A 60,948-nucleotide genomic window follows, 5' to 3' on the forward strand; every position below is an offset into this window, starting at 1 on the left:
CCAGCTCATAATGTGTGCAAAATCTCACCTTTGCCCCCCCCCCCCCCCCAAAAAAAAAAAAAAAAAAAAAACACGATAAGTTCATGTAGGGCAATATGAGTAGACTATCACAATATTTGTGTTCATCTTATCAGGTTTCTCATTTAAATATTATGTATGGAGCTTCCTCCCCATTCCAAGACTACAAAATACATTTCCATTCCCACCTTTTAAACAGTTTCTTCAGGCAATGAATACAATTCATTCATAAGTGTTCTACCTGTGTATTGGTTGATAAAACGAATATTTTTTTTGCTTGTGAGTAGTTTTTCATACCTTTCAGGTCTACATCAACATACTGGCAATCATCAGTTTATTGATACATACACTACATTTTGATTAGAGAAAACACATCATGGAAACAAGCTTTAGAAGCCTGATACCCAGGTCATTTGTGTCATTCAAATGTAATGTAAATGTAAATGTAATTAGAATATTAAACAGTGTTCTATCAGATTTATTAAAACTCTCTTAAAAAATAAATGTCATATTGTTTTATCCTATTCTCTATTTATCAAATAATTTCCACTCGTCTATATTACATTTGGTAAGGTCACAAAATCTACAGCAAAGTTGAAAACTTCAAGAAACTATTTATCAGTTTTAATGTCTTTTTCTGCATTTTAAGGGTTTTGTTCGCTTGACAATCTTTATGTTTCATCTTTTTGACAGATTTAACTTGTCCAATTAAATCATCAAATGTTATTTTTCCTGAAAAATGCTAATCTCGCTATGTGTTTTCAGGAATAACTTCATGCAGAAAATTCAGGACGGATTTTAAGACATTTTGAATGTAAAAAGTACATTAAAGCCATTCTAAACTTTTCTATTAATAAATATGTACAATATTATAGAAGAAAAATTACCAGAGCTAAAATTGAGAAAACTTCAATTATTTTCAATTGAATGTTTTATTCAATCAATAGTTATTTGTAAAACACAAGTCTGTTACTTACTTTTGCAAACACTGATGGTTTAGAATTAAAATTTGACTGTGAATTGAATAGGCAAATTTGTGCCTGTTATAATAAATGTTAAAATAGAAACAGCTTTTGAAATTTGAATTTATTTAGGTTCTATAAGTGATGAGCATGATGACCACTGAGAAAAGAGATGTCAGCCATGTCACACAGCTACAAGTGAGACCCTCAGAGCTGGATTTGTTGTCGTTGCAATTTGACTCAGTACAACAGGATGTGCAACTGGTAACGTTATTAGCCATAGTGCAGTAAGGTCCACCACCTTTATGCAAGTTTTCACATGGCTCATCTGTGCATTCACGCGACACAACCGTGTGTGATGAGTTCTCATAATGATCAGTCTGCAAGAAATGAAGAGAGTTTTTATTATGACTATGTAACTTGATCTTTCATATTCAGTTCTGTAGAATTTTCATTTCAACATTTGATTTCTTGAAAATATGAATCGCACGGCTCTTTCCTTTATCTAGTTAACTAATGTTTTTGTCCATTGGTTTTTATAGACATCCCACTAAAAAAATTGTTCTCTTGCTTTGTAATGTATTTCATTATTTTTTTTCTTTGATAAGAAAAATTAAAGCAAAAGAGAGAAGAAAAAATTAAAACCAAAAAAAATGGACAAAACTATCATTTACTCCGAGTATATGAGGACAAAATAAATAAACAGATGAGACACAACATAATCTTAGGTGAAAATTAATGTTTACTTTGTATAAATTTATGTCTTCTGTTTCACAACATCAATTTAGAGATATATCCTCATTGTATTTTCTGTTATATTACCAAACTATAAACACATGCCAGATCAACCCTGTGAAGAAAAATATATATTTCAAAGTATTTGAATACCCAACAACGCTGTTCTTCATAGCATGTAACACTTGATACTCCAGAACCGCTTGCAAGGTCATCAGCAGTAGAGCAAACATCCGATATGGAGTTAGTCGAACAAGAATAACATTGAAGAGTCTGCAAGGAAAATTTAAATGCACATAGTATAAGTTTCAATTGTATTGAAAGAATGGATTATCTAATTATCTTATATTAGGATTAGTGGTCAGCATTTATCGCTAAAAATGCACAAATACTATCCCTCCCATGTTCCACATCAAAGGTGAACCCAAACCACATTAATATGGGATTGTGTTTATAGTGACAAAAAGATGTAAACAGAAAAATTGTACAATATTTTCTAAGCAATGAATTTCTGTTTTTCTTCAGAACAAAATGCTTTCGTTCAGAATATCAATCAAATTTATTCTGTAGGCAACAAGTCATTGCGTTAAGCACGGAGGAGAAAGTTCTTTCATAACAAATCTCTTTCATAGACCTTCCTAACAAAGAAGTATACATTTTTAGATCATTATATAGTAAACACAAATACATAGCCACACATAACATGTACAATTATTGAGAAAGCCTCTCCCCATCAAGCTTTAAAGGTGAAATTCAAAGAAGATCACAAATATGTCAACTAATGTATCACTAGAAACTGGTAAGCTAACAGATGGCCATCGGACAAGTTTTAGGTCGACTACATATCGGGTGATTTATACAAATACAAATACAACCACCTCCATAGCAGCTGGGATATATGTCGCCCAAGCAGACGACACACATAGAGAATGAACATATTGTGGCGTAACCGGGCTCTGCCGGGGTAGCGTTCTGCCTTGCAGTCTCTCAAAACCCGGTTCACGCTCTCGACAATCAATTATATCTCTCTGTGGGCTCTCACAAAAGTATATCGTGTAAGAATTAAGGTGGACAGCTCTCATTTTACTCACTCCCGCAATCACTGAATGTCTGACAGGACTAAAGAAACAACACTTGCACAGTATCTGCAGTTCAAGTAACTTTACTCGTTCCTGGTAACGGACCTGTCGCAACGACAGCCCGACGCTGACTCACAGATCACAACTATATAGAACCTGCCCCAACGGCAGCTAAGCGCTGACTCACTAACATCTCTCGATGTCCACATATATATTTCACAATTAACTATAATGCCCTCTATGTCTCACTAAATTACTGGGCTAGTTATGCTACAATATTATTAATTGCAAAGCTATTACTTCTCTAATTATAATGAGTTTAGTGTATAAAAATGCAATAGCATGTCGAACCATTCAAAAGGGTATATGACCCGATTCTGATAACTAAAATCTTTTGCTTGTAAATACACAGGATAAGGGTTAATTAACAATCAAAGAAACCAGACTTTCAAGTTTAAAAGCCCCGGAATGATATTAAGGACGGCATTTGTTCCCTCTTGAAACGCCGAACATACCCCGGTGTGTGCAGCTGAATATACAATGGCGCCTTGTTTTGTTTACAAGCGACAGATTCCTTTATTTTTGTATCGCTGCATTTGTCATCAAAATAAAACCATGTGCGGGGTTTAGAGTGAGGCAATAGATTTTACATTTAGCCTGACGGTAGTGAAGTAAGAGAAAGAACTCAAGAGAAGATGAAAACACAGGCACTGGAAATGTGTGAGATGTCTCGATCATGGGACATCGTCTGCTTGTGCAAATCATGTCCATACTGTGATCTCACACATCTCAGCAGCGTTCGGAGAGCCCTTCAGGTGCTATGCCGGGGCTGTATTTAAGCGTTTTGTAATTTATAATAATCATTGCTTCGAATGTTTCCAAGCATTGAATTTTGATAACCTTGTCGAATCAAAGTTTCAACTTTGCAATAATGAAATAAAGTTAGTTTTTAAAATCAATGAATATCTAAGATTTCATTTCACTTACCCCTTGCATTCTTGTGGCTGGGGTAGTCGCTGTAGTGATGGAAGTTTGATAAGGTATCATTAATATGATGTAAAGACATGAAATGTTAGCAATACATAACTATGTTTCCATACCTTGCTAGGTCATTCAGATTCAAGATTCAAGGAGGTGGAGATGGTTAACGTTTCCAATACCAGAGTCTTAGAGGGTCAGTGAAATGTCAAAGTTGTGAGTGGATATTTTATAAAAAATATGTTAAAATGAGGATCGAGTAGTTCCTAACCCCAAACTTGTTCTTTAAAACTATGAATCAAAAGATCAAATTAAGTAAGCAAACTAAATCTATCCGATGAATTCGTCCGATTTTTTTCAAAATTCATGGACTTAGAAGAATTAAAAGTCTCGAAAACAACTTTCGTTGTCTGACAATCCTTGAAGAGCAAAAAAAGCGAGATATAGGCGCCGCTTTTCCGGTGACGGCGGCGACGGCAACGGCGACGGCGTCAACATCAAAAACTTAACCCAAGATTGTATCTGTAAACTCCCTTATTCAGAACCTTTATGATAGCCGTCTTGAAATTTGTTTTTAAACAAGTTAATCCATCCCTTAACATTTTCACTGCCCCTATTGGTTTATATTGTTGGGAAGCAATTCTCTGTCACACATACATACACACTCTCTCCTAAGGACAATTTTATAGAATAAAGGTTTGTCGTGGGAACGATTTCTATCTGTTCGCTTAAGGTTCAGGACTCCAAAACTCCAAATAATGGCCCAGAGGGCCCCTGTCGTGTTGCAGGGGCAGAGGCCTAAGTTGTCAGTTGTGCATGCAGGGGAAGGAGCCATATCGGACGCTAGAACCTTCAAGATTGCCCTCCCGACGAGTAGAAAATTGTTATTTTCTTCTTAAAATTCAAACAGCCCCCCATTTACTTCATTAGAAATTGTCTCTCTTTCTCTTTCATAGAACTGCATTTAATTTTTTGTTTTACTGTTCTACTTTCATCTGAAGTCTTCGAAGGCACACGTCGAACCTATTGCAACTCATCTGCAATGTAATCTGTATGTTTAGAGTTAAGTTTCATGTTCTTCTTTTTATTTTCCGTCTCGTTCCCTCCCAATTTCCTTTCTCCCTCCTTTTTTCTTCTTTGTCTTAGCTTTGTTTCTTTTTACCCTTTCCCCCCTTTTTCAGGCCCCCGCTAAAGAAGGCGGAGTATCGCGGTCGATACACCCTTTCCCGATCCACCCTAGCTTTATACATTCATTGCACATATTTCAACAAATTGAGGTGGGTTGAGGTTTCCATCCCAGCTAGACAAACAACTACTTGAACATTTTGTTTCACTGAAAGGGTATATTCTAAACTAATTAGCAAGTACCATCAATTTTAAAAGTATCCTATGATGAGAATGAAAGCTCTATTTTGCACGTTTGTTGCAAAAAACAAAAATAAGTGTTCATTTTTTCAAAATTGTTCATAAAGTTATGGATGTAGATTGTTAATAAATTGTAGTTTGGAGTACGTTTTCAGCAACTTGTCTCATGAAAATCAAGGGGCCGGAATAATAGTGCCGATTTCATTGAACAGCGCTATCTTGTGTTATAAAAGAAAGAGTGAAAAATAATTTTGTGACGGAATGGACGATTTTAAGCGATAGGACCCGGGGTAGCCGAACAATTTGTCAACCTCCTCATTTATGTTCGACACTGTAGCTTGATTCACACTATGATACGAAGCATGAATAATGTCTTGATGAGAAAGGAGCATTTGCTTTTGGTAATAGGTGTTTGTATGTAATCTGCCTTGACTTGATAGCTTACCTGCACACGGAGACCCAGCATAACCAGCAGAGCACGCACAAGTATACATGTTCACTGCATCAATACAATCTTCATTAGCCATACACGGAGTGGAAGCACATTCGTCGATATCTGTGCAAATTGAGTTTCAATTATTATGTCTTGCCAAAGGACATTAGTGCCGCGGAGGGACTTTAACCGCGGACATGTACATGTGCTTCGGGGTTTAATGGACCTTTGTCTAGTACAGGTACTAGAACCTTATTGAAACAAAACATTCATGTTAATTTCTACGGGGATCAAAATTATGATACATCGGGTTTTAAAGATAATATGCCCTTTTTTGCAGCCAAAATCAAATTCTGTAGAACTTTGAAGAATTTTAGGAATATTTTATGAATGTCCTATCTGTGAAATTTAAAAGTTAGCAGAGTCCTAATTATAAAATTATGCAAAGAAACCCGTTTACTCGCTAGACTTCACTGTCCACACTATGGAGTGACTGACTGGCTTTTTTTTATACTGCTTTGGTAAACATACATAAAATGAGCTGTAACGGGTACATGAGCATTTGTCTACATCCATAACCCACTTCTTGTAATGGCCACAATTAAACTGATTGAATCTTTGCGCAGCATCAAACGTACGACCATTCGGTACAATGGTCTGAAAATCAGACTATTACTTACTGGCTCTATAGCTCTTAAGTCGATTCGACAACTAGTCGTTGTTTTCCCACTTCAAGACATTTTGAAGCCCCCTTTTTTTTAGGGAAGTTCTAAATTAGTATTTACTTTCAACTGCCGGTGGAATTTCACCTTTTCATTTTTTTTTTTACTGCAAACGGGACATAGTACCTTTAATACATGTACTACACAAAGCTCCATTAAATCCCGAAGCACATGTCATCCAATACGTTACCGACCCGTTACACAGGGTAGCGATTTCTTTTTTTCAATCCTTCATTTTTTTTCTCTCTATCGCTTTCTCTTTTTCCTCTCTTCTTCTCTTTGGGCTTAAATGAATTATCACTTTCTTTTCTCTTCTTTTCTTCCGTCAATCTCTCGATCTGGACCCAATCTCTTTATTAAGCCAGTGAGAATGATATATTTACATACCTCTGTCACACACAGATCCTGTAAATCCATCAGCACATGTACATGTATTGGTACCAGTTACACATGTACCTTGGTTCAGACACGGGTTGTCACTGTTATGGGACTATACCGATATCCCGATCACAAGTATCGATACCGCATGCTACATACTCGTGCTTAATAACATGATACTCTGAACGTATAATCTTGTCTGAAGTCTCGTTATTCTAAGTGAAACATGGTGTCAGAAGTCGGTTCTATGGAAAAAATTCCGTAGAAGAAGCTTGTGCTGACATTTGAAGTGCTACATGGGAGGAGGAAATTCACTTTGAAATGCTGAAAATGTGCCTCAAACTTGTGAGTACAGTACGTGTATTGCTGTGATTTCATTGAACTGTCCCAGCTATTGAAAATGGCGTCTTGTCAAATCCCGGTACCGCAGCCGATGTGCTGCAAGGGCAATTTGGAAGCAAATTGGAAAGCCTTTGGGGAGTCTTGGAGCGACTACCGCATAGCTACAGAGCTTGATAAGAAGCCAGATATCGTACAGGTGGCAACCCTTAGAACAGTAATGGGTCAGGATTGCAAGGACAGATTAGCAACATTGCCACTTAGTGATGAGGACAGAAAGAATCCACAGATAATCATCGAAAAGTTGGCAGAACATTTTGCTCCAGCCAGGAACGTGCTGTACGACAGGTTTGTGTTCCATAGTGCAAGTCAGCAGCAGAATGAGAGCGTTGATCAATATGTGGTGCGCCTGAGACAACTAGGCAAAGCGTGCAAGTTTGGTGCACTTGAAGAGGAGATGATACGAGACAGATTGGTTCTTGGGTGTAAAGATAAACAAGCCCAAGCTCGACTATTCAGGGAGCAAGATACAGTTTGTACCTTGAAGAAGGCAATTGCATCTCTGGAAGTGAGTGAGTCATCTCAACAGCAACTGAGGATTGTGAAAGGTGAGGAATCTGTCCACTTCACGCAGAGCCAGCATAAGAAAGGGAACGCTGGTGGAAGACAAATGCAGACCAATAGTTACATGGACAGGAAGAAATATGGAAAGAGTTTCTCTACACAGAAAGAGGAGATGAACGGCTGTAAATTCTGTGGTGGAAGCCATTCAAGAGGCCGTGATAACTGTCCAGCATATGGAAAAACATGTCGTAAATGCGGCAGGGCAAACCATTTCCAGACTGTCTGCAATGCCGGTACGCAAAGGGGTATAAAGTCCTCATATGTTCATCAGCTAGAAAGCAGTGATGATGAAGATGCACTAGCCCTGGAAGAGGTAGGATCATTGAATATCCATGATGGTGGAAAGAAACTGACGCTACCATTAGACATGGTATTAAATGGTAAACAGCAAGGACGAGTTGAGTGCCTGATTGATACTGGTTCAACCTGCAATGTGTTGTCTTACAGGCAGGTGTGTGAACTGGAGAATACAGGACAACCTATCATCGCCCCGAGCAAGTCCAGAATCAGACTGATAAATCGCAGCATCATCCCAGTGCTAGGAGAAAAAACGTACACTTGCAGGTATGGCAACAAGCAACATGTTGTGACGTTTAAGATAGTTGATGTGGAACACATGCCCCTCTTGTCTAGCAAGACATCCATTGATATGGGACTGATCACAGTGAATGTAGACCATGAAGTCAATATGGTGGAAGACAACACTATCATCGATGACTACGCAGATGTTTTGATGGTCTAGGATGCCTACCGGGTGAATACGATATGAAGGTCGACTCATCCATTACTTCAGTAAAAAACCTAGCCAGGAAGGTGGCGGTGCCTCTGAAAGGAGAACTGAAGCTGAAGCTCGACGAATTAGAGCAAAGAGGCATTTTGAGGAAGGTTTCGATACCTACAGACTGGGTCAGTAACATCGTCTTAGTCAGGAAACCAGGCAAACTCAGGATCTGTCTTGACCCGAGAGATCTTAACAGAGCTTTGAAGAGACCTCATTATCTTATGCCAACGATGGATGATATACTGCCGAAGCTGGCAGAAGCGAAGGTGTTCTCTGTGCTAGATGCGAAGGATGGATTCTGGCAGGTGAAGCTGACAGAAAGGAGCAGTTTGCTGACGACATTCGCAACACCATTTGGTCGTTATAGATGGACTAGGATGCCCTTCGGCATATGTACCGCACCCGAAGAGTTCCAAAGGCGGCAACACGAAATCATAGAAGGCTTGTTAGGTGTTGATGTTGTGGCAGATGACTTCTTGGTATACGGCAGTGGTGCGACACATGAAGAAGCCCTGGCAGACCACGATAGGAATCTCCAGAAGTTCTTGGCAAGGGCGAGAGAGAGCGGGCTGATACTAAACAAGAAGAAGCTCAAGCTGCGCCTCAAAGAAGTGCCATACATGGGACATCTACTGACTAGTGATGGTCTCAAACCAGATCCTAAGAAGGTGAAGGCTGTAGTGGAGCTGCCAGCTCCTACTGACAAGAAGGGAGTTCAACGCCTTCTTGGAAGTGTCACATACCTGTCCAGATTCATGCCTAGACTAGCAGATGTAGCCGAGCCTTTGAGAAGGCTGACTGACAAAGGTGTTCACTTCGAGTGGAGGGAGGACCATGAGGAAACCCTCAACCAGCTGCGAAAGCTTATGACGGAAGCTCCAATCTTGAAGTATTATGATCTGAAAGATGAGGTGACAATCCAGTGCGATGCATCAGAGAAGGGGCTTGGAGCGACACTACTCCAGAATGGACAGCCAGTCTACTACGCATCAAGGGCCCTGACGAAAACTGAACAAAACTATGCTCAAATAGAGAAAGAGTGCCTAGCCATTGTGTACTCTGCAGAGCGGTTCGATCAGTTCATCCAGGGAAGGAAGGTGACAATCATGACAGATCACAAGCCCTTGGTGCCGATATTCAGCAAGGCTTTGAACAGTGCCCCGAAACGTCTCCAGAGGATGCTTTTGAGACTGCAAAAGTATGACATTGAGCTAACATTCTGTCCAGGGAAGGATATGTTGATTGCAGACTGGTTGAGTAGAGCTTTCCTGCCTGACACAGAGAGTTGCGACAGGATCTATGCTGAAATTGAACAGATCAACCAGACAGATTATGTCAGGATACGTGATGCCACATCACTACAACTGCAGAAAGAGACATTGAGAGATCCAGCTATGCAAACTCTGACATCCATTGTGATGAATGGATGGCCTGAACAGAGAGATGAAGTGCCTGTGGTGGTGAGAGGATATTACCAGTTCAGGGACGAGATAACAGTACAGAATGGTGTTCTGTACAAGGGCATGAAAGTTATCGTACCAACCGCCATGAGAGCTCTGATGCTAAACAGGGTGCACAGCAGTCACCTAGGAGTTGATGCCTGTGTTCGACGAGCTAGAGATGTCCTGTTCTGGCCGGGTATGCAGTCGGAAGTGAAGGAAAAGGTGACCCAATGCAGCACCTGCAATGCTTTCCAGCCCAAACAACAGAAAGAGCCGATGATGTCGCACGACATTCCAAGCAGGCCTTGGAGCATTGTGTCGCAGGATCTCTTCACATTCCAGAACGAAGACTACCTCATTACTGTCGACCACTACAGTGATTACTGGGAAATAGACAAAATAACAGGTGACACGAGGGCTCCAGTAGTGGTGGCATGCACAAAAGGCCACTTCGCCAGATATGGACGTCCAGACAAAGTGATTACGGACAATGGGCCCCAATTTGTTGCCAAAGACTATGCTCAATTCGTTGCAGAGTGGGAAGTTGAGCATCTCACATCTTCGCCATTGTACGCACAAAGCAATGGTAAAGCCGAATCTGCAGTGAAGATTGCTAAGACACTCCTGAAGAAAGCGACAAAGCAAGGAGAGGATGTCCAGCTAGCAATACTGGATTGGAGAAACACACCGGATGATAATGGTGCCAGTCCAGCACAGAAAATGATGGCACGACGAACCAACACTCTACTGCCTACCCCTGAAGCGCTCCTCAAACCACATGTCGTAGATGGAGTATCCCAACACATCAGCCACAAGAAGCAGCAGGCCAAGAAATACTATGACCGATCAGCAGCTCCTCTTCCTGAGCTAGAGATTGGACAGCAAGTCCGCATCCAATCTAAGAGTCGTGGCCTGGAGTGCAGCCGAGGAGTCTGCAAGGAAAAAGTTGGTCCAAGGTCATACTTGGTGCAAACAGAAACTGGCCAGATGTTAAGAAGGAACCGAAGGTTCTTAAGAATGACTGAAGAACCGCTCGTACAAGAACCACTCGTACAAGAACCGCTCGTACAAGAGCCGCAGACAGCTGAGAAGGAGAGCCCATCAGCGCAAGAAAGCCCACAAGAAGCTACTGCATCGCAGCAAACGGGTGAGAACCAGCCTCAGCAACCATCTTACACTGAGACGCTGCAAAACCTGTTGAATCGCGTACTGGAGAAATATCCGCTAACAGCTCTCCAGAGAGTCAGCCGACGAGCCCTGGTCGCGTGACAACGCAACAGTCCAACTGGCCGACCAGATCTACTAGAACCAGGAAAAGCATCTTGATGCCAGCTAGATATGACCAGTTTGTTGGCAAATAAACCAAGCCACACAGCTGTGCACCGAAATAATGGACTTGTATAAAAAATAGCAAGTGTATATAGCTTTTTGTTGTTTGTTGATAGTTTAGCGTTATGATAATACTTCCACGTTCACGAGACTGAAAGCTACCTGGACTGTATTTTTTCTGCGACACAAGTTTGCTTTTCGCGATGAAAGATCAGATTTTGAAGGACTGAAGCACTTGGTAGGATCTGAAGGACAAATTTACACACAATGAACATTGAACTCAGTGACTCAACAAATGAACAAAGGACTCTTGTGTTCATATTTTTTTTATTTCATATGCTCATCATTTTTATTAAATGTATGGTATCACAGAATGTAATGTGATTGGGATACAAAAAAAAAAAAAATTGTTTACATTTTCTTATGAAAAAGCAAACAATCAAGAAAACAGAGGAAAGGGAGAGAAAAGAAATAGAAGCAAAATCATAATAATAGCCTCAAACAAAATGAGCTGTTATATTAATTATTATAAAAGAAAATAACATTCTTTTCTTTTTATAATTTATAAGGAAGGGAGATGTTATGGGACTATACCGATATCCCGATCACAAGTATCGATACCGCATGCTACATACTCGTGCTTAATAACATGATACTCTGAACGTATAATCTTGTCTGAAGTCTCGTTATTCTAAGTGAAACAGTCACCACCTGCACAGTCGACTACAAAGAAGAGAGAAATCATTCCAAACTAATCTTGCACATTTACTGAGAAGGAAAATAACAAGTGACTATTTGTGAGAACAGTCACGCTTGGTAAAAAATCTTATATTCAAAATAAATGATTGGAATTTGTATTGTTAATTTCATCAAACTCCAGAGGTGTATCCACGTGTATCCACTTCCGGTAAGGTTGTCGGAGTATTTCCTGTAAGGTAAGAAGGCGTACGCTGGTCAAATATCACAGTCGTACTGTGTAAGAGTTGTTGGGATAACCCCTGACAAGATAGCTTTATTCACATATCAGGTGAAGGAAAAGGATGAGTGCAGTCACAGGTCAGACAGTTTCAAGAATAGCTTACATTAATAAAGGTTCATTTAACCTAATATTATTATCTGTGTGAATTAATAAGATTCCAGTCTAAGGTGTTTCTCGATTCCCGCCTTGTGACAATATGCACTTGGTTTTCGTATGTGAGCAAAGATTATTCGAAGAAAAGAAAAAAATCACTTGGCAGTCTCACCTTTTTCAGGGTTTATTTCGTACCATTCTTTATGCAATACAATGTAGTTTTTAGTTTGGATATTTACCGTGCTATTATGTTCTTATTATTTCATTTCTTCAGTACTCACTTCTTGATTTTCTTCTATTTCCATAGTGCTTAGAGACTCAAATGTAATTTACGCTATATAAAAACTGAATATTAATCTATAAATATCTTACTTGTGTCAGCGCATGTAGCTCCATAATACCCCGAAGCACATGTACATACATTGTTGTCACAGGTACCTGTGTTCATACACGGGATGTCCGCAGAACAGACCACGACTGAAAGTAGAGAAAATATACTAAAATAAATAACGAATTTCACATTTATTGTTAAGGACCAAACTGCTCCAAAAGCGTGGAATTTAAGAATGGTGTACTTAAAATTGTTAATTTAGAAAGTAAGAATTACTTGTTTACCTTCTTAATGGAAATCTTGGGGGAGGGGGTGGGAGGGGGGGGGGGGGGGGGGGGGGGGTAAATTACAATAAAGACCATGCAATAGTTATTAAAGGTTAAAGTCACGATATATGTCATCAATGTAGGTTCTTTATTCATAGGATTATCGCATATTTTCTATCTCAAATACATATGATTTTGTTGTTGTTGCATATAATGGCTTGTAACAGGTGGGTGTTCTGAAGAGATAGGATATTCTTTTCATAACATGAACTAACTATCTCTTTAAAATAATGTTTAATGTGTTCTCTATTTTGTAATAGGAATATTAATGTTCAGTCGTCAGGTGAAACAAAACTATATTCTAGTCTGGATATTGTGAAGAAACACAGTGTTTTGGACAACATCAACACGGTGTTTGGAGACTTGATAACGAATACTTGGTATGTATTACAATATCATTGAACATCGAAACATAGTAAACAGTCACCTACTAATCTTGTTTCACTGAAAGGGTATCTATTCAAAACTAATTAGCAAGTACCATCAATTTTAAAAGTATCGTATAATAAGAATGAAAGCTTTGTTTTGCACGTTTGTTGCAATAAACGAAAATAAGTGTTCATTTTTCAAAATTGTTCATAAAGTTATGGATGTACATTGATTATAAATTGTAGTTTAGAGTACGTTTTCAGCGACTTGTCTCATACAAATCAAGGGGCCGGAATAATAGTGCTGATTTCATTGAATAGCGCCATATTGTATTATAAACGAAAGAGGGACAAATAATTTTGTGACTTAATGGACTATTTTTAGCGATAGGACCCGGGGTAGCCTAACAATTTGTCAACCTTCTCATTTATGTTCGACACTGTAGCTTGATTCGCACTTTTGTAATTTGGGAAGATAAACTGATTCATTAACTTTTTACGTCAGGCCGTCGCTGGGTCAACTAAAAAAAAAGGCCATTAAAATCAATTAACAGTGTGACTTTTCACTGTTGATCGAGTGGAGATGCAAACCGTGAGTTGAATTTGTCTCTGATACGAAGCATGAAAGCCTAGGTATCTATAATGTCTTGATGAGAAAGGAGCATTTGCTGTATGTAATAGGTGTTTGCATGTAATCTGCTTTGACCTGATAGCTTACCTGCACACGGAGTCCCAGCATAACCAGCAGAGCACGCACAAGTATACGTACATGTTCACTCCATCAGTACAATCTTCATTAGCCATACACGGAGTGGAAGCACATTCGTCGATATCTGCGCAAATTGAGTTTCAGTGATAATCATTGGAATAAAAGCGACTAGAAAACAATTTCACTTTTGACCACTTTATCTTTTTTTGTCGGATAGGAAAATTAATTTAAAACTGGCATTTTAAATAAGACAGTTAATGAATTGACAACCTCATTCGTAAAACTACAACAATACATATTTTAAACGAAGTAAATGAACTAAATATCTCTTTTAATGTTTAATGTGTTTTCTATTATTTTTGTAATGGGAATATTAATGTTCAGTCGTCAGGTGAAAAAAATAAAACTATATTCTAGTCTGGATATTGTGAAGAAACACAGTGTTTTGGACAACAACAACACGGTGTTTGAAGACTAGATAACAACACTTGGTATGGATTACAATGTCATTGAACATCGAAATATATTTACAGTCAAATACTTAAACATTTGTTTCACTGAAAGGTTTATATTCAAAACAAATTAGTAAGTAGCCGTCGCCGGTAATCAAATAAAAAAAGGCCGCAAAATAAATTAACATTGTGACTTTTCACTGTTGATCGAGTGGAGATGCAAACCGTGAGTTGAATTTGTCTCTGATACGAAGCATGAAAGCCTAGGTATCTATAATGTCTTGATGAGAAAGGAGCATTTGCTGTATGTAATAGGTGTTTGCATGTAATCTGCTTTGACCTGATAGCTTACCTGCACACGGAGTCCCAGCATAACCAGCAGAGCACGCACAAGTATACATGTTCACTCCATCAGTACAATCTTCATTAGCCATACACGGAGTGGAAGCACATTCGTCGATATCTGCGCAAATTGAGTTTCAGTGATAATCATTGGAATAAAAGCGACTAGAAAACAATTTCACTTTTGACCACTTTATCTTTTTTTGTCGGATAGGAAAATTAATTTAAAACTGGCATTTTAAATGAGACAGTTAATGAATTGACAACCTCATTCGTAAAACTACAACAATACATATTTTAAACGAAGTAAATGAACTAAATATCTCTTTTAATGTTTAATGTGTTTTCTATTATTTTTGTAATGGGAATATTAATGTTCAGTCGTCAGGTGAAAAAAATAAAACTATATTCTAGTCTGGATATTGTGAAGAAACACAGTGTTTTGGACAACAACAACACTGAATAGTTGAGGAAAGGGAAAAATGAAGTTTGGGAGTCCAGCCGTAAATGGAGATATTAAGCTGTGAAGCTTATTTATTCGATCTGTAAAGACAGATAAAATAACAAAGACAGATTTAGTATATCATTCATGTTACACAAGAATGCAATATATAATCCAAATTATCTGAACAAACCAAGTAACTGTATCTATAAAGATTCATTTAAACACATTTGCTTTTGTTCTATAAACTGTCAATCTTGACCTCGTCCTTTAACTAACAAAAATCCAGAGTAACCAATGGTTACAAAACCTTATGCATTTTCTAATATGCATTACTTTCAAATACTCATACTTTCAGAGTTTCTAAAACCGACCCGGCAGACTTCCCTTTAAACAGATCACTGCCAATTTGCATGAACCAAAATAACTGTAAACATCTTTATCTTGCATCCATACACAAGCTTGATAATTCTTATCTATCTTCATAGTTTAAATTCCTTCTAAAAACCTCAACAATAGATTGTCACTTTAAATGTGCTATATGACCTTCGACTGACTTTGACAGGCACCTAATTTGCATATTTATGCTCGCCTAAGAAAAACTGTCTTATAAAATGACTTCATACAATTTAACCCTGTTTGATGAATTAAACTTAAATATCTGACATGCATAAAACTTCCCAGTAATAATCTAGAGATTACACTTCAATACAAAATAAACTATCTGGCATAACTTGTAATTTACACCTGTAATTTACATCTGTAATCTACTCCTGTAATCCACACATGCACTACAGCAAGCCTTTCAAGTTACATTATTAACTCTTAAAATGATTAAACACTGTCTTTCAATTCTGACTCTAAATACATGCCAGAGGTGCAAATTTTAACCTTTCACCAAGTTAATAAATAGTGTCTTGCAACTTTTATGCAAGCTAAATCAAATTCCACAGACCAACTTTTGTCACCCAAACAAACTGCATAAAATCCAAAGTTCTATCATGCACAATTATAAACATCCTTTATCTTCAGGACTTCTATAAATATACATTGTTTACTTTATAAATGACATAAAACGATATTTGCCTATTACTGTAATTCTGTTTTGACAATTATTATTGAACTGGAAAAAACACAGGAATAAAAGTACGTCTTATGGGCGCGGCCATTTTAGGCGCAGCCATCTTGGAATTAATGCCACACGTGCATTATGCTAATGAGTTAAATACAGTTCTTTAGAATCCATTTTACAGTACAACTTGAATCTATCTTATTTTCCGTTTTATGAGTTCACATTCCAGTTTATATTAATCTAAACACTCACTTCTGTGGCGGGACAAAACTTCGTCGGAAATACTTGAATGGCAACTGACGGGTTAACTGGTAAATGAGTCAAACTGGACTACATTTCTGACTGTGCACTGCGTTGACTGAAGAACATGGCGACAGTGCCGAACTTAACCTATGGTAGCTTATAAGAGCAAAAAATGAGAAAATCTAAACCAAGCAAAAATCATCGCTCGGCGAAACATCCTCCCCGCCCAATGAGGGAACTTTCCTCATGAAAAACATTAACATTAAATTAACACTTAACGCTATATTACTGTTCGTAGCCTTCAACTGGGTATACTGAATACACTTCCACAACGCGAGCGATGGTCCATTTTCCACGTAACGCGTTGGCGTCAGCCATCAAAAACGATATCGTCGACACAAAAATTGCGACGATCAATGTTCCACTTCCATCTTGGCGTCAATAACGGGAGCACGTCTCTTCTCAAACGCTGCCAGAAGGCATCTGCAATCCCTTGGACGAGCTCTACTCGATGCCTTGGGTTCTTGGTTTCTCGGAATGGCTCTTGTGCAACATCACTGGATGCACGTCCTAACAGCATGTCATTAGGACTCAGGTAGTTCCCATCATCCGGATCAGTCGGGATTCTGCCAATCGGCGGTTGATTGTCTGGATTGGCCACCTCTATCAGGCATGTATACAGATCAAACGGTGTCAGGATTAGCTCTCCAATGGCTCTCTTGAGAGCAGACTTGCAACTCTTCACCAATGACTCGGCGCAGCCGTTGTGATGCGGGGCTATGAACGTCCATTTCGTTCCCTTTACAGTACAGAACTCCTTTAGCACACGTTGAGCACCTACAAAATGAGTACTGTTATCACTCCAGATCTGTGATTGCTTCCCTCTCAAAGCAAAGATTTGACGAAGTACTTGAACAAACTCCATCGCGGAACATTCAGTTGCAAACTCTAAATGCAGACATGTGAACAAAACTGGTGGTGTATGTGGGGCTAGTCTTTCTCTGGGTAACTCGGTCATTTCATGTGGTTCTGCCTTCTGGTCAAATGCTCCACACACTGCACATTTGAACTTTACAGTCTTTACTAGTCTTTGTCCCTTCAGAATCCGGTACCTCCTTCTGGCCTTTGCTGTACTGGTTGCAACTCTAGTATGACCACTACTGTTGTGGACATGTCGTGTGAACTTGTCGTGTTCGAAAGGAAGCAGGTCTGGGTGTTCCCTTCCAAACGACATCTCAGCTCTATCAAATCTGCCTTCTACTCGGGTGATGCCCGTACCGTCTGTGTGAGCACTAAGGGCTTTCAGTTCTCCCATATCGTTTCTGCCTTTCAGTGACTTCTTGGCACTCTGGATCAATACTGCTTCTCCTTTCTGTCTTTCAATTCTGACTCTAAATACATGCCAGAGGTGCAAATTTTAACCTTTCACCAAGTTAATAAATAGTGTCTTGCAACTTTTATGCAAGCTAAATCAAATTCCACAGACCAACTTTTGTCACCCAAACAAACTGCATAAAATCCAAAGTTCTATCATGCACAATTATAAACATCCTTTATCTTCAGGACTTCTATAAATATACATTGTTTACTTTATAAATGACATAAAACGATATTTGCCTATTACTGTAATTCTGTTTTGACAATTATTATTGAACTGGAAAAAACACAGGAATAAAAGTACGTCTTATGGGCGCGGCCATTTTAGGCGCAGCCATCTTGGAATTAATGCCACACGTGCATTATGCTAATGAGTTAAAAAAAGTTCTTTAGAATCCATTTTACAGTACAACTTGAATCTATCTTATTTTCCGTTTTATGAGTTCACATTCCAGTTTATATTAATCTAAACACTCACTTCTGTGGCGGGACAAAACTTCGTCGGAAATACTTGAATGGCAACTGACGGGTTAACTGGTAAATGAGTCAAACTGGACTACATTTCTGACTGTGCACTGCGTTGACTGAAGAACATGGCGACAGTGCCGAACTTAACCTATGGTAGCTTATAAGAGCAAAAAATGAGAAAATCTAAACCAAGCAAAAATCATCGCTCGGCGAAACAAACACGGTGTTTGAAGACTAGATAACAACACTTGGTATGGATTACAATGTCATTGAACATCGAAATATATTTACAGTCAAATACTTAAACATTTGTTTCACTGAAAGGTTTATATTCAAAACAAATTAGTAAGTAGCCGTCGCCGGTAATCAAATAAAAAAAGGCCGCAAAATAAATTAACATTGTGACTTTTCACTGTTGATCGAGTGGAGATGCAAACCGTAAGTTGGATTTGACTCTGATACTAAGCATGAAAGCCTAGGTATCTATAAGGTCTTGATGAGAAAGGAGCATTATTTTGCTTTATGTAATAGGTGTTTGTATGTAATCTGCTTTGACTTGATAGCTTACCTGCACATGGAGTCCCAGCATAACCAGCAGAGCACGCACATGTATACATGTTCACTCCATTGGTTAGCCATACACGGAGTGGAAGCACATTCGTCGATATCTGTGCAAATTGAGTTTCAATTATTAAGTCTTGCCAAAGGACATTAGTGCCGCGGAGGGACTTTAACCGCGGACATGTACATGTGCTTCGGGGTTTAATGGAGCTTTGTCTAGTACAGGTACTAGAACCTTATTGAAACAAAACATTTATGTTAATTTCTACGGGGATCAAAATTATGATACATTGGGTTTTAAAGATAATATGCCCTTTTTTGCAGCCAACATCAAATTCTGTAGAACTTTGCAGAATTTTAGGAATATTTTATGAATGTCCTATCTGTGAAATTTAAACGTTAGCAGAGTCCTAATGATAAAATTATGCAAAGAAACCCGTTTACTCGCTAGACTTCACTGTCCACACTATGGAGTGACTGACTGGCTTTTTTTTATACTGCTTTGGTAAACATACATAAAATGAGCTGTAATGGGTACATGAGCATTTGTCTACATCCATAACCCACTTCTTGTAATGGCCACAATTAAACTGATTGAATCTTTGCGCAGCATCAAACGTACGACCATTCGGTACAATGGTCTGAAAATCAGACTATTACTTACTGGCTCTATAGCTCTTAAGTCGATTCGACAACTAGTCGTTGTTTTCCCACTTCAAGACATTTTGAAGCCCCCTTTTTTTTAGGGAAGTTCTAAATTAGTATTTACTTTCAACTGCCGGTGGAATTTCACCTTTTCATTTTTTTTTGACTGCAAACGGGACATAGTACCTTTAATACATGTACTACACAAAGCTCCATTAAATCCCGAAGCACATGTACATGTCATCCAATACGTTACCGACCCGTTACACAGGGTAGCGATTTCTTTTTTTCAATCCTTCATTTTTTTTCTCTCTATCGCTTTCTCTTTTTCCTCTCTTCTTCTCTTTGGGCTTAAATGAATTATCACTTTCTTTTCTCTTCTTTTCTTCCGTCAATCTCTCTGGACCCAATCTCTTTATTAAGCCAGTGAGAATGATATATTTACATACCTCTGTCACACACAGATCCTGTAAATCCATCAGCACATGTACATGTATTGGTACCAGTTACACATGTACCTTGGTTCAGACACGGGTTGTCACCACCTGCACAGTCGACTACAAAGAAGAGAGAAATCATTCCAAACTAATCTTGCACATTTACTGAGAAGGAAAATAACAAGTGACTATTTGTGAGAACAGTCACGCTTGGTAAAAAATCTTATATTTAAAATAAATGATTGGAATTTGTATTGTTAATTTCATCAAACTCCAGAGGTGTATCCACTGGGTGAAGCTTTTCTTCACACACCTAATCGGAGATGAAGGTAGCCCATCCAATGTGTAAAAATTGCCAATTTGATAAGTGTAAGGATCGCATTGTACACATACAACCGCTATACTACACACACGCAATATATTCTTTGTGTATTGTATCCGTCAGGCATGATCAGTGCAACGATGGCTGGCTACCAATTAAAATAGGCATGGTGGTCGGATATAATGAGAGTAGATGATGGAGGGGGGGGGGGGGGGGGGTAAAGCGCAGTACTTAGGGGCAAATCAAAGAATTATACTAAGACCTCACCTCATGTATGTTAGAAATTAAAAAGTTATTATCTTCTTTTGAATTGCAATATATCCCCGCACCATAATTATAAGTCATGCATGAATGTTATTTGTCATATGTAATATATTTGAAAGGTGGTACACGATTCAAGCTCTATTTGCTTATGTTTCATCACCTTTGTGTGTTCTTCCTTCAAACTGTATATTAGTTGCAACGTGTCTATGATAAATCATTGTTATATTCTTTTTCATGTGAAGTCAATTCAAATGGATTGTAAAATTGAAATGATTTGTTATATTATTTTATATTCATTTTTCATGTGATGATAACTTCAATGAATTGTGAAATTGTGAACATGCATGCATAAATAAATAAATAAATAAATATGCCTTCTCTGGGAAAAGGGGCATGACTCTTTAAATACCAAATCACAGAAACTATTCACCATTATGTCACCGTTATGTACATATTTTCTATGGATATATTTTTAAAAATCTCAACTCTTTACCACATCAGCGTCATGTACATTGTCGATGGATAAAGTGGAATATTTATTCTTCACCAACCTAGCGTCATGTACAGTGTCTATGGATATACTGGAATATTAATTCTTCACCACCTAACTTTTCACCACTCTAGCGTCATGTACATTGTCTATGGATAAACTGGAATATTAACTCTTCACCACCCTACGCTAACTTTTCACAACCCTAGCGCCATGTACATTGTCTATGGATAAATGGTAATATTAACTCTTCACCACCCTACGCTAACTTTTCACCACCCTAGCGCCATGTACAGTGTCTATGGATAAATGGTAATATTAACTCTTCACCACCCTACGCTAACTTTTCACCACCCTAGCGCCATGTACAGTGTCTAAGGATAAATTGGAATATTAATTTTTCACCACCCTACGCTAACTTTTCACCACCCTAGCGCCATGTGCATTGTCTATGGATAAATGGTAATATTAACTCTTCACCACCCTACGCTAACTTTTCACCACCCTAGCGCCATGTACAGTGTCTAAGGATAAATTGGAATATTAATTTTTCACCACCCTACGCTAACTTTTCACCACCCTAGCACCATGTGCATTGTCTATGGATAAACTGGAATATTAATTTTTCACCATGCACCCTACGCTAACTTTTCACCACCCTACCGTCATGTGCATTATATATGGATAATATAAGCTGGAATATTAACTCTTCACCACCCTACGCTAACTTTTCACCACCCTAGCGTCATGTAGGCTACATTGTCTATGGATAAAGTGGAATATTAACTCTTCACCACCCTACGCTAACTTTTCACCACCCTATAGCGCCATGTACATTGTCTATGGATAAATGGTAATATTAACTCTTCACCACCCTACGCTATCTTTTCACAACCCTAGCGTCATGTACATTGTCTATGGATAGATGGTAATATTAATTTTTCACCACCCTACGCTAACTTTTCACCACCCTAGCGTCATGTACATTGTCTATGGATAAAGTGGAATATTACTCTTCACCACCCTACGCTAACTTTTCACCACCCTAGCGTCATGTACATTGTCTATATATGGATAAAGTGGAATATTAATTTTTCACCACCCTACGCTAACTTTTCACCACCCTAGCGTCATGTAGGCTACATTGTCTATGGATAAAGTGGAATATTAACTCTTCACCACCCTACGCTATCTTTTCACCACCCTAGCGTCATGTACATTGTCTATGGATAAGCTGGAATATTAATTTTTCACCACCCTACGCTAACTTATCACCACCCTATACCGTCATGTGCATTATCTATGGATAAGCTGGAATATTACCTCTTCACCACCCTACGCTAACTTTTCACCACCCTTCCGTTATGTACATTGTCTATGGATAAACTGGAATATTAATTTTTCACCACCCTACGCTAACTTTTCACCACCCTAGCGTCATGTACATTGTCTATGGATAAAGTGGAATATTAACTCTTCACCACCCTACGCTAACTTTTCACCACCCTAGCGTCATATGTACATTGTCTATGGATAAACTGGAATATTAACTCTTCACCACCCTACGCTAACTTTTCACCACCCTACAGCGCAATGTACATTGTCTATGGATAAACTGCACTCTTAATTTTTCACCACCCTACGCTAACTTTTCACCACCCTAGCGTCATGTACATTGTCTATGGATAAAGTGGAATATTAATTTTTCACCACCCTACGCTAACTTTTCACCACCCTAGCGTCATGTACATTGTCTATGGATAAAGTGGAATATTAACTCTTCACCACCCTACGCTAACTTTTCACCACCCTAGCGTCATATGTACATTGTCTATGGATAAACTGGAATATTAACTCTTCACCACCCTACGCTAACTTTTCACCACCCTACAGCGCAATGTACATTGTCTATGGATAAACTGCACTCTTAATTTTTCACCACCCTACGCTAACTTTTCACCACCCTATATAGCGCCATGTACATAGTCTATAAACTGGGATATTAACTCTTTACCATGTTAGTTTGTGTTAGTTATGCCTATGCCTTCACGGTGACCATAATGGTAGGAATACTCCCCAGCAGAGGCCGCACCCCGGGGGGGGGGGGGGGGGGGGGGGGGGGGGGGGGGGGGGAGTATGGACACAGTGCCCCCCCCCCCACTTTTTCAAGCACCCGAAAAGTGCCCTTTTTACATAGGAATAGTGCTCCTTTTACTCTGATAAGTGCCCCTTTTATTTTGACACGTGCCCCTTTTCCTTCGACAAGTTCCCATTTTCAAATGCAATAAGTGTCCATTTTCCATTCTCGTAAGTGCCCTCTTTAATCTGTAGTACTAGGGTAGGTGTGGGGAATTGGAGACCCTTAAGCACATTTCCATAATTTACATAAACATGAAAAATGTTACACATACAGAAAGTTTTGTTTTCTCTTTAGTAACTTCTTCTCTTTATTGGGAAACAAAATTGTGGTCATGATGTAACTGATTAATAACCCAGGTCTTACCTCTTTCCAAACTAGTCAAATTGAGAGAGTGCAAAAACGTGCCCTTCGTTTGATCATGGGTTCAGCTTATTCATCTTACGATGAAGCGCTGGACCACACACGTCTTGAGAAACTCGAAGTTAGAAGGGATCATCTTTGTAAGAAATTTGCCCAAGCCCTCACGAAATCTAGCCACTTCAATAGCTGGTTACCCCTTAGGAGACAACATGAAGGTTCCCGATCACTTAGAAATAAAACCCACTACCAACAAATGCGCTGTAGGACAGAAAGGTACAGAAAAAGCCCCATCCCCTTCTTGATTGACATACTAAACAATACCTCATGAAAAGTCTAATAATCATATGATTGCCTTAGATGAATTTGTTTTGTTAAAAATAAATTCATTGATATTATCAAGATTGTGGATTTTGGTGAACACTGTTATCGATGAATTTGGTTATTAGGGATGATGTTCGGTTTACACATACCTTAGATTTGGATATTGATGAATCTTGACTTTTTCTTTCACCTCCTTACATTTTCTCTCTTTTACTATATTACTCTTTCTCTCCTTCTGTTATTCCTTCTCTCACATACTACCTTTTCTATCTTATTCCTCCCCTCTCTCTCTCGCTCTCCCACTTCATATACATATTATGATATACACATCTGCCTTTGCTGTTGTATCGCCTAATTCCTCGCATCCTACATTCTACATACACTGTTGGTCATAAAGGTGGAATATTTATTTTTACCCCAGTTTAGGGAAGGATTTTTAAAAATTATTTATTTCTAATAGATCTAGATAATGGCATACATTCTCAGATTTTATTGAATACTAATTTGCGAGTATTTGTTTTGCGTGACTGCTTCATCATATGTGTGTTACTATGCTAATCAGCTAAGGGACCTACGTCCTTAAGTCATGATTGACAGTAATGAGGATTAATGCCTCACAAAAGGGCACTGATATATAGCTGATCGACACGATTTTTATCCTGGGGCCTCACAGTAACGAGGCCATTGCTTAGCCCCTGAATCATGACTGTACGCAGTGTTTGCTAGGGTACGCGGCCCCTTCCACAAATCCCCCAAAACGAAGAAAATGCAATAAATTGTCAAAAATTCATTGCATTTTCCCCCGGCCCCCAACAGGAAAAATTCCTCTGTAGGGTCATGCATTATGGTTCAAGGCATGGCCACACAGAGAAATTTTTCCTGTTGGGGGCGGGGGGAAATTGCAATGAATTTTTGACAATTTATTGCATTTTCTTCGTTTTGGGGGATTTGTGGGGGCGGCCGCGTACCCTAGCAAACACTGTGTACAGTCATGATTCAGGGGCTAAGTAATGGCCTCGTTACTGTGAGGCCCCAGGATAAAAATCGTGTCGATCAGCTATATAAGTGCCCTTTTGTGAGGCATTAATCCTCATTACTGTCAATTATGATTTAAGGACGTAGGTTCCCTAGCTGATTAGCATAGTAGCACACATATGATTTAGCAGTCACGCAAAAGAAACACTCGCAAATCAATATTCAATAAAATCTGAGAATGTATGCCATTATCTAGATCTATTAGAAATAAATAATTTTTTAAATCCTTCCCTAAACTGGGGTAAAAATAATTATTCCACCATTATGACCAACAGTGTATATATATATGATGTTTTAAATGTAAATAATAGCCTATTTGTATTTATTTGTGGACTCTGTATAGTGTACAAGTATAATTTATCTAATTTCACTTTTAAGTATTATTTTAAGCATACAACCTTTTTAAATGATGAATTGTATTTTAATTTAACAATATTCACATATCAATATATCATGTATTCCTTGTACCTGGTTTGCTCTCTCATCTGACGATGAAGCATTCAAAAACACATAGCCTTATTTCTGGCTTTCGTTACTCCTGATTCTTAGTTTTTATCTTATGGTATTTTTTCTTCCAACACTAGTTCTTCCTCTCTGACTCCCACCTTTTTTCTCTCCCTTCTTGATTATCTCTCTCCCTCTCTCAACCTGATCATCTATTAATCTATTTGCCTTTATACCATCTGATAACTCTAGCTATTTCGGTTTAAAATGTAAAAGAATATTAGTTGAATATTATTGCGTTACTAATTTTGTATGCAGTTATTATTTTGTGTAATGCTTTTTACAATGTTCATTATAATCTGTTTTTATGTCAAAGACTTGTAAAAAATCGTGCAATTCAGCCTTTGGGCTGCAATGTGATTTTTTGAATAAATAAACCATTATATATATATAAATAATTTATGACGTCATCACCAAAGGTCTCTCATTACCAACATGCGTAGGTAATAAGGGACAGTTACAAATCAAGACATTTCAAATCAAGACATCAAGACAAAAATGGGATTGTTATAGTTAGTTCAAACACTTTTTGAAAGAGATACATGCAGCCAATGAACTTACTGTAATTTTGAAACAATTTTGAAAGAAGAAATTAATCCCATGTTATCCGCTTGTTATGCTTTATAATTCATTGATATTACAGTAGATAACATATTGCAATTTAGTATTGGCCACCAGCGCCAAAATCAAAATCAACTCTATTTATTTATTGCAAAAGAAAGCCCTTCGTATTATGTACCGGTTCACCATTATTTATCTCACACAAGTCCAATATTTTACAAACTGAAAACCCTTACAGTATTCGACATAAATTCGCTACAATGTTTACTGATCATGTTTAAGTATTTAAAAAATATGCTCCCTCTTTCATTTCAAAACTTTTACACTATGAATAAAGCTATTTACTCTTACCCTACTCGTAATTCCTCAAATTTTCATCTAGTATACCCGAAATAAATCCATAAGACACCATGGTCCTGACCTATGGAACTTTTTCCCAGAATCTATTAAATCATGTTGCTCCCTCTCAGGGCCGTAGCCAGAGTTTGATGTTTAGGGGGGGACACATACATGTAATTGATCGACGTTCTGGGGAGGGGTCTAAACAATTTCAATTTTTTTTGGGGGGGGGGGCACGTGCCCCCCCCCCCCGTGGCTACGGGCCTGCTCACTCTACTCATTTCAGGCCAAAGTTAAAACGATGTTATTATCAGAATACTCAAGGTAGAATTTCTGTGTCAACTCTTCATTGTTTATCATGTCATCTCTTCTTTCATTCGAATCATTATCATCATCATCATCATCATCGTCTTCATCATCATCATCATCCTCATCTGCATTGTCAATATCACCATCATCGAAATTTGTATTTTCAATTACCTATCCGTATCTGCTTAATATGTGTTAATATATTCATGAGTTTTTGTCTGGGGTTGTCGTTTTATCAAGCAATCTGCTTACAATGACAGTCCTTCTTCCGCACATAATTGTATCATGTTTTATAATGTTTGAGGAAACTTAGTATTTATGACATTTTATATATATATATATATATGTATTTGCTAATTTATGATTCATTGTCAGAAAAATACTTATTGTACTTTATATTATTATTGTTATCGAAAAACTGTATGATTACACGAATGCAGAAGAAAATATAATCAAATCAAAATATACTTATGTTATTTTATCTAAGGTCTTTTCAGTCTTCCGTTATGAAAATGTACTTATAACCCTATCAGGATTGGGTTTTTTCCTCTTTATAAGATGTAATTTTTCGCACTGCGACCTCACAAATCTTAACACTTTTCCTCGCTCGCAAATAAATGTTCAGACCATCACACCCAACTGCAAAGCATGATGCATTATGCAATATCTTGTATGGTGTATAAAGTGAAACAAATATTGAAATCATCCCTGTAAACACAATGTAGGGGTATATACCGAAGTCTAAACAATGTCTATTTTCTCTTTGAGATTTCCCTTTGTAGCCTAGGTGCCTTTTTTTCTTAAGAAAGTGTCCTTTTTTCTTGGTGCCCCCCCCCCCACTTTTGAAGTCGCTCGGCCGCCCCTTTTCCCCAGTGAGTGGAGACTACAAACTTGCGATTGATTGGAGGACTTACGATTGATTTGGATCAATCGTAACTCTATAAGACGGGGACAACTAAGCTCTCATGAAATTCTCACAATGATACACATCTGAAGTTTGAAAATAATATTAAGACTGCGGACACTAGAATATTTCGAAAACTAATAAACATTTATTGAGAAATTACAGGAAATGCCAATGCATATATGACTTTTTTCCCCTTTCAATTCTATTTTCTCTTCTTCGTTCTCGTAGACATAGCCTCTACGGTAATACATGGCAACATTAGAATAACGAATCATTACTAGTACTGTATAGATCAGGCGCGCCGGAAACAGTTTGGGATGGGGGGGGGGGGGGGTTGGGGTGGCAAACATTCCAGGGGGCTCACCTTCCAGGGGCAGTGACGTAATGAGAAAAAACGTTCTGAAGGGGGGGGGGGGGCAGACGAAAAAATCTGCATCACCACCAGTCTTACATCTACCATGCAGCTCCCGCGGAACGTTTTTCAAAGTGGAGTATTAACGATCAGGTAGAGCGTAAATTGGCATAGGGTCCAGGGCATGAGTCTTGGTAGGGGGGTCAAGGGGCTGAGCCCCGGAAGCTCAGGGGTTTTAGGTATTAAATTACGGTTAGATGAGCATCCAGGGGCCCTCTTTAAGGCCAATGACTTGTTCCAGGTGGGGAGCCCCCAGAAGCCCAGAGGTTTTAATATTTAACTACGGTCAGATGAGCATCCAGGGGCCCGCCCTATAGTGGGTCCAGGGGGCAGAGCCCCCGGAAGCTCAGGGGTTTTAGGTATTTAATTACGATCAGATGAGCATCCACGGGCCCGCCTTAGGGCCCCTGGTGGGCTCCAGGGGGCAGAGCCCGGGGAAGCTCAGGGGCTTAGGTATTTAATTACGGTAAGATGAGCATCCAGGAGCCCGCCTTAGGGACATTGGTGGGGTCTAGGGGGTATAACCCCCGAAAGCTCGGGTTTTTTAGGTATTTAATTACGGTCAGATGAGCATCCAAAGGACAGAGCCCCCGGAAGCTCAGGGGTTTTAGGTATATTACGGTCAGATGAGCATCAAGGGGGCCGCCTTAAGGCCCTTGGTGGGGTTCGGGGCGGAGCCCCCTTAAGCTCTGGGGTTTAAGGCATTTAATTACGGTCAGATGAGCATTTTTTATACCTTATTTGTGACATTGGCAGGTCACTTATTTTTTCTCTCCGTCTTTCTTTCTTTTTCTCTTTAACATACTTTTTCAAAAAGTGAGGTGGGGGGGGGGGGGGGGAGGCTCGAGCCCAGCCACTTTGCAGACCATGACATAAAGGCTTCTAAATAAGCGTATTTTTCGCTCGACTGTAATTTGGGAATTTCTTATCGTCCAACAAACGCATAAAAAGGTAAGACTTACAACAACAAAAATGGAGAAAAAATACCGGAAAATCATGTCATAACAACATTTGTAAATTACTGGAATCGAATAAGAAATACACCCCCCCCCCATCAGTACGCCAGCGTTCGGGGGCTCATGTCTTCTCACCCCTATAACAAAAAAACAGACACGCTTTCCCATTTTCGCACAATATGTCCATGATATGCGCTATTATAAAGACCTCCATTATACCGTATAGGTGGCATGCGCAATGTTTATGAAATTTAATTCCTGTGAACGTTTCTTTTCTTTGAATGGAATTGTATATGTGATTTAATTCAGGATTTTATTATTGTTATGTTCTCTTGGGTTAAAAATACAAACCATGTTTACTCCTTTACTGTTTTTTTTGTTGTTTTTTTTGGAGGGGGGGGGGGGGCGTTTTTGTGGGGGGGGGGGCAAAATGCGTTTTGTTAACAAATTCGTTGTTATTCACATTCTCTCTAGTATAATTATATGGGAGATAAATTCAATGTTGTACAGTCAGTTTACATCTCAAATGCAGCTGTGCACATATTTAAAACATTAGACATGGCAACCAAGTCACAATGAAAACCACGTATTATTAAAAACATTTACGAGACCAGCTTTGCCTTCGTGCTTCATTATGTTGTCATCCCTTTGGAATCAATGTGGAATTGTGTGGAGGTCCTACATAAACAGCACAACAATTTCGCCGTTCATTTCCGATTCTCTTGAATTCATAACGACTGAAATAAGATCCATTCAAGTTGCAAACTTCCGACGAATCAACAGTTTCCCAGTTGCATGTACCTGCATAAGGTCTTGCGGTACCGCAAAATATTTCGGGAACAAGGTGTAATTGCGCATTTGCCAGGTATATTGAGGTTCATTTGTAAAATATATTCCACATATTACAGAATGTTACAATATATGTTTTCTCTACAGTTGTATTAGAAAAAGATATACAGGCTAGTACAATAGAATTTTAAATTCTTGACGATAATATTTTGGAGAGTGCAAGTTTTATAATTTGTTTGATAGTCTGTTAAATGAAGAGGACTGTTTCATTGTTAAAGTATCTCACCCGTCTACATATCAAGCCCTATATATATATTTTTTTAATTTATATAGGCGACAGAAGGGGATCGCATCTGTTTATTTCAGTTCATCCTCGTGAAGCAATTGCTTATACATAAACCCACCGATCGGAAATAATAAATCTCTTAAAGGTTTTATTTGAACCCCATGATCTCTTTTTCAGCCAACATGAAAGTCTGAAGAACTTTGCAGGAATTGTGAATATGTCACGTATGTCCTATCTGTTAGCAGTGTCCTATAGAATTCAAATTATGCAAGGAAACCTGTTTACTTTTAAGACTTGACCGTCAGACGCTATTGAATGAATGATTGACTTGCTTTGGTAAATAGAGCTGTAAGGGGTACATGAGCATTACATGCAGGCACGGATCCAGGATTTCTTAGGGGGGGGGGGAGGGCAAATTTGAAATCATGCGAGCCAAATATTGGTACGTTATGGTGACCAGCAGTGACGTAATTGGGAGGGGGTGGGTGCAAGTAGGGGCGAGTTTTCCCCCTCCCTCCTCCGCGAAGCGCGGAAGCTTTGACATTTCAAAAAATTATTAGAGAAAGAAGACGATTCGTTGTACCGTTATCGACTCTTAATCTTCGTCTAAATTCAGTTCCCCCCCCCCCCCCCACCCGTGCGAAGCTTCGACGTTTCATTTAATTTTTCGAGAAAGAAGACGATTCGTTGTACCGCTCTCGAAAATATTCTTCGTCTGAATTCAGTTTCCCCCCTCCCGCGCTCCCTCGCTACGCGTTTTGGGGGGGGGGGGGGACCACCCCACCGCCCGCTGGCTACGCGCCTGCAGTCAGATGAACTTATGTTGATACCTTGTCTGCCCCGGAAGTTCAGGGGTTTTAGGCATTTAATTACGGTCAGATGAGCATTATTTTGATATCTAATTGTGACATTTGCAGGTCACTAATTGGCATGGGGTTCAGGGGGCGGAGCCCCCGGAAACTCAAGGGTTTTAGGCACTCAATTACGGTCAGATGAGTATCAAGGGGCCCGCCTTGAGGCTTTTCGTTGGGGTCAAGGGGGCAGAGCCCCCGGAAGCTCAGGGGTTTTAGGCGTTTAATTGACTGTCAGATGAGCATCTAAGGGCCCGCCTTAGGGCCCTAGGTGGAATCCAGGGGGCTGAGCCCTCGTGGTTTTAGGCATTTAATTTAATCATGGTCAGATGAGCATATTTTGATACATCATTATAATGTGTCACTGGCAGTTAACTATTTTTTCTTTCTTGCTCTCTTTATTTCTATTTCTCTTTAATATACTTTTTCAAAAAAAGTGGGGGGGGGGGGGGAGGCTCGAGGATCCCGATCCCCGCCGTTCCGCGGGCCCTGACATGTAGGCATCTCAAAAAGCATTTTCTTGCCTGGCTGTAAATTTAGGAATTTGTCATTTTTCCAACAAACGCATACAAAAGTACAATTTACTTAAAAGTGATGAAAAATCTCGGATAATTATGTCATTTCAGCATTATTTGTAAACCACCGTTATGGAATTAGAAATAAACCACGTTTGAATTTTATTTCCCCAAAGCCCCCCCCCTCCCCTATCAGTACGCCAGTGCCCCCCCCCCGATTTACACCTTGTTGACGAGAAAATTACAACTGATATCCCTTACCTTTCTTCATTCTCTTTTTGCTCTTTCCCTTTCTCTCCTCTTTCCCTTTCCCTTCTCTCTCTTTTAAGTTTGCCTGGGGGGGGGGGGGGCAAGGTCATTTTGGCCCCACTCCGCTCCACACATTGTTGACTGATCTCCCCTTCTTTTCTCCCTTTTCTTTTCTTCTTCCTCTTTTTTGTTCCCTTTTAGCTCTCCTCTTTTCCTTTTCCTTCCTTCTCTTTTTTTTAACGCGGGGACGGGGGGGGGGGGGGGGGGGGCAAGGGCCTTTTGCCTCCACCCCCCCCCGATCGGAAAAATTGCAACTGATATCCCCCTTCTTTTCTTTTCTTCTTCCTCTTTTTTCCTTCCCTTTATCTCATTTTTCCCTTTTTTTCTTTCCCTTTCCTTCCTTCTCTTTTATTTTTTGATTGGGGGAGGGGGCAGCAGCCTGGGAGGCAATTCCTTTTGCCCCCCCCCACGATCTCCTTCTTCCCTCTTTTCTTTTCTTCTTCCTCTTTTTTCCCTTTTTCTCCTCTTTCCCTTTCCCTTCTTTTCCTTTTCTTTCTCTCCTTTTTTTCGGGGGGGGGGGGGGGGGGCAAGGCCCGCTCGCCCCCCCTGGATCCGCGCCTCTCTACATGTACTAAATGTACATTTGTCTATTATGTAAAAATCAGACTAATTAAACGAGCGTGCTAGCTAAATTCAATTCGACAACTAATGATCATTATTTTCTCACAAAAAGACATTTTCAAACCTTTTGGTTTTGAGGGAAGTTCTAAATTGTTATTATCATTCAAATTACGTTGGAATTTAACCTCGTCATTATTTTTGGCCTGCACATAGGACATAATACCGTTTTAACTTCAATAAACTGTATTGTAATTGGATGGTAAAAAAAATAAATATTCCAGTTTATCCATAGACAATGTACATGACCGTAGGGTGGTGAAGAGTTAATATTCCAGCTTATCCATAGACAATGTACATGGCGCTAGGGTGGTGAAAAGTTAGCGTAGGGTGGTGAAGAGTTAATATTCCAGCTTATCCATAGACAATGTACATGGCGCTAGGGTGGTGAAAAGTTAGCGTAGGGTGGTGAAGAGTTAATATTCCAGCTTATCCATAGACAATGTACATGACGCTAGGGTGGTGAAAAGTTAGCGTAGGGTGGTGAAGAGTTAATGTTCCAGCTTATCCATAGACAATGTACATAACGGAAGGGTGGTGAAAAGTTAGCGTAGGGTGGTGAAGAGTTAATATTCCAGCTTATCCTTAGACAATGTACATGACGCTAGGGTGGTGAAAAGTTAGCGTAGGGTGGTAAGGAGTTAATGTTCCAGCTTATCCATAGACAATGTACATAACGGAAGGGTGGTGAAAAGTTAGCGTAGGGTGGTGAAGAGTTAATATTCCAGCTTATCCATAGACAATGTACATGACGCTAGGGTGGTGAAAAGTTAGCGTAGGGTGGTGAAGAGTTAATGTTCCAGCTTATCCATAGACAATGTACATAACGGAAGGGTGGTGAAAAGTTAGCGTAGGGTGGTGAAGAGTTAATATTCCAGCTTATCCTTAGACAATGTACATGACGCTAGGGTGGTGAAAAGTTAGCGTAGGGTGGTAAGGAGTTAATGTTCCAGCTTATCCATAGACAATGTACATAACGGAAGGGTGGTGAAAAGTTAGCGTAGGGTGGTGAAGAGTTAATATTCCAGCTTATCCATAGACAATGTACATGGCGCTAGGGTGGTGAAAAGTTAGCGTAGGGTGGTGAAGAGTTAATATTCCAGCTTATCCATAGACAATGTACATGGCGCTAGGGTGGTGAAAAGTTAGCGTAGGGTGGTGAAGAGTTTATATTCCAGCTTATCCATAGACAATGTACATGGCGCTAGGGTGGTGAAAAGTTAGCGTAGGGTGGTGAAGAGTTTATATTCCAGCTTATCCATAGATAATGTACATGACGCTAGGGTGGTGAAAAGTTAGCGTAGGGTGGTGAAGAGTTAATATTCCAGCTTATCCATAGACAATGTACATGACGCTAGGGTGGTGAAAAGTTAGCGTAGGGTGGTGAAGAGTTAATATTCCAGCTTATCCATAGACAATGTACATGGCGCTAGGGTGGTGAAAAGTTAGCGTAGGGTGGTGAAGAGTTAATATTCCAGTTTATCCATAGACAATGTACATGGCGCTAGGGTGGTGAAAAGTTAGCGTAGGGTGGTGAAGAGTTAATATTCCAGCTTATCCATAGACAATGTACATGACGCTAGGGTGGTGAAAAGTTAGCGTAGGGTGGTGAAGAGTTAGCGTAAGGTGGTGAAGAGTTTATATTCCAGCTTATCCATAGATAATGTACATGACGCTAGGGTGGTGAAAAGTTAGCGTAGGGTGGTGAAGAGTTTATATTCCAGCTTATTCATAGACAATGTACATGGCGCTAGGGTGGTGAAAAGTTAGCGTAGGGTGGTGAAGAGTTTATATTCCAGCTTATCCATAGACAATGTACATGACGGTAGGGTGGTGAATAGTTAGCGTAGGGTGGTGAAGAGTTAATATTCCAGCTTATCCATAGACAATGTACATGACGGAAGGGTGGTGAAAAGTTAGCGTAGGGTGGTGAAGAGTTAATATTCCACTTTATCCATAATTGACAATGTACATGACGCTAGGGTGGTGAAAAGTTAGCGTAGGGTGGTGAAGAGTTAATATTCCACTTTATCCATCGACAATGTACATGACGCTAATGTGGTAAAGAGTTGAGATCGTGAAAAATTATATCCATAGAAAATATGTACATGACGGTGACATATAATGGTGAATAGATTATGTGATTTGGTATTTAAAGAGTCAATGCCCCCTTTCGCAGAGAAAAGGCATATGCATGACATGCTTATAATTATGGTGCGGGGATATATTGCAATTCGAAAGAAGATAATAACGTTTTAATTTCTAACATAAATGAGGTGAGGTCGTAGTATAATTCTTTGATTTGCCCTTAAGTACTGCGCTTTACCCCCCCCCCCTCCATCATCTACTCTCATTATATCCGACCACCATGCCTATTTTAATTGGTAGCCAGCCATCGTTGCACTGATCATGCCTGATGGATACAATACACAAAGAATATATTGCGTGTGTGTAGTATAGCGGTTGTACGTGTACAATGCGATCCTTACACTTATCAAATTGGCAATTTTTACACATTGAATGGGCTACCTTCATCTCCGATTAGGTGTGTGAAGAAAAGCTTCACCCGTATCCACTTCCGGTAAGGTTGTCGGAGTATTTCCTGTAAGGTAAGACGGCGTACGCTGGTCAAATATCACAGTCGTACTGTGTAAGAGTTGTTGGGATTACCCCTGACAAGATAGCTTTATTCACATATCAGGTGAAGGAAAAGGATGAGTGCAGTCACAGGTCAGACAGTTTCAAGAATAGCTTACATTAATAAAGGTTCATTTAACCTAATATTATTATCTGTGTGAATTAATAAGATTCCAGTCTAAGGTGTTTCTCGATTCCCGCCTTGTGACAATATGCACTTGGTTTTCGTATGTGAGCAAAGATTATTCGAAGAAAAGAAAAAAATCACTTGGCAGTCTCACCTTTTTCAGGGTTTATTTCGTACCATTCTTTATGCAATACAATGTAGTTTTTAGTTTGGATATTTACCGTGCTATTATGTTCTTATTATTTCATTTCTTCAGTACTCACTTCTTGATTTTCTTCTATTTCCATAGTGCTTAGAGACTCAAATGTAATTTACGCTATATAAAAACTGAATATTAATCTATAAATATCTTACTTGTGTCAGCGCATGTAGCTCCATAATACCCCGAAGCACATGTACATACATTGTTGTCACAGGTACCTGTGTTCATACACGGGATGTCCGCAGAACAGACCACGACTGAAAGTAGAGAAAATATACTAAAATAAATAACGAATTTCACATTTATTGTTAAGGACCAAACTGCTCCAAAAGCGTGGAATTTAAGAATGGTGTACTTAAAATTGTTAATTTAGAAAGTAAGAATTACTTGTTTACCTTCTTAATGGAAATCTTGGGGGAGGGGTGGGAGGGGGGGGGGTAAATTACAATAAAGACCATGCAATAGTTATTAAAGGTTAAAGTCACGATATATGTCATCAATGTAGGTTCTTTATTCATAGGATTATCGCATATTTTCTATCTCAAATACATATGATTTTGTTGTTGTTGCATATATGGCTTGTAACAGGTGGGTGTTCTGAAGAGATAGGATATTCTTTTCATAACATGAACTAACTATCTCTTTAAAATAATGTTTAATGTGTTCTCTATTTTGTAATAGGAATATTAATGTTCAGTCGTCAGGTGAAACAAAACTATATTCTAGTCTGGATATTGTGAAGAAACACAGTGTTTTGGACAACATCAACACGGTGTTTGGAGACTTGATAACGAATACTTGGTATGTATTACAATATCATTGAACATCGAAACATAGTAAACAGTCACCTACTAATCTTGTTTCACTGAAAGGGTATCTATTCAAAACTAATTAGCGAGTACCATCAATTTTAAAAGTATCGTATAATAAGAATGAAAGCTTTGTTTTGCACGTTTGTTGCAATAAACGAAAATAAGTGTTCATTTTTCAAAATTGTTCATAAAGTTATGGATGTACAGTGATTATAAATTGTAGTTAAGAGTACGTTTTCAGCGACTTGTCTCATACAAATCAAGGGGCCGGAATAATAGTGCTGATTTCATTGAATAGCGCCATATTGTATTATAAACGAAAGAGGGACAAATAATTTTGTGACTTAATGGACTATTTTTAGCGATAGGACCCGGGGTAGCCTAACAATTTGTCAACCTTCTCATTTATGTTCGACACTGTAGCTTGATTCGCACTTTTGTAATTTGGGAAGATAAACTGATTCATTAACTTTTTACGTCAGGCCGTCGCTGGGTCAACTAAAAAAAAAGGCCATTAAAATCAATTAACAGTGTGACTTTTCACTGTTGATCGAGTGGAGATGCAAACCGTGAGTTGAATTTGACTCTGATACGAAGCATGAAAGCCTAGGTATCTATAATGTCTTGATGAGAAAGGAGCATTTGCTGTATGTAATAGGTGTTTGTATGTAATCTGCTTTGACTTGATAGCTTACCTGCACACGGAGTCCCAGCATAACCAGCAGAGCACGCACAGGTATACATGTTCAATCCATTGGTACAATCTTCATTAGCCATACACGGAGTGGAAGCACATTCGTCGATATCTGCGCAAATTGAGTTTCAGTGATAATCATTGGAATAAGAGCGACTAGAAAACAATTTCACTTTTGACCACTTTATCTTTTTTTGTCGGATAGGAAAATTAATTTAAAACTGGCATTTTAAATAAGACAGTTAATGAATTGACAACCTCATTCGTAAAACTACAACAATACATAAATTAAACGAAGTAAATGAACTAAATATCTCTTTTAATGTTTAATGCGTTTTCTATTATTTTTGTAATGGGAATATTAATGTTCAGTCGTCAGGTGAAAAAAATAAAACTATATTCTAGTCTGGATATTGTGAAGAAACACAGTGTTTTGGACAACAACAACACGGTGTTTGAAGACTAGATAACAACACTTGGTATGGATTACAATGTCATTGAACATCGAAATATATTTACAGTCAAATACTTAAACATTTGTTTCACTGAAAGGTTTATATTCAAAACAAATTAGTAAGTAGCCGTCGCCGGTAATCAAATAAAAAAAGGCCGCAAAATAAATTAACATTGTGACTTTTCACTGTTGATCGAGTGGAGATGCAAACCGTAAGTTGGATTTGACTCTGATACTAAGCATGAAAGCCTAGGTATCTATAAGGTTTTGATGAGAAAGGAGCATTATTTTGCTTTATGTAATAGGTGTTTGTATGTAATCTGCTTTGACTTGATAGCTTACCTGCACATGGAGTCCCAGCATAACCAGCAGAGCACGCACATGTATACATGTTCACTCCATTGGTACAATCTTCATTAGCCATACACGGAGTGGAAGCACATTCGTCGATATCTGTGCAAATTGAGTTTCAATTATTAAGTCTTGCCAAAGGACATTAGTGCCGCGGAGGGACTTTAACCGCGGACATGTACATGTGCTTCGGGGTTTAATGGAGCTTTGTCTAGTACATGTACTAGAACCTTATTGAAACAAAACATTTATGTTAATTTCTACGGGGATCAAAATTATGATACATTGGGTTTTGAAGATAATATGCCCTTTTTTGCAGCCAACATCAAATTCTGTAGAACTTTGCAGATTTTAGGAATATTTTATGAATGTCCTATCTGTGAAATTTAAACGTTAGCAGAGTCCTAATGATAAAATTATGCAAAGAAACCCGTTTACTCGCTAGACTTCACTGTCCACACTATGGAGTGACTGACTGGCTTTTTTTTTATACTGCTTTGGTAAACATACATAAAATGAGCTGTAACGGGTACATGAGCATTTGTCTACATCCCAAACCCACTTCTTGTAATGGCCACAATTAAACTGATTGAATCTTTGCGCAGCATCAAACGTACGACCATTCGGTACAATGGTCTGAAAATCAGACTATTACTTACTGGCTCTATAGCTCTTAAGTCGATTCGACAACTAGTCGTTGTTTTCCCACTTCAAGACATTTTGAAGCCCCCTTTTTTTTAGGGAAGTTCTAAATTAGTATTTACTTTCAACTGCCGGTGGAATTTCACCTTTTCATTTTTTTTTGACTGCAAACGGGACATAGTACCTTTAATACATGTACTACACAAAAGCTCCATTAAATCCCGAAGCACATGTACATGTCATCCAATACGTTACCGACCCGTTACACAGGGTAGCGATTTCTTTTTTTCAATCATTCATTTTTTTCTCTCTATCGCTTCCTCTTTTTCCTCTCTTCTTCTCTTTGGGCTTAAATGAATTATCACTTTCTTTTCTCTTCTTTTCTTCCGTCAATCTCTCTGGACCCAATCTCTTTATTAAGCCAGTGAGAATGATATATTTACATACCTCTGTCACACACAGATCCTGTAAATCCATCAGCACATGTACATGTATTGGTACCAGTTACACATGTACCTTGGTTCAGACACGGGTTGTCACCACCTGCACAGTCGACTACAAAGAAGAGAGAAATCATTCCAAACTAATCTTGCACATTTACTGAGAAGGAAAATAACAAGTGACTATTTGTGAGAACAGTCACGCTTGGTAAAAAATCTTATATTCAAAATAAATGATTGGAATTTGTATTGTTAATTTCATCAAACTCCAGAGGTGTATCCACGTGTATCCACTTCCGGTAAGGTTGTCGGAGTATTTCCTGTAAGGTAAGAAGGCGTACGCTGGTCAAATATCACAGTCGTACTGTGTAAGAGTTGTTGGGATAACCCCTGACAAGATAGCTTTATTCACATATCAGGTGAAGGAAAAGGATGAGTGCAGTCACAGGTCAGACAGTTTCAAGAATAGCTTACATTAATAAAGGTTCATTTAACCTAATATTATTATCTGTGTGAATTAATAAGATCCCAGTCTAAGGTGTTTCTCGATTCCCGCCTTGTGACAATATGCACTTGGTTTTCGTATGTGAGCAAAGATTATTCGAAGAAAAGAAAAAAATCACTTGGCAGTCTCACCTTTTTCAGGGTTTATTTCGTACCATTCTTTATGCAATACAATGTAGTTTTTAGTTTGGATATTTACCGTGCTATTATGTTCTTATTATTTCATTTCTTCAGTACTCACTTCTTGATTTTCTTCTATTTCCATAGTGCTTAGAGACTCAAATGTAATTTACGCTATATAAAAACTGAATATTAATCTATAAATATCTTACTTGTGTCAGCGCATGTAGCTCCATAATACCCCGAAGCACATGTACATACATTGTTGTCACAGGTACCTGTGTTCATACACGGGATGTCCGCAGAACAGACCACGACTGAAAGTAGAGAAAATATACTAAAATAAATAACGAATTTCACATTTATTGTTAAGGACCAAACTGCTCCAAAAGCGTGGAATTTAAGAATGGTGTACTTAAAATTGTTAATTTAGAAAGTAAGAATTACTTGTTTACCTTCTTAATGGAAATCTTAAATACATATGTGTTGTAAATTGGAATTTATGTTGTAAATTAAATAGAAATTATGTGGTGCAAAGATGCCCCCCCCTTGCTTCTTCAGTCAATGACAAATTGTTTCCCCTTTAGAGGGATTCCCAATGTATTGTTTCCCCTCTAGAGGGGTTCCCATTGTACTGTTTCCCGCCTTTTTTGGGGGTATCTCTATTGAACTCTTTGCATGAGTGGATTTCTTTTGTGTGATTGCTAGCATTGGTGCATGCTATAGCAGGCAGGTAGCGATTCTAAGCTATGTGATAGGACTGCAAGCACTTGTACATTTGGCCTGCTGTAGGAGGAAATGTGATCAGACTTTGTTTAAAGTCTGCTGTGGATATGATACTTGGTAGCATGCATACGGTCACTGTTGTTTAGCGTTTTGGCTAGTATTGGCCGAGGCTGTTTAACGAAGAGAAAACAATAAAGTACAGACTCTACTTCACTGACTCCGGATGCATTATTTGGTCGTCATGATCTCGAACCCTTTCAATGGTGTCAGAAGTGGGATATGACTGACAGCGAGGGACAATCCAAGACGATTTAGCAGTCCATACCAGACTCACCCTCTCCGTGGCATCGGTGATAGCAACATCATATCAGAGTGACAGAACATGAACTTTAGACTGGTTTTGTGTTAAAACAGCCTCGGTCAGATACTTGATAGTTATCTTTATGCTCATGTATGTTTTGATTTAGTTGATGCATCAATAATATTTTTCTGTTAATCTTTATGCATGAAAAAGCACTTGGAAACCTCAGTACAGGAAAATGACTACCACTACGACTACCTCAACAACTACAACAACAACAGCAACTATCACGCCAACTGCACCCACTACAAAAACTTCCCCGCCAACAACTCCAACAACATCCAGAGAGCAATCATCTGAAATGGATATGATGTCCCAATTTTTCCGTCGATCCATCGGGCTACAGAGCATTCTTCAGAGTAACTTGCCAAAATTTCGAGGGCTACCGCAACACGCGAGTGATGTCTCATTGTCAGAATGGCTTTAGGAATTTAATGAGATCACGGCCCACCACAATATGGAAATAAGTAGCAAGGCTCGACTTCTTGTGGATCACCTCGCAGGACCAGCGCGAGAGGAAATTTTGTGTCTCAGTGAATCAAAGAGGGGTGATATTGATGAAATTGTAGGTTGCCTCAAATTATGCTTTGGCTATCAAGAGACCACGCAGACCCTTAGTAGCAAGTTCCACAACCGTGTTCAAAAGGAGGGAGAATCGCTTTGTGATTTCAGCCGTGTCCTGCTACGCACTTATAACAAGATGGAAAAAGCAGCTACCACACAAGCTCAAGGAGAAGCGCTGAGCCAACTGAAAGATAAGGCTTTGAGTGATCAGTTCGTCAATGGGGCACGTGAGGCTTGGGTGAGGAGAGAGCTTAGGCGAATTCAGTTGACACATGAATCCAGCGGGTTCCTCAAAGTAAGGGAGGAGGCTCTCCAACTCTTTCAAGACACCCCCACTACCCAGAGGCCCAGAGTGCGAGAAGTAGATGTTGAGGTGGGAAGGGTAGTCAGTAATGATTCAACACCCCTCATGCAACAGATGGTTGGACAGCAGAAAGCAATGATGACAGAACTAGAGCATCTTCGAGATGAAGTAGCCAGGCTGAAAAGAGCGAGACCTTTGCAGAGAAGGAAGACAGATGGAGCATGCTATGGCTGTGGCCAGGGGGACATTTCAGGCGAGACTGTCCCAACGTGCCTCCAAACTTTCCAATGCCTCAGTACAACTTCCCCACTGGCCCTAGAAACCAGGATAATCAAAACTTCCCTGCTTGGAGTATGGAACAGGGAACAAGGAGCCAAGAGCATTTCAACATACCGGCAACACACTATCAAGCTCCACCCCAACCAATTACCACCATCCATCACCAACATGCTCCGCCACAAGAGGAAAACTAGTTTCCTCTGTTGTTGAGGGCAAAACAGCGGAGGACATTAGACAACGGTGTAACACAGAAGAGCCCATGGAGGAAATCACCCCAAACCCAAAATTTGGTATGTCCTTAACTGATACTGGAAAGGATGATGCAGAATTGAGTTTGACCCACAGTAGACAGACTTCAGTGGCAGAGGTTGCGACAACGTTTGAGGAGATGAAGAACACTGCAGGGTTAGTGTCCGAAAGCCCGACCGCTATGGCAGAAGTTGCTGGAGTGAAAATTGGCTGTGTCCTTGACACTGGGGCAGAAGCTTCAATAATACCCTCGGATGTGTTCCACTCACAGCTAGAAGCAGCAGTAGGAGAAGTGAACCCGTTTGATTTACCAGTAAAAATTGTTGGGGTCGGTCCAACGAAGGTACCAGTAGAGGGCTTTGTTCGAACTCGCGTTTTGGTGAAGGGACAAGAAGCCACTGTCGGATTTCTGAATGTACAGTGGGAGTCTTGTGGGGAAAGACAAAGAGACTTCCCAATATTATTAGGATGTAATGCACTTCGAGCTCTTTTTCCCTCAGAGGAGGCTCGGGGAGAATTCCAGCTAGTGAAAGACTGCTTAGGCTTGGAGAAAGTGGGCAACGCACATATAAGAGAAGTGGTTACTGGTGCAATGGAAGAAGTATTGCCAGCAAGGACTATACAACATATGGATTGTGTAATGAGGCCCTCTCAAATTAGTGAAACTACAGAGTCAAGGGTCTGGCTTATTCAGGGTATCACAACGCTTGAACCCCAAGTTCATGTCATAGAAGGTTGTAGCTCTGAGAGTGGAGAGATGCATTTACTCCTAATCAATTCTGGAGAAAAGGAGTTCATCATACCACCTAACTCAACAATAGCATCTGCCATACAATTGGAACAACGAAATGAGATTCAACTTCATACTAGAGATGACCAGCTTGAGGTGAATATATGTGATGTATTGATCACCACGACAGAATTGATGAAGGATGAAGAAGGAAGTCGACCTGAACTTACAAGAAATATTCAACCACCAGATGAATCATCGGCACAGGAAAAATTCACCTTCACTGATGGAAAAGAAGTTAAGCTTCCTCATGGCATCAGCCTTCATGAGATGGACTATCAAGATGCATCTAGGATCGCTAAACTTCTGATAGACCATGAAGCGGCATTCTCCAGAGACGAGTTTGACTTGGGACAATGTGACCTTATACCCCACGAAATTAAGGTGACCTCTGACAAAACAGTACGTCTGCCATATCGAAGAATAACTCCCCATGAAACTTCAGAAGTGCGCAGTCTATTGCAAGACATGCTGGAACGTAAGATCATAAGGAGATCTGCTAGCTCTTATGCCAGTCCAGTCGTCTTAGTAAGGAAGAAATCAGGGGCCCTACGCTTATGTATCGACTACCGACAGTTAAATAAGATTACCGTGAAGGACTCTTTCCCAATTCCCAGGATAGACGAATCACTAGAAGTCATGGATGGAGCCAAATACTTCTCTTCCCTCGATTTATCACACGGGTACTTTCAGATCACCATGCATCCAGACTCTGTTCCCTTAACCGCCTTCCGTGTCCCATGGGGCCTCTTCGAGTTTGATAGAATGCCACAGGGTCTGTGCAACAGCCCAAGCACATTTCAGAGAGTGATGGAAGTGATCTTCAGTGACATGAACTTCACAAAACTTATACTGTATCTTGATGATGTTCTGGTGTTCTCCAAAACGTTTGAGGAGCATCTAGCAAGACTTGGAGAAGTCTTCAACCGGTTAGTGAAACATGGCCTGAAGCTGAAAGGTGGAAAATGTCAGCTTTTCAAGAGGGAAGTGGCTCATCTAGGGCATATCGTCAGTGAGAAGGGTGTCATGGTGGATCCGAGCAAGGTATCAAGGATCAAGTCTTGGCCAACACCCCAAAGTGGATCGGAATTGAGCTCCTTCCTTGGCCTCGCATCCTATTATCGGAGATTTGTCCCTGACTTCACAAGACTGACAGCCCCTCTACATGCACTAACCGGACAGAAGTCTAAAAAGAAGAGGAGGAAGACAGTGAACACTGTCTCAGACCTAACATTTGTGTGGACCACAGAAGCAGAAGTGTCCTTTCAGGAGCTGAAAGACAGACTGTCTTCAACGCCAGTCCTGGCATACCCAAGGTTTGGAGAAGAGTTTATACTTGAGGTTGACGCTTCTCTTAAAGGACTCGGTGCCTGTTTGTCACAACCGGATAGAGATGGTCATCTGCATCCAATTTCTTTTGCAAGCCGTAGCCTACGTGGAGCCGAAAAGAACTATCCAGATTTTTCAAGCTTCAAGATTGAGCTGTTAGCTCTCAAATGGGCGGTGGTAGAGAAATTCAAAGGGTACATGATAGGTGCAAAGTGTATTGTCTACACAGATAACAACCCCTTAGCCTATCTTCAAACTGCACAGCTGGGGGCAACTGAGCAAAGATGGGTAGCACAGCTAGCACCCTTCCAGCTGGATATCAGATATCGTCCTGGGAAACTCAACAGATGCGCTGATGCTCTAAGCCGTTGTCCTGGAAATAGCGAAGAAGAAGTGAAAGAGTTGATTGGAGCTCTGACAGTTAGTACTGTCCTCCCAGCGGAAGTTGTGATAGAAGGGGAGCAGCAGCCAGAGGAAGAGCCTCAAATAGCTCCTGGAGTGTACCCATCGTATTCTGCAGAAGAACTTGAGACCATTCAACAACAGAATGATGCACTATCAGTTTGTAGACAATATATCAGAGGTGAATGGAAGTCAGAGGATGAAGTCAAGAGAGAGAATACAGAGACAAGGTCCTGGCTGAAAGAACGTAACAACATCATAGAATGTGGTGGAGTATTGTATAGACAACCACCAGACTCCAAACACCCTCAGAGGAGGCGGTTACTTGTTCCAAAGAGCCTCCAAGAGAAGATGCTACAGATGGCTCATGACCAATGGGGCCATCAAGGAATTAACAGAACTTTGGCAATTCTGCGAGAGAGATGCTTCTGGCCAGGCATGTGTAGTGATGTGAGAGGACACGTCAAGAAGTGCTTTGTCTGCATTGCATCTAAGACGCCAACACCAGCATTACGAACTCCAAGACGACATCTGTTGGCATTCAAGCCCCTTGAATTGATCGCAATCGACTTCTTGAAACTGGATAAAGGTCAAGGTGGATACGAAGATGTCTTGGTAATTACTGATGCATTTACCAAGTTTGCACAAGCAATTCCCTGCAAAAACCAAACTGCAATAATTACGGCACGTGCCTTGATTGATGGTTGGAATGTCCACTATGGTGCTCCGCTGCGAATTCACTCAGATCAGGGACGAAACTTTGAAAGTTCTCTAGTCCGGGAATTGTGCAAGCTGTATGGTATTGAGAAAACACACACCACACCCTACTACCCACAAGGCAACGGGCAAACAGAAAGGTTCAACCGAACTTTGTGCAGTATGATCCGTTCACTTGAGCCAGATCGCCGAAGGAAGTGGCCTGGTCTTATTCATCAATTAGTATTCCTGTACAACTGTACACCTCATGGGACGACAGGACTATCGCCATACCGACTCTTATATGGGCGAGAGCCCCATACCCCGCTAGACCAACTGATCGGGAATGGACAAGCAAATTGGGATGAAGACTTTGTGACAGAGCATTCAAAGTCACTCCAACAGGCGCACATGGTTGCAAAACAAAATATGGAGACGATTCTGAAAAGTGAAAAGACAAGGCATGATGCCCTCCCAATGAGTTCACCACTCAGCATCGGCACGAGGGTGCTACTGAAGAAATGTGCTTTTGAAGGCCGTCATAAACTTGCCGACAAGGTCTTAAGGGATCCTTTCATAGTGACCGCAGTTAACGAGACCGGTGATGTGTACAAAATCCGTCCTATGCTAGGAGGACCAACAAGGGTTGTTAACAGAAGGCTGTTGATCATTGACCCACGAGAGGAGGTACTAGTTCTTAATCCACAGGCCAAAGCAAGGGAGCACGTGAGTTCACAACAAAAATCGCTGGCTACTACAGATGGAAACAATCCCTACTTCGCCTTTTTGTGGGAACCCTCGGATTTGAGTAGGCCTACCCCAGGTGAAGAAAAACAAGCTATCCTCAATGAAGAGGACAATTTGAATGAAGATACCACAGTAACTGGAGATGAATCTCATGAGAGAGCCAACCCTCAACAAGAGAACGCGAACTATGAGTTTGAGTGTCGGAGGTCTCGCAGGATAAATAAGGGACAACACCGAAATCCGCATAATCTCCCTGTATCTGTATTACCAATATGAGAAGCGAACAGTTTTGAATAGAGATTTGTTGATATTATGTGTGTTATATGTATTATGTACATGACTAATTGCATATGTCATGCATAGAAATTTGAAGTATTATTATTATTATCGTACAATGTTTGAAAATTTGAAGGTTTTGTATTTACTGCTCGTAATTACATATATTTACTGCTCGTAATTACATATATTTACCAATTGCAGTCAAACATTATGACATTAATCGTGGGGAAGTTGTTGTAAATTGGAATTTATGTTGTAAATTAAATAGAAATTATGTGGTGCAAAGATGCCCCCCCTTGCTTCTTCAGTCAATGACAAATTGTTTCCCCTCTAGAGGGATTCCCAATGTATTGTTTCCCCTCTAGAGGGGTTCCCATTGTACTGTTTCCCGCCTTTTTTGGGGGTATCTCTATTGAACTCTTTGCATGAGTGGATTTCTTTTGTGTGATTGCTAGCATTGGTGCATGCTATAGCAGGCAGGTAGCGATTCTAAGCTATGTGATAGGACTGCAAGCACTTGTACATTTGGCCTGCTGTAGGAGGAAATGTGATCAGACTTTGTTTAAGTCTGCTGTGGATATGATACTTGGTAGCATGCATACGGTCACTGTTGTTTAGCGTTTTGGCTAGTATTGGCCGAGGCTGTTTAACGAAGAGAAAACAATAAAGTACAGACTCTACTTCACTGACTCCGGATGCATTATTTGGTCGTCATGATCTCGAACCCTTTCATATGATTTTGTTGTTGTTGCATATATGGCTTGTAACAGGTGGGTGTTCTGAAGAGATAGGATATTCTTTTCATAACATGAACTAACTATCTCTTTAAAATAATGTTTAATGTGTTCTCTATTTTGTAATAGGAATATTAATTTTCATTCGTCAGGTGAAACAAAACTATATTCTAGTCTGGATATTGTGAAGAAACACAGTGTTTTGGACAACATCAACACGGTGTTTGGAGACTTGATAACGAATACTTGGTATGTATTACAATATCATTGAACATCGAAACATAGTAAACAGTCACCTACTAATCTTGTTTCACTGAAAGGGTATCTATTCTATACTAATTAGCAAGTACCATCAATTTTAAAAGTATCGTATAATAAGAATGAAAGCTTTGTTTTGCACGTTTGTTGCAATAAACGAAAATAAGGGTTCATTTTTCAAAATTGTTCATAAAGTTATGGATGTAGATTGTTAATAAATTGCAGTTTGGAGTACGTTTTCAGCGACTTGTCTCATGAAAGTCAAGGTGCCGGAATAATAGTGCTGATTTCATTGAATAGCGCCATCTTGTGTTATAAACGGAAGAGTGAAAAATAATTTTGTGACGGAATGGACTATTTTTAGCGAAAGGACCCGGGGTAGCCTAACAATTTGTCAACCTTCTCATTTATGTTAGACACTGTAGCTTGATTCACACTTTTGTAATTTGGGAAGATAAACTGATTCATTAACTTTTTACGTCAGGCCGTCGCTGGGTCAACTAAAAAATAGCTATTTAGATTAATTAACACTGAAACTTTTCACTGTTGATCAAGTGGAGATGCAAACCGTGAATTAAATTTGACTCTGATACGAAGCATGAAAGCCTAGGTATCCACTGGCGTACTGGTGGGGGGGGGGGGCGCCAGCCCCCCCCCCCAAATAAAATTGAACCATGACTTATTTTCAATTCCATATACAAGTGATGTATAAATGTTCGTGAAATCACATGATTTTCAACAAAATGCGCGTTTCTCCATTTCTGTTGCGAACTGTCACATTCCCAAATGACCAGGAAGAGCAAATGTTTTTTTATAGTCACTAAGGGGCCGTGGCAACTATCAGTAACACTAGTAAAAAAAGAATCCTTTCTAGAAGCAACTGTGACAAGCACGGCCGGGCGTTCCATACTTACATCATGTAACACTGCACATGTACCGGTAAGGGGGCCCATTGGGGAAATTGAATTCAAACAAGATTAAGAGTAGTGAACGGTTCAACGAATCGTCTTCTTTCTCTAATTATTTAATGAAACGGCAAAGCTTTCGCGCTTCGGGGGGGGGGAACTTAATTCAGACTAGGATTAAGAGTCGAGAACGGTACAACGAATCGTTTCCCTTCTTTAATAATAATATATTAATGAAGTGTCAAAGTTTTCGCGCTTTGCGCGGGAGGGGGGGGGGGGATAAACTGAATTCAGACAAGTATACGATACAACGAATCGTCTTCTTTCTCTGATAATTTAATGAAACGTGAAAGCTTCCGCGCTTCGCGCGGGTGGGCGAATATGATTTCAGACAAGGATTAAGAGTCGGAACCGGTACAATGAATCGTCTTCTTTCAAAGTTTTCGCGCTTTGCGCGGGAGGGGGGGGGGGGGGGGGGTAAACTGAATTCAGACAAGAATACGATACAACGAATCGTCTTCTTTCTCTAATAATATAATGAAACGTGAAAGCTTCCGCGCTTCACGCGGGATGGGCGAAAATGAATTCAGACAAGGATTAAGAGTACAAGTTTAATGAAACGTCAAAGTTTCCGCGCTTCACCCGAGATGGGCGAAAATGAATTCAGACAAGGATTAACAGTCGGAACCGGTACAATGAATCGACTTCTTTCTCTAATAATTTAATGAAGTGTCAAAGCTTCGCGCTTCGCGCGGGAGTGGGAAACTGAATTCAGACAAAAACACGATAAAACGAATCGTCTTCTTTCTCTAATAATTTAATGAAACGTCAAGGCTTCCGCGCTTCGCGCGGTATGGGCGAAAATGAATTCAGAGAAGGATTAAGAGTAATAATTTATTGAAACGTCAAAATTGCCGCGCTTCGGGCGGGTGGGGGAGGAGGAAACTGGATCCAAACAAGAATTAAGAGTCGAAAACAGTACAACGGATCGAGCGATGCCCCTGATAACCACACAGTTTATACACTCGAGAAAATGTTTGCAAGTACTACTGATGAAGTACCGGACCACCGTCTTTGTGCATTGTGCGGCATCAAAGCATATACAACGTCTCAGGATGTGACAGATCACTTTTCTCTAACTTCTAATCAATCAGAAGGCCTCGATTTTTTCCAGGAAGTACCTGTGGACATTAATGCGCCAAATGTGTTTCTCAAATTGCAAAAGATCCCTACTCCTGGAACGGGTAGGAGAAAGCAATTTGACGTCATATTACTCCAGGAAGTGCCTGAAAATGCGTTTAATTTGGTTCTAAAATTTCAAATGCTTCTTACTCTGACCCACCCCGCTTGGTCGCTCCGCTTCCTCGCTGCTAAAGCCTCGCTCTGTCGCTTCATCGTGTTACATATATTTAACCCCATTCCATTTTGTGCCCCCCCCCCAGTAAGAAATTCCTGGATCCTCCACTGACGCCCATACCCCTTGAGCTTCGGGGGCTCCGCCCCTTGGCCCTAGCCGGGGCTTTGCCCCTAGACCCTACTTTGCGAAACGTTCAGCGGGGTATGCATGTTAGAGTGGGGTGCTGCGATTTTTTTTTGGTCAGCCCCCCCAAACGTTTTTGCTCATTACGCCACTATAGGTATCTATAATGTCTTGATGAGAAAGGAGCATTTGCTGTATGTAATAGGTGTTTGTATGTAATCTGCTTGGACTTGATAGCTTACCTGCACACGGAGTCCCAGCATAACCAGCAGAGCACGCACATGTATACATGTTCAATCCATTGGTACAATCTTCATTAGCCATACACGGACTGGAAGCACATTCGTCGATATCTGTGCAAATTGAGTTCCAAAGACAAGAATAGAATAAAAGCGACTAGAAAATAATTTTACTTTTGACCACTTTATCTTTTTTTAACGGATGATAGGAAAATTAATTTAAAACTGGCATTTTAAATAAGACAGTTAATGAATTGACAACCTCATTCGTAAAACTACAACAATACATAACTTAAACAAAGTAAATGAACTAAATATCTCTTTTAATGTTTTATATGGATATATTATTTTTGTAATGGGGATATTAATGTTCAGTCGTCAGGTGAAAAATAAAACTATATTCTAGTCTGGATATTGTGAAGAAACACAGTGTTTTGGACAAAAACAACACGGAGTTCGGAGACTAGATAACAAATACTTGGTATGGATTACAATATCGTTGAACATCGAACTATAGTTACAGCCAACGACTTAAACATTTGTTTCACTGAAAGGTTTATATTCTAAACAAATTAGCAAGTAGACGTCGCCGGTAATCAAATAAAAAAGGTCATTAAAATGAATTAACATTGTAACATTTCACTGTTGATCGAGAGGAGATGCAAACTGTGAGTTGAATTTGACTCTGATACGAAGCATGAAAGCCTAGGTATCTATAAGGTCTTGATGAGAAAGGAGCATTATTTTGCTTTATGTAATAGGTGTTTGTATGTAATCTGCTTTGACTTGATAGCTTACCTGCACATGGAGTCCCAGCATAACCAGCAGAGCACGCACATGTATACATGTTCACTCCATTGGTACAATCTTCATTAGCCATACACGGAATGGAAGCACATTCGTCGATATCTGCGCAAATTGAGTTTCAGTGATAATCATTGGAATGAAAGTGACAAGAAAATAATTTCCATGTTGTCAGATATTTCTATTTTTAGCGATTAACAGGAAAATCCAGTAAAAATTGTTTTTAAATGCAAATTAATGATAATTGAAAAAAAATCTACTTCATTTGTAAAACTTTTAATGAAAAAATAAAATAAAGTAAACAAACTAAATCTATCTTGATTTGTCCGATTTTTTTCTCCAAATTCATGGACTTAGAAAAAGAAAAAAAATCTCTAAAACAAGTTTCGTTGTCTGACAGTCCTTGATGTGGCCCTCGAAGAAAAAGTGAATAACAAGAAAATTAAGTCAAAACTTGCATTTTAAATAATGAGAGCTAAGAAATGAATAACCTCCTTCGTAGAATTATTAATACATAACATGAACTAAATATCTCTTTAAATATTTAATGTGTTCTCTATTTTGTAAAAGGAATATTAATGTTCATTCGTCAGATGAAACAAAACTTTATTCTAGTCTGGATATTGTGAAGAAACACAGTGTTTTGGACAACATCAACACAGTGTTTGGAGACTTGATAACGAATACTTGGTATGGATTACAATATCATTGAACATCGAAACATAGTAAACAGTCACCTACTAATCTTGTTTCACTGAAAGGGTATATTCTAAACTAATTAGCAAGTACCATCAATTTTAAAAGTATCGTATAATAAGAATGAAAGCTTTGTTTTGCACCTTTGTTGCAATAAACGATAATAAGTGTTCACTTTTCAAAATTGTTCATAAAGTTATGGATATAGATTGTTAATAAATTGTAGTTTGGAGTATGTTTTCAGCGACTTGTCTCATAAAAATCAAGGTGCCGGAATATTAGTGCTGATTTCATTGAATAGCGCCATCTTGTATTATAAACGAAAGAGTGAAAAATAATTTTGTGACGGAATGGACTATTTTTAGCGATAGGACCCGGGGTAGCCTAACAATTTGTCAACCTTCTCATTTATGTTCGACACTGTAGCTTGATTCACACTTTTGTAATTTGGGAAGATAAAATGATTCGTTAACTTTTTACGTCAGGCCGTCGCTGGGAATTACTAAAAAGGGCCAACATTGTGACTTTTCACTGTTGATCGAGTGGAGATGCAACCGTGAGTTGAATTTGACTCTGATACGAAGCATGAAAGCCTAGGTATCTATAATGTCTTGATGAGAAAGAAGCATTTGATTTATGTAATAGGTGTTTGTATGTAATCTGCTTTGATTTGATAGCTTACCTGCACACGGAGTCCCAGCATAACCAGCAGAGCACTCACAAGTATACATGTTCAATCCATTAGTGCAATCCTCTTCAGCTGTACACGGACTGGAAGCACATTCGTCGATATCTGTGCAAATTGAGTTTCAATGATAATCATTGGAATGAAAGTGACAAGAAAATAATTTCCATGTTGTCAGATATTTATATTTTTAGCGATTAGCAGGAAAATCCAGTAAAAATTGTTTTTAAATGCAAATTAATGATAATTGAGAAAAAATCTACTTCATTTGTAAAACTTTTAATAAAAAAATAAAATAAAGTAAACAAACTAAATCTATCTTGATTTGTCCGATTTTTTTCTCCAAATTCATGGACTTAGAAAAAGAAAAAAAATCTCTAAAACAAGTTTCGTTGTCTGACAGTCCTTGATGTGGCCCTCGAAGAAAAAGTGATTAACAGGAAAATTAAGTCAAAACTTGCATTTTAAATAATGAGAGTTAAGAAATGAATAACCTCCTTCGTAGAATTATCAATACATAACATGAACTAAATATCTCTTTAAATGTTTAATGTGTTCTCTATTTTGTAATAGGAATATTAATGTTCATTCGTCAGGTGAAACAAAACTATATTCTAGTCTGGATATTGTGAAGAAACACAGTGTTTTGGACAACATCAACACAGTGTTTGGAGACTTGATAACGAATACTTGGTATGGATTACAATATCATTGAACATCGAAACATAGTAAACAGTCACCTACTAATCTTGTTTCACTGAAAGTGTATATTCTAAACTAATTAGCAAATACCATCAATTCTAAAAATATCGTATGATAAGAATAAAAGCTTTGTTCTGCACGTTTGTTGCAATAAACGAAAATAAGTGTTCATTTTTCAAAATTGATCATAAAGTTATGGATATAGATTGTTAATAAATTGTAGTTTGGAGTACGTTTTCAGCGACTTGTCTCATGAAAATCAAGGTGCCGGAATAATTGTTCTGATTTCATTGAATAGCGCCATCTTGTGTTATAAACGAAAGAGTGAAAAATAATTTTGTGACGGAACGGACTATTTTTAGCGAAAGGACCCGGGGTAGCCTAACAATTTGTCAACCTTCTCATTTATATTCGACACTGTAGCTTGATTCACACTTTTGTAATTTGGGAAGATAAACTGATTCATTAACTTTTTACGTCAGGCCGTCGCTGGGCCAACTAAAAAATAGCTATTTAATTAATTAACATTGTGACTTTTCACTGTTGATCGAGTGGAGATGCAAACCGTGAGTTGAATTTGACTCTGATACGAAGAATGAAAGCCTAGGTATCTATAATGTCTTGATGAGAAAGAAGCATTTGCTGTATGTAATAGGTGTTTGTATGTAATCTGCTTTGACTTGATAGCTTACCTGCACACGGAGACCCAGCATAACCAGCAGAGCACGCACATGTATACATGTTCAATCCATTGGTACAATCTTCATTAGCCATACACGGAGTGGAAGCACATTCGTCGATATCTGTGCAAATTGAGTTTCAATTATTAAGTCTTGCCAAAGGACATTAGTGCCGCGGAGGGACTTTAACCGCGGACATGTACATGTGCTTCGGGGTTTAATGGAGCTTTGTCTAGTACAGGTACTAGACCCTTATTGAAACAAAAATTCATGGTAAGTTCTACGGGGATCAAAATTATGATACATTGGGTTTTAAAGATAATATGCCCTTTTTTGCAGCCAACATCAAATTCTGGAGAACTTTGCAGAAATTATGAATATTTTATGAATGTCCTATCTGTGAAATTTAAACGTTAGCAGAGTCCTAATGATAAAATCATGCAAAGAAACCCGTTTACTTGCTAGACTTCACTGTCTACACTATTGAGTGACTGACTGGCTTTTTTTTTTTTTTTTTTTTTACTTCTTTGGTAATAAACATACATGAAATGGGCTGTAACGGGTACATGAGCATTTGTCTACATCCATAACCCACTTCTTGTAATGGCCACAATTAAACTGATTGAATTTTTGCGCAGCATCAAACGTACGACCATTCGGTACAATGGTCTGAAAATCAGACTATTACTTACTGGCTCTATAGCTCTTAAGTCGATTCGACAACTTATAGTCGTTGCTTTCCCACTTCAAGACATTTTGAAGCCCCCCTTTTTTAAGGAAGTTCTAAATTAGTATTTACTTTCAACGTCCGGTGGAATTTAACCTTTTCATTTTTTTTTTTACTGCAAACGGACATAGTACCTTTAATACATGTACTACACAAAGCTCCATTAAATCCCGAAGCACATGTACATCTTATCCAATACGCTACCGACCCGTTACACAGGGTAGCGATTTCTTTTTTTCAATCATTCAATTTTTTTCTCTCTATCGCTTCCTCTTTTTCCTCTCTTCTACTCTTTGGGCTTAAATAAATTATCACTTTCTTTTCTCTTCTTTTCTTCCGTCAATCTCTCTGGACCCAACCTCTTTATTAAGCCAGTGAGAATGAAATATTAACGTACCTCTGTCACACACAGATCCTGTAAATCCACCAGCACATGTACATGCATCGTTCTCACAGGTACCACCGTTCAGACACGGGTTGCCACTTGTACAATCGACTACAGAGAGGAGAGAAAATATCCTGAAGTCAATAAAAGTTTTTACATTCATCGTTCTCGACCGAACCGTTCCAAAAGCATTTAAGAATAGTGTACTTTAGATTGTCAAATTATCAAATAGTTCGACTTGTTCAACTTCTTTATGGAAAAATGGGGGCTAAAAGTTACATTGACGATCTTAAAATGTATTAGGAGGCTGAAGTCATAATATGACCATAACATGACACAAATTCCATGTCACAGTGTTAACCCTTTGAAAGCGAGTCCGCGCATTGTGATTGTTTCCCCTGTGACGGAGCGATTTCGGTTACATCGCCAGTAATGGAGAATTTGGCGGTGCTTTCTACTTTCATTGCTCATTGCGCCTCATTCAGTCATTTTCGTGATTTTTTGTAAATATAAAAATGAAAGATCAGACTTTTTTCTTTCTAAAAATATAAGTTTTGTTTACCAATACGACGTATTTTCGTACCAGTCTTTATGCAATACAATGTACTTTTTAGTTTGGATATTTACCATGCTATTTGATTTTCTTCTATTTCCATAGCGCTTAGAGACTCAATTGTAATTTACGCTATATAAAAACTGAATATTATTATATCTTACTTGTGTCAGCGCATGTAGCTCCATAATACGCCGAAGCACATGTACATACATTGTTGTCACATGTACCTATGTTCATACACGGGATTTCCGCAGAACAGACCACGACTGAAAGTAAAGAAAATATACTAAAATAAATAACGAATTTCACATTTATCGTTAAGGACCAAACCGCTCCACTGGTTTGGAATTTAAGTGCACTGCAAGGTTCTGGAGTCATCAAAATTGACCGAGTCTTGGTAAAGTAACAGGCACTGTACACAGAAAGCTATGAGACAACACACATGGTGTCGGGGCTAGTACTACCTTGATTTCCTTGTCTTTCTATGCTCATTACTCAGCCAGTATACATTTTCTTTCAAATTTGTTTGGCACATGTCATTTATTTGTAATCTTGAACATTCAGTGTAATTTTCGTTTGATTCTGTGAGAATTAATTTTTTTTTTTTTACCAGAACTGGAGTTTATCTTTAATGTATGTGCTCCTGATTGATCAAAAATAACAGAAAGCAAGTGATTTCTTCATCTTGGGTTGAATTTAATGTAAAAATTGACGCAAAAATTACCTATACATTGAATACGTTGCAAGACATGTTATCGCCCAAAGTGGAATCGTTGTGATCACAATGACATGTGTTAGTTTCAACGTATCCTTAAACAGAATCTTTATCAATGGAGATCGTTGTTGGAATCACTACCGGTATATCAAATCTGCTGTTTTGTAGATGACCATGCACTTCCATACTTCAAGACAGTGCCTACTCGAAATCAAAAGGAGGAGAGTTTCTATCAATTCCTAACAAGAATGAGAAACATCTACGAACTCTATCTGGAAAAAAATCTTCAATTCGATTAACGACAGTGAGAGAAAGAGTTACCTCATTTGTGAAACTATAAGTCAATAAATCTAACCAAGTAAATGGACTTAATATCTTTTTCAAAGTTCAAATCTGTATGTCTGTACTTTTACTTTATTGACTCTCAAGTAAAAAGAAACTCAAAGAGTTTCCTCAACAATCACTGTAATTTCTTTCTTTCTGTTTCCTTGCTCGCTCTGTATCTATAATTTTTTAATAAGCAAGGAATGAGAATTTCATTGGATTTTGCTTTACAATTGTAATATAATAAAAAAGCTAAAGCTTACCAATTTCACAGGTACTCCCAGTGTAGCCAGCATCACATACGCACGTAACGGTGGGATCTCCAGCAGTACAAGATCCTCTACTCATACACGAGTCGGCAGCACAAAGGACTAAACATGTGAAAATTGATTTTCAAAGGCAATGAATTTGATACGGATGACGAGAAAAAAACAAACATTTTTGACAGATTAAACTTTACCTGACGGATTACAGGAAAATAGAGTCAAAAGTGGTATCTTCAATTCGATTAACCACAGTGAGAGAAAGAGTTACCTCATTTGTGAAACTCTAAGTCAATAAAAGAAAATGGACTGAATATCTCTTTCAAAGTTCAATTCTTTTCCAAAATATGGCCTTTGAAATTTTGGAAAAAAGATAATTTAATCGCAAATCTTAATGAATGTGCTCCTGATTGATCAAAAATAACAGAAAGCAAGTGATTTCTTCATCTTGGGTTGAATTTGATGTAAAAATTGACGCAAAAATTACCTATACATTGAATACCTTGCAAGACATGTTATCGCCTAAAGTGGAATCGTTGTGATCACAATGACATGTGTTAGTTTCAACGTATCCTGAAACAGAATCTTTATCAATGGAGATCGTTGTTGGAATCACTACCGGTATATCAAATCTGCTGTTTTGTAGATGACCATGCACTTCCATACTTCAAGACAGTGCCTACTCGAAATCAAAAAGAGGAGAGTTTCTATCAATTCCTAACAAGAATGAGAAACATCTACGAACTCTATCTGGAAAAAATCTTCAATTCGATTAACGACAGTGAGAGAAAGAGTTACCTCATTTGTGAAACTATAAGTCAATAAATCCAACCAAGTAAATGGACTTGATATCTTTTTCAAAGTTCAAATCTGTATGTCTGTACTTTTACTTTATTGACTCTCAAGTAAAAAGAAACTCAAAGAGTTTCCTCAACAATCACTGTAATTTCTTTCTTTCTGTTTCCTTGCTCGCTCTGTATCTATAATTTTTTTATAAGCAAGGAATGAGAATTTCATTGGATTTTGCTTTACAATTGTAATATAATAAAAAAGCTAAAGCTTACCAATTTCACAGGTACTCCCAGTGTAGCCAGCATCACATACGCACGTAACGGTGGGATCTCCAGCAGTACAAGATCCTCTACTCATACACGAGTCGGCAGCACAAAGGACTAAACATGTGAAAATTGATTTTCAAAGGCAATGAATTTGATACGGATGACGAGAAAAAAACAAACATTTTTGACAGATTAAACTTTACCTGACGGATTACAGGAAAATAGAGTCAAAAGTGGTATCTTCAATTCGATTAACCACAGTGAGAGAAAGAGTTACCTCATTTGTGAAACTCTAATGGACTGAATATCTCTTTCAAAGTTCAATTCTTTTCCAAAATATGGCCTTTGAAATTTTGGAAAAAAGATAATTTAATCGCAAATCTTAATGAATGTGCTCCTGATTGATCAAAAATAACAGAAAGCAAGTGATTTTTTCATCTTGGGTTGAATTTAATGTAAAAATTGACGCAAAAATTACCTATACATTGAATACGTTGCAAGACATGTTATCGCCTAAAGTGGAATCGTTGTGATCAGAATGACATGTGTTAGTTTCAACGTATCCTGAAACAGAATCTTTATCAATGGAGATCGTTGTTGGAATCACTACCGGTATATCAAATCTGCTGTTTTGTAGATGACCATGCACTTCCATACTTCAAGACAGTGCCTACTCGAAATCAAAAGGAGGAGAGTTTCTATCAATTCCTAACAAGAATGAGAAACATCTACGAACTCTATCTGGAAAAAAAAATCTTCAATTCGATTAACGACAGTGAGAGAAAGAGTTACCTCATTTGTGAAACTATAAGTCAATAAATCCAACCAAGTAAATGGACTTAATATCTTTTTCAAAGTTCAAATCTGTATGTCTGTACTTTTACTTTATTGACTCTCAAGTAAAAGGAAACTCAAAGAGTTTCCTCAACAATCACTGTAATTTCTTTCTTTCTGTTTCCTTGCTCGCTCTGTATCTATAATTTTTTAATAAGCAAGGAATGAGAATTTCATTGGATTTTGCTTTACAATTGTAATATACTAAAAAAGCTAAAGCTTACCAATTTCACAGGTACTCCCAGTGTAGCCAGCATCACATACGCACGTAACGGTTGGATCTCCAGCAGTACAAGATCCTCTACTCATACACGAGTCGGCAGCACAAAGGACTAAACATGTGAAAATTGATTTTCAAAGGCAATGAATTTGATACAGATGACGAGAAAAAAACAAACATTTTTGACAGATTAAACTTTACCTGACGGATTACAGGAAAATAGAGTCAAAAGTGGTATCTTCAATTCGATTAACCACAGTGAGAGAAAGAGTTACCTCATTTGTGAAACTCTAAGTCAATAAAAGAAAATGGACTGAATATCTCTTTCAAAGTTCAATTCTTTTCCAAAATATGGCCTTTGAAATTTTGGAAAAAAGATAATTTAATCGCAAATCTTAATGAATGTGCTCCTGATTGATCAAAAATAACAGAAAGCAAGCGATTTCTTCCTCTTGGGTTGAATTTAAAGTAAAAATTGACGCAAAAATTACCTATACATTGAATACGTTGCAAGACATGTTATCGCCAAAAGTGGAATCGTTGTGATCACAATGACATGTGTTAGTTTCAACGTATCCTTAAACAGAATCTTTATCAATGGAGATCGTTGTTGGAATCACTACCGGTATATCAAATCTGCTGTTTTGTAGATGACCATGCACTTCCATACTTCAAGACAGTGCCTACTCGAAATCAAAAAGAGGAGAGTTTCTATCAATTCCTAACAAGAATGAGAAACATCTACGAACTCTATCTGGAAAAAATCTTCAATTCGATTAACGACAGTGAGAGAAAGAGTTACCTCATTTGTGAAACTATAAGTCCATAAATCCAACCAAGTAAATGGACTTGATATCTTTTTCAAAGTTCAAATCTGTATGTCTGTACTTTTACTTTATTGACTCTCAAGTAAAAAGAAACTCAAAGAGTTTCCTCAACAATCACTGTAATTTCTTTCTTTCTGTTTCCTTGCTCGCTCTGTATCTATAATTTTTTAATAAGCAAGGAATGAGAATTTCATTGGATTTTGCTTTACAATTGTAATATAATAAAAAAGCTAAAGCTTACCAATTTCACAGGTACTCCCAGTGTAGCCAGCATCACATACGCACGTAACGGTGGGATCTCCAGCAGTACAAAATCCTCTACTCATACACGAGTCGGCAGCACAAAGGACTAAACATGTGAAAATTGATTTTCAAAGGCAATGAATTTGATACAGATGACGAGAAAAAAACAAACATTTTTGACAGATTAAACTTTACCTGACGGATTACAGGAAAATAGAGTCAAAAGTGGTATCTTCAATTCGATTAACCACAGTGAGAGAAAGAGTTACCTCATTTGTGAAACTCTAAGTCAATAAAAGAAAATGGACTGAATATCTCTTTCAAAGTTCAATTCTTTTCTAAAATATGGCGTTTGAAATTTTGGAAAAAAGATAATTTAATCGCAAATCTTAATGAATGTGCTCCTGATTGATCAAAAATAACAGAAAGCAAGTGATTTCTTCATCTTGGGTTGAATTTAATGTAAAAATTGACGCAAAAATTACCTATACATTGAATACGTTGCAAGACATGTTATCGTCCAAAGTGGAATCGTTGTGATCACAATGACATGTGTTAGTTTCAACGTATCCTTAAACAGAATCTTTATCAATGGAGATCGTTGTTGGAATCACTACCGGTATATCAAATCTGCTGTTTTGTAGATGACCATGCACTTCCATACTTCAAGACAGTGCCTACTCGAAATCAAAAGGAGGAGAGTTTCTATCAATTCCTAACAAGAATTAGAAACATCTACGAACCGTATCTGGAAAAAATCTTCAATTCGATTAACGACAGTGAGAGAAAGAGTTACCTCATTTGTGAAACTATAAGTCAATAAATCCAACCAAGTAAATGGACTTAATATCTTTTTCAAAGTTCAAATCTGTATGTCTGTACTTTTACTTTATTGACTCTCAAGTAAGAAGAAACTCAAAGAGTTTCCTCAACAATCACTGTAATTTCTTTTTTTCTGTTTCCTTGCTCGCTCTGTATCTATAATTTTTTAATAAGCAACGAATGAGAATTTCATTGGATTTTGCTTTACATGAAAAATGCATGTATGCATGATTGTAATATAATAAAAAAGCTAAAGCTTACCAATTTCACAGGTACTCCCAGTGTAGCCAGCATCACATACGCACGTAACGGTGGGATCTCCATCAGTACAAGCTCCTCTACTCATACACGTGTCGGCAGCACAAACGACTAAACATGTGAAAATTGATTTTCAAAGGCAATGAATTTGATAAAGATGACGAGAAAAAAACAAACATTTTTGACAGATTAAACTTTACCTGACGGATTACAGGAAAATAGAGTCAAAAGTGGTATCTTCAATTCGATTAACCACAGTGAGAGAAAGAGTTACCTCATTTGTGAAACTCTAATGGACTGAATATCTCTTTCAAAGTTCAATTCTTTTCCAAAATATGGCCTTTGAAATTTTGGAAAAAAGATAATTTAATCGCAAATCTTAAAGAATGTGCTCCTGATTGATCAAAAATAACAGAAAGCAAGTGATTTCTTCATCTTGGGTTGAATTTAATGTAAAAATTGACGCAAAAATAACCTATACATTGAATACGTTGCAAGACATGTTA

At 38.7% G+C, this 60,948-nt stretch overlaps 3 protein-coding genes and 1 long non-coding RNA gene across 5 annotated transcripts; 1 reads left to right on the forward strand and 3 right to left on the reverse strand.

Moving 5' to 3' along the window:
* Positions 1-1,317: 1,317 nt before the first annotated feature.
* Positions 1,318-2,973, reverse strand: LOC105437173. Its single transcript, XR_970505.2, has 3 exons — positions 2,807-2,973; positions 1,869-1,988; positions 1,318-1,360 (listed from the first exon to the last, which is right to left on the reverse strand). It is a non-coding gene; the product is annotated as an uncharacterized LOC105437173 (long non-coding RNA).
* A 5,425-nt stretch (positions 2,974-8,398) lies between these two features.
* Positions 8,399-11,125, forward strand: LOC105437175 (uncharacterized protein K02A2.6-like). The gene has a single exon (XM_011663474.2). It carries the CDS (start codon positions 8,399-8,401, stop codon positions 11,123-11,125), a length of 2,727 nt encoding a protein of 908 aa, XP_011661776.2.
* Positions 11,126-13,959: 2,834 nt separating this feature from the next.
* LOC105437744 (fibropellin-3-like) lies at positions 13,960-49,764 on the reverse strand. 2 transcript variants are annotated; one of them, XM_030999417.1, is made up of 5 exons: positions 49,647-49,751; positions 37,587-37,697; positions 36,792-36,902; positions 14,796-14,906; positions 13,960-14,115 (listed from the first exon to the last, which is right to left on the reverse strand). In XM_030999417.1, exons 1-5 carry the CDS (start codon positions 49,726-49,728, stop codon positions 13,997-13,999), a joined length of 534 nt encoding a protein of 177 aa, XP_030855277.1. In that variant the 5' UTR covers positions 49,729-49,751; the 3' UTR covers positions 13,960-13,996. The 2 variants fall into 2 exon arrangements, with proteins under 2 accessions (XP_030855277.1, XP_030855278.1); XM_030999418.1 differs by lacking the exons at positions 13,960-14,115; positions 14,796-14,906 and adding an exon at positions 35,339-35,541 and having other exon boundaries at positions 49,647-49,764.
* Positions 49,765-56,169: 6,405 nt separating this feature from the next.
* On the reverse strand, positions 56,170-60,545 carry LOC105440783 (fibropellin-3-like). The gene is made up of 5 exons (XM_030999206.1): positions 60,446-60,545; positions 59,361-59,468; positions 58,297-58,404; positions 57,245-57,352; positions 56,170-56,288 (listed from the first exon to the last, which is right to left on the reverse strand). The coding sequence occupies exons 1-5, from the start codon at positions 60,528-60,530 to the stop codon at positions 56,170-56,172; spliced, it is 528 nt and encodes a 175-aa protein (XP_030855066.1). The 5' UTR covers positions 60,531-60,545.
* Positions 60,546-60,948: the final 403 nt, after the last annotated feature.

Source organism: Strongylocentrotus purpuratus, unplaced genomic scaffold (assembly GCF_000002235.5).
Source record: "Strongylocentrotus purpuratus isolate Spur 01 unplaced genomic scaffold, Spur_5.0 spur5_scaffold_5, whole genome shotgun sequence".
NCBI classification, from domain to species: domain Eukaryota; kingdom Metazoa; phylum Echinodermata; class Echinoidea; order Camarodonta; family Strongylocentrotidae; genus Strongylocentrotus; species Strongylocentrotus purpuratus.

Bases quoted from the DNA above. Each gene is read 5' to 3' on its own strand.
- LOC105437744 (XM_030999417.1), bottom strand. From the start codon at position 49,728: ATGGCTAATGAAGATTGTACCAATGGATTGAACATGTATACATGTGCG. The intron at 36,903-37,586 runs GTAAGCTATCAA...CAATTTGCGCAG, and splicing joins TGCTGGGACTCCATGTGCAG to ATATCGACGAATGTGCTTCC. The intron at 14,116-14,795 runs GTAAGCTATCAG...CAATTTGCGCAG, and splicing joins TGCTGGGACTCCGTGTGCAG to ATATCGACGAATGTGCTTCC.
- LOC105440783 (XM_030999206.1), bottom strand. From the start codon at position 60,530: ATGAGTAGAGGAGCTTGTACTGATGGAGATCCCACCGTTACGTGCGTA. The intron at 59,469-60,445 runs GTAAGCTTTAGC...TCACATGTTTAG, and splicing joins TGGGAGTACCTGTGAAATTG to TCCTTTGTGCTGCCGACTCG. The intron at 58,405-59,360 runs GTAAGCTTTAGC...TCACATGTTTAG, and splicing joins TGGGAGTACCTGTGAAATTG to TCCTTTGTGCTGCCGACTCG.
- LOC105437175 (XM_011663474.2), top strand. From the start codon at position 8,399: ATGAAGGTCGACTCATCCATTACTTCAGTAAAAAACCTAGCCAGGAAG.